This window comes from Notolepis coatsorum (assembly GCF_963971535.1).
Source record: "Notolepis coatsorum genome assembly, chromosome: 19".
Taxonomy (NCBI): domain Eukaryota; kingdom Metazoa; phylum Chordata; class Actinopteri; order Aulopiformes; family Paralepididae; genus Notolepis; species Notolepis coatsorum.
In genome coordinates this window covers 47,906,071-47,978,159 of record NC_140183.1, presented here as the reverse complement: position 1 = coordinate 47,978,159, position 72,089 = coordinate 47,906,071, and the positions used below count along the sequence as shown (strand labels likewise).

Here is a 72,089-nt window from a genome sequence, read left to right as displayed (position 1 = left end):
TCTGACTTCATCTGGTCTTTCCAAACATAAACACAGAAAGTGAGAACGCATGCCTGCCTGCCTCAACCTGCATCTTTGTACATGCATATAAATACCTGTCCATCATCTTGTTAGTGCAGTCGCGGACACTCTTTCCCCCGATCCCCGTCAATGTGGATATCTGAATAAGAAAAAACCAAATGACATGTATATTAATGTAACATCATGTACAATACAATTTAAATCCTTTGAACATATGAGTCAGTAATCCCTATCCTAGGAAAAGATTTAAAAGTCACCATTTCAACGCCTCCTCTGTCTGGCAGGGGTGTATGTCGACCCTCCCATCCGGATGAATTTCTTTGTGGAGTTTTTTGATATCATCCTTGATTTCCAGGAGGGTCTCCATCACTTTTCTCTGGAACCCTGATATAAATGACAATTATTAGTTAAATGTAGTGAAAACATTCCGTACTTCAAATAACCGCAAATATTGTGCAAAACAACTCAAACCGTTTGTGACTGAGGGCGTTTTAATGTATTCTCCCATACTTCACAAAGGAATAAACTCAAATTACATGCTAAGGTTTTATCACTGTTAGTTGTTGAAACAACGGTCACCAGTGTCTAGGCATTTTTACCCAACTGTAAGAATGTTTACACCAGCAATAACTTATAATATGGTAAATTCTATTTATAATCTTAGTCTTTTCAGGCAGAGGAAATTTGTCTCTCCTGGGAGTGGGCCTTGTCTGGGGTACATCTGAAACAAGTACAGAATATTTCTGTGACAAGCTACAGAAGCTTCAATACACGGGTGCGTTTATGGGGGACGCTGATGTAAACAAGACGAAAGTCTTTCTCTGGTCTGCATGCCCTTAACAATTGTATGTATTGAGCTGTACTGTACCCATTCTGCAATATGTTAATGAAGTTTTAAATCAATCAATCAATAAATAAATAGCATTTTTATGAAACTATTGTATATTTGTATGTCTCTAAATGTTTTGATGAATTGAAAATAGAAGACCCTTATGTAAAAAAGCCGAAAGTCTTTTTCTAGTCTTCATCCTCCAGTCCACTGTTGTTGTATTGAGCTGTACTGTATTGTACCCATTCTGCAATCGTTAATAACGTTTTCATTCATTCAATCATTCAGCCGGCAACAGAATAATTTTGATTGACAGTCGAGTCTGCCAATTACGTCACATCGCTTGCACCCGCCCTGCTGTTCTTAGCACCAATCGGCAAGCGCTATGCGTTTTTTACTTTCCTGAAAGTCCTCCATTGATTTTGATGAGCTCAGCTCAACGACAATTTTCATAGCACCACGACATTGTGTCGCACTGTACAGCCTTGGTTGTAGGCTAAAGTTTTACAATTTTTTTTATCCAATTTGTATTGATTAATTTAGGAGTGAAATGCCAATGAAGGTTGAAATCACTACTCACAACGTTGCTCCCAGATATTATTTTTCACTCGCAACGGCCAAATTAATAGGCAATTTGCGATCATCTCGTCGCAGTGTACAGCCCTGCAAACATTAGAGCTGCTACGTCAGCCATCAAATGTTACAGCTAACACTAGTTGCGTTAATCAACGCAACTAATACCAACAGCAGTGGAAACAAGAGATGGTGGGATGATGTCACAATTTACCAGCTCTGGTGTAGAACCAGTTCTCATCATTAGGGGCCAGCTCCTTGTGTTTAGCCAGCTTGACCAGGTCCACCCAGTCTGGCACCTTCAGCTTTTCTGACCTGGTGACCGAAGAAATGTATCATAACTGTGGAATATGCTTTTTTATATTCTTTTAATAGTGTGACTGTCACACCCTTGGAGGAAATTAATTAAGTCAACTCACTTTTTCAGGAAGGCCGCCAGGGCACGAACAAACTCCTGTAGGTTGACATCTTTCACTGACGCCCCGCATCTGGACACATGCAACAGAACGTTACATTTTAAATAGGGATTAACATAAGTATTTGACCTCTAGACTAACGTACAAGTGTCTCCTCAATACAAGTATATTCGATTTAGTTACACAGGATATTGGCAGCAGGTCACAGCATAATTTAAATCAATCTCCTTTCAAATAGGCCAAGTTTTTAATAAGAAAGAGAAAAAATACCAACAAGGAACAATAACAGGGTCTGCTGTAAATATAGCCTATTTTGTGTCTTAATTTGTTATGTTATCCTACACTTTAAGCTGTCTGATATTTCCATTACCTGTAACTCTTGGGTCTCTTTCTCTCCTTCTCTGCCTCCTCCCTGAGTCTGCACAGTCACCATATCATTCTACATTAAGGAGAGCAATACACTTATGAATACACTGAACCGGTTTGAATACACAATCTTTATGCTACTCTGTAAAGAAAGGGAGAGAGGGGGGATATATAATCCAAGTATTTGTGTCTTAATTTGTTATGTTATCCTACACTTTAAGCTGACTGTCTGATATTTCCATTACCTGTAACTCTTGGCTCTCCTTCCTGAGTCTGTACAGTCACCATTAGAGCTGCCGCGATTACCGCATTACCGCGGTATTATCGCTGTTACATCACGGCCACCGCAGAGTAGGCTGAATACCGCGTCACTGCTGTTTTTTATAATAATAATAATAAATTATCCTCCTCTCGTTGGGCTTGCGGCTCTGCAGATATACCCTACTCCTCTCTCGAGGTTCCAAGCGACCCTATTGGGTACCAGAAAAGTCACGTGAAACATTGCAGACCACTGATTGGTCAGAAGAGAGTCGCGTCACACGTTGTAGCGTCATGTAGTGTGTTACCACCAATCGGCAAGCGAGTATTAGGTTTTTACTTCCTGAATGTCAGATCATCACAACACGGCTAATAACGTTAGCTTTAACTCTCCGCCGGAGTGGACTACGATCGCTCCTAAGGAGTACTAAACGAGACATAATGATTTTACTGTCTGCAACGAATGTTATAATAAAAGCCCTTCGTTCTATACACTTGTCTGATTGAAAACTTTATTAACAGACCGCAGAATGGCACAACTCGGCACGCTCTGAGCAAAGAAAGGAACTGAGATATGAATAGAGTATTGCTTGCCTTGCTATTGTCCGGTAAATACGCTGATGTTATTGAACGTATAACTATATAATGTTAATGCCACAAAACGAATGCCTTTATTATAAAGTAGTAACTTTATAGTAATAATAATAAGAAAGGGTCGGGGGGGTTAGGGGTAACCACCCCTGCCCGCGACACCGAGTGAACGGCGCACGACCAGAGGGTAAACTTCGAATCCGTGTTTCACTTTCAATAACTAATGCGTGCTTGCCGAATCCCAAACAATATTCATGCTGCAAAGTCATCCTCTAAAAATAGACATTTAGACTAGAGGCAGGCTATATGCTATAAAGAGTAGACTACTACTAAAAAAAAAAATGCATTCAAACTTTTTTTTTTAATTTTTTGTGTGCATGCGGTAATAACCGCGGCGGTAGGAAATATTTTGCAAATTTGTGCGGTAAGGAAATAATCAATACCGCGGCAGCTCTAGTCACCATATCATTCTACATTAAGGAGAGCAATACACGTATGAATACACTGAACATCATTATGAAACATTTCTATTGCACCCTTACTTACAATTCATTATGAATTGAAAATGGGGAACCCTGATGTAAACAAGACGAAAGTCTTTCTCTGGTCTGCATCCCCTTAACAATTGTGTGTATTGAGCCTAGGGCTGGGCGATATAACGATAACGATAAATATCGCGATATATTTTAATAATCGATATCGAATATCGAAAAAAAAAATCGAAAAATCGTTTTTTATTTTTTTTTTTTACCTGCAACAGGGCAGTTTTAAAACCAGAGACAGTGGACAGACTTGTCTTTCTTGCCTGTAACTTAAAGTAATGGCTTTGCTTGTCCAAATGACAATACTGACCAAATTCAGATTTCTTTTTCTCTTGTCCATTTATTTTGTTTGCTTTCTAATTTAAAATACATTTTGAAACCGTCTGTACACAGTAGGCTATGTGTGCTAGTAGAACTAGACTCCAGTCACGAGTCACAGTGCACATGTGCGGTGGTTTGTCCACCAAAAAAGCGCCAAAAGATCGAAAATAAACTAGCAGAGCCAGAACTGTTCAACTCCTCTGGAGCCACAGCCAGCAGAGAAGCCGGTTTACTTTAGCTTTTAAACCAGCTGCAGCCTGAGAACTGGAGTGTGAGGGGATGTAACACTAAAGATGGCGGCAATGACAAAGAATTGCTGCAAAATAAACATACACCTGTTAAAAAAAAATGTTTTTTTTTTTTTTTTTTTTTACATTTTTTTTATACTTATAACAATTCGATAATTATCGATATCGAGAAATAAAATAAAATTATCATATCGTTATCGCGATATGATTTTTTTCCATATCGCCCAGCCCTAATTGAGCCGTACTGTACTGTACCCATTCTGCAATCTGTTATTGATTGATTAAAAATGTTATTAACATATTGCAGAATGGGTACAATATAGTACGGCTCAATACACACAATTGTTAAGGGGTTGCAGACCAGAGAAAGACTTTTGTTTAGTTTACATCAGGGTCCCCCATTTACAATTCATAATGAATTGTAAGTAAGGGTGCAATTAACACCGTGCAATCCATTATTTGTGGAGCCCGCCCTTTAAGTCTTTGAGCTATTAGGCTACTAGGGTTCTTACTTTGCGTTTTGGTGTACTGAAAAATGCTCCGATGTCTGTATTCTTTCTTTTTTCTGCCATGTTACCTGGTTGGCTGGAAACACACACACATTTTCATTTCAGGTATTGTACCTTAAGATAATTGAACATCTTGATTTACCGTAAATCCTCAAATATAGGACGGGTCTTCTATTTACCTCAGCTGCAAAGAGCACCAGGCCTTTATTAGAGGCTTATATAAGAGGCAGGCCTTAATTTCTAAAAATTACACTCATGGACATAATCCCTTCATTTTCAGACTTTTATTGCATTATTATTATTATAAAAAAAAAATAAAAAAAAATAAAAAAAATGGGGGGGGGGGGGCTCGTCACTAAAGGCCCACGGGCCGCGGCCGTCGTTAATGCGGCCCCTGCTCGTCTGCCATAGCGAACGTTAAAATTTGCAAACGAAGTCAACGATAGAAATACAAGCACGTACACTCGTATGAACCAACTACACATGCCATTACATATATAGTAGTCAACCCGGTTACGTTTCGAGAGGGAATAGTAATGGGCTTGGCCACATTTTATTAAAATAATAGAGACATTTACCTTGCTTGTGGACAGCCAACAGGCAGCGAAGGAACCAGGGTGGAAGGAAGTGAACGACGGGGTTTCCAACCCGTGTTCAAACGGGCGACACTCGTGCGATTACGCGAGACTTCCCCGTTGCCCCCTCCCTCTCAGCACCACTCATTGATTGATTGATTGATTGATTGATTGATTGATTGAAAAGTTTATTAACAGATTGCAGAAGGGGATGCAGACCAGAGAAAGACTTTCATCTTGTTTACATCAGGGTCCCCCATTTTCAATTCATCATAACATAATATTGATTGATTGATTGATTGAAAACTTTATTAACAGATTGCAGAATGGGTACAGTACAGTACAGCTCAATACATACAATTGTTAAGGGGATGCAGACCAGAGAAAGACTTTCATCTTGTTTACATCAGGGTCCCCCATTTTCAATTCATCGTAACATATATGACATACATGACATACAGATAGACAGTACTGCTACATCTATATATTTATGACATACCAGATTTGCAAATACAGTACTGTTTGTGATACAAAAAGAGTCCAGAAAAAAAAGTATATACATTTGACATAGAAACTGTACATTGGATTGGGTAGGTGGGGGGGGGGGGGGGGGGGGGGGGGGGGGGGTGTGACATACATTTTTTTATTTTACCTTTATTTTACCAGGTAGTCACTTGAGATCAAAGATCTCTTTTTCGAGCAAGACCTGGCCAAAATGGCAGCAAAACAAAAACAAATATACAAATACACAAAACACAGACAGAGACATAAAAGGCAAACTGGGGCAAGGGAATACATTTGAGCTGCAGCAAAATAGATTGAATGGGATTGGGGGGAGATTGGATTTATGACATACCAGATTTACAAATACAGTACTGTTTGTGGTACAAAAAGAGTAAAAAAAAAGAGAGAGTACCGGTATATACATTTGACGAAGAAAATGTACATTGGAGGAGGGGGGGGGGGGGTAGGTGGGGGGGAGGCGGACTGTACATTGTAGGTGGTTGGGTGGGGCGGGGGTGGGTAGGCGGGGGGGGGGGGGGTAACTGTACATTGGATTATCGACGAAACCTTACTAGGTCCAAGAAGAGGGTGAGCAGGGTGAGCAGTTTCAAGTACCTGGGAGTCCACATCACAGAGGACCTGACATGGTCAACACACATATATTATGTGGTGAAAAAGGCTAAACAGCGCCTCTATCACCTGAGACAGTTAAGGAAGTTCAAAGTATCGGGGAAGATACTCCACTCCTTCTATTCCGGGGCTGTAGAGAGCATTCTGACTGGAAACATCACTGCGTGCCTGGTTTGGAAACAGCACGGCACAGGACAGGAAGGCACTCCAGAGAATGGTGCGCTCAGCAGAGCGTACTACGGGTATTGCACTACCACCCCTGCAGGTCTTATATAACAGGAGGTGCAAATCCAGAGCCTGCAGAATAATTAAACACCCCCCACCACCCCAACAACAGCCTGTTCAAGCTGCTGCGGTCAGGCAAACGCCGTACACACACTACGAGAACAGAGACACTCCGGCTCAGCTTCTTCCCCCAGGCCATCAGAACGTTAGGTTATGACTATAACCAAGTTCTGTTAGTTAGGGGCGATGCTTGGCTTCGCCTTCTGCACTATCTCGCGTACGTGCACGCGTACTGAATAAACCACAAATGTACCTCTAATACCAGTATTAGTCTGACCACACCCCTCATCAGCTTACCTTCATAAGCAGGTGTGTGGTCACCTGCTCTCCTCCTTCCCAAGCTTTCACCACAAGGTGAGGTCAAGGGCTGCAGCGGCCGTCCGAAGCCAAGCATCGCCCCTAACTAACAGAACTTGGTTATAGTCATAACCTAACGTTCTGTATCGTTAGTGGCTTAGCTTGGCTTCGCCTTCTGCACAAGGGAGGCCAAGCGGAGCCACTTGGCTGACAAATACACCCCGCTGACAGCCCCCCAAAACCATCAGAACAGGGAGGGCCGAGCCCCCCCGACCCCCCCTAATGGAGGGTAGCCCCCCTATTAGGGACGTCACGGGAGGGCGACGGACCCGACCGTGCGAAGAGGCACTCAAGCAACTCAACGCACAGGGTGAGCAGACCGTGGCTTGACCCACGACTACACACACGCACAACCCGCATGCCACCCGGGAACGAACGGAGGAACAACCTCGTTACTGCCCCCAGAATCACGGGGTCAAGGGCAAACCCAACCCCGTGGCAAGGCCGTAGCAGCGGAGCACGAAGGAAGACCCAGACCCACCAAAAGGACTGGACTCCCTGGAATGGGGGCCCGGAGAAGTCCATGATGCCAGCATCAAGACCCCACCAGGTGGGCACGTAGTGCCCCGCCCCCCACATCGCCAGCGTATTCGGACAAAGGCCCCTCAGTTACTGCACCTGGTATTCCCAGGCGGAACCAACCAGGCCAGTAAGCCGAGCGGGCCCCGTCCCCCCAATAGTACACCGCCTGGCACACTGACCCTGCAGAATAGGCAGCCAGCATGGCCGTAAGCACACAAAAAAGGTTAACCAACGGAAGCAGGCAGCGCACCGGGGAAAAACCAGGCAACAGGCTGTTAACCCTAGCCTGGAGACTGCGGACGAGACAGGCGCCAGAGGGGACAGCTGAACACAGCCGCCCCGGCGGAAGGAGCGTAAGCTGGCGGTGTTGCATGACCAAGCCTCCATTTAACAACCCCCACCCAGAGGGGTCGAGGCAGAGAAGGCTGACACGATTGGCAGACGTCATGAACGTGCAGGGGCACCCTCAACCGGTGAACCCGGGAGTTGACACTGCTCCAACACACCAGGGAACCAACCACCTCGGTGTTACCCAATGCGGTGGTTGTTCCTATAACCCCTCAAGAAAAAACTCCAAAACACACCTGCGGGTATACACCGGCTATACCGCAGTACAAGTGTTTCAGTTTCCAAAAAGGGTTAACCCAGGCCTACGGGTCGCAAACATCACTTCGGACCGGGCCTGGCGGTACGGGAAGCACAGGGTCACCAGAGGAGGTCAAAAAACCACCCCCACAGGCCCCTCTTCGCCATGCGTGAGAGAGGAGCGAAAAACAATGGAGAACCAGCCCCTAAGCACACCGTACCTGGTATTCCCCGGCGGTCTCCCAACCAAGTACTAACCAGGACCAACCTGTGTAGCGGCCGAGATCCGACGAGATCGAGCGCGTACAGAATGGCATGGCTGTAAGCCATGACGACAGTGCTGAGTAAAAACATACCCAACCAGGGTCTCCATAGCGCTTAACCCTGTGACACCCAGACCGACCTGGCATTTTTCCCCCTGAAAAAAGCCCAAGTCCCTCAGGGTACCAGAACAGCAGATCTGCATCCCCGGCGGACAACGGGTTCAACTGATCTGGACCAGCGTGACCAGAACCAGTCCCGTGCCCTAACCACGCCGACATGCCCCAGGAAAAGGGCAGATATGCGTGTTGATCTTAACATGAAAAGAAGGCGCCACCCAGACGTCGGGACGAACCGCGCCTGGTGGCCCACCCCAAGGGCGTGAGACCCCACTACATATGTTCAGATCCATCCCGTCATCAACCCCCAGACATGAACGAGGATCCGTCGACAACCCACCCAGGTCATGGGATGTGGTCGCCGGAAGAGGAAAAACCCCCATCTCAGTTGCTTTATAAAAACGCTGTTTCAACCACAAGCAACTAAGGCGTGCCAGTCAATCGCCTGTTTACAGCGAGCTAGCACTATACGTGCGTCGGGACACACCCCCATCAATGAACAGGCTATTTAGACCTGCCATTGAATCCCCAAGGCGCCCAGGGGAACGACAAGAGGGGTGTGACACTCCCTAACTCCAACACTTCTGGAATAGAAAGAAGGAAGCATCAACAGTATGTATCCCAGTCTACACAGCCGGGGTAAAAAATGTTCACATTTTTACATCCCACCACCCTCCCATAGGAAAGAGACGGGGATCCCCAGAGAGACTTCCCACGCGAGCTGTACAGATTGAAAAGAATATATTGCACCTTGAGCCATGTAAAAAACTGGTTTTAGGGCCTCCGGGGAAGAGGCACCGAACCCATACACACTCAATAAACGAATTGAATCGAATATACATACAATAGAAAAGGACCCTTCTAGAGGGTCCACTCACTTTGACAATCTGAGGAGGAAGGCTCTGTACTCTGATGGAGGCTTCCTCACATGGATCACATGGAAGAAGGAGTCCGAACTCACAGAAGGCCTGAGTAGGCGCTTGGTGAGGAGGAGCCCTGACCACCCCCCCTGAAAACAGATCCATCACATGGACCTGAACAGCACACGGAAGTCCTACCAACAGAGACGCGCACGGTGACGTACTCTATGGCGGGGGAATTCCTGCGGTGCACACGCCCAATATACCAGGCCGTGGGACCAGGAACTCCCTCCCCCCCCCCCCCCCCCCCCCCCCCCGTAACGTGCCGAACCGCCACGTGACGGGAACCTTGAAGGACAGGGGGTGTACCCCTGACCGACAGAACAACGGGGAGAGGAAAGGTTACCAGTTCACCCCTTTACGACCCCACACCCATGATACGACGTAACGACAAAAAGAGAATATGACACAGTCATAGTCAACCCTATGAAGCGTTTCACAGCTCCACACAGCGCACGAGCTAACCTGCTATCTGATTTTTACTAAGGAAAAACACAGAATAGAGAGGGCTCTAAGAACCCCGGTCCAACATACACATGTGCTTCTGTGGTCAGTACAACCCAGTTGCAGGTCACATGACACACACAACCCATCATCATCACAATGAGAGAATACATCATTCTTGATTAGTATCGACCACAGGCCTTGCTAAGCACACATGACAGCAACCAAACCAATTTCCCTTTAGGAAATAAGTTTCTCCAGCAGATTTAGCACAACCTCAGCAATCAAGCTGAGAGTTACATCGTATCCCTACCACACAAAAGACACAATTAATGCACAACATGTCTGATAGGAGGTGATAAAGTCCCCAGGGAACCGGGGGGGGAAAAACACAATCCTCCTATTTTACCCTCAATACGGCCAGTTAAAACAGGAAAACCTGTTAATGTGTGAACTCACTGTCCATTGTCATTACAGTCTGAGAAAGAACATTCTTTTACTCACTCGTCACCAAGCATAGCTTCATAGGTTAGTTGCCTTAGTAGTGAGTACACGGTACACATAAACACCATGATGTTTCTCACACAACAACCAGATCAATACATCACGACCTGCACAGAGAAGCTACTGCCAGTGACAAAAACAGCTCACACACAACCCGCAACGTATCTCAAATGCATTGCAACAACACACGTTTTGGGAAAAAACACCGTCATTCACAATACATTTAGCAAGGTAAAACCAGAAGACGTGTTATGAGGGTCTGGCCAACCCCGTACCTGCCCGGAACGCAGATCAGCGAAGTGCAGTCATAAGCCACCGTAGAACACAGCCCTCTTTGTTGACGCAATCCCCGTCTAGGCTCAGGCAGGGTTGACGAACATCCCCTGTCAAAGATGACGTCGTGGTCAAGAGTGTAAAACATGTTAAAAATCAAAGCACGTTCAACAGAATAGCATCAAGCTAACGGCTGCTCCAACCGTTCTGGTGCTATCGCTTCCGCTCGCGAGACGCCGATCTACGACGCACGCGATCAGGAGCGAGCTCCCGGCGGCGCGCGAGAAGCCTAAGCTACCCCGCGCCAGGCCACCGACCGGCTAACCGTAAGCTATGAACATGTAAACAATGACATAACACTCACCCAGACAGGCCGCCGTTCTGAACCCTCCTCACTTTTTAAGAGAAAAGAGAAAACAAGACGTCAACACCGCTTCACAACGGTGACATTAACACGTCCGGCGGAATCAGCACAGTACCAACTGGCCTGTATAGCTGACTTTGAACATGAATCTGCCGCTATCGCACATTACATGCACATATCCCCTCGTGAAGGAATACTCTCATTTGGATATGAAAGATGGGGTCTTAACACGGTGACAGAGAGAATCCACTCGTCCAGAACACACAGGGATCACCAGTGTCAATGGTCGCGGCCCACTAGTTAAAACTATAATGGTCGCCAGACCAAGGCCTTCTGTCGCCTAGACGGCTAAACAAAGGACCCTAGCCTGGGGCCGGTTTCCATAAACTTTGTCTAGTAGCCCCCATAGCACTAACAGACAAGTGGAGCCCGCCAGCAAACACTACTCACCCAACCTGGAACGCACCGCTCCTCACAACAGCGGCATGTCCGACAGTTCAGCTGTGGCCTGACAGGTTTCACCCCAACAAACACAGCAAGGAACTGCAGTTGAGAAGCATGCAGCGGCGTGCTCCCAATACGAAAACCGGTGGAGGGTTTGTAGAATGATCATCATCTTCTAGACACTCCAGTACGAAGACAATATCGCCGTATTTTCTCGAAAATAGTGAGAGAGAAAATAAAGATATGATGTCAACGTATCCTTGTTTCCCAAGCTGTTCCTAATCCAATTTCTTCCATCATGGTGTCAAGTGTGGGGATCTACCGAGGCACCTCTTCCTTGTGGTGAAAGCGAGAAGGAGGAGAGCAGGTGACCACACACCTGCTTATGAAGGTAAGCTGATGAGGGGTGTGGTCAGACTAATACTGGTATTAGAGGTACATTTGTGGTTTATTCAGTACGCGTGCACGTACGCGAGATAGTGCAGAAGGCGAAGCCAAGCTAAGCCACTAACGATACAGAACACTGAACTCTCCATCTCACAATGTGAACTTGGTTAATTATATTAACGTATAGCTGGTAATATAAAGTTTACCATAATGCTTCTAATAATTTAAATTAGATATGTACAATTGCAAAAATTACACAAGATTATGCACATATTCTTGAGGATACTACATATATGCATTGAAAGGGTTAACATACTGTGTATTGTCGCAGTGAAAGGGTTAACCGTTTTGGTAGTGTGGCAGTGAAAGGGTTAACAATTGTGTGTATTGAGCTGTACTGTACTGTACCCATTCTGCAATCTGTTAATAAAAAATGTCAATCAAGGCTATAGGCTAAAATCGGTCTAGAATGGGGTGAAAAGTGAAAGTTTGGTAGATGTCTATTCTAGACGTGTTTTGAACGTCTAAGCTTAGACGTTTAAAATCAGTCTAGAATGGGGTGAAAAGTGAAAGTTTGGTAGACGTCTATTCTAGACGTGTTTCGAACGTCTAAACTTAGACGTGTTTTGAACGTCTAAGCTTAGACGTTGTTTCAACGTCATGACATAGACGTCTAAGATCAGTCTAAAGTGGGGGTGAAAAGTGAAAGTTTGGTAGACGTCTAAGCTTAGACGTGTTTTGAACGTCTAAGCTTAGACGTTGTTTCAACGTCATGACATAGACGTCTAAAATCAGTCTAAAGTGGGGTGAAAAGTGAAAGTTTGGTAGACGTCTAAGATTAGACGTGTTTTGAACGTCTAAGCTTAGACGTTTAAACAATGTCTAAAATGGGGTGAAAAGTGAAAGTTTGGTAGACGTCTAAGCTTAGACAAGATTCTCCTGGGCTAAATGAGAGCTATGGATAGACACACACACACACACACTAGGGTGACCAGGTGTCCCCCTTTTGGTTGTACTGTCCCACCATTTGAGACCGCGTCCCACATATTGAGAGGATGTCCTTCTTTTTGAAGCAAAAAAAGAATATCGAACACAAGACATTCCTGTCAAGTGATAAAGTTTGAATATTTAAAACAGATGTTAGGTGGTAACAAGCCGGCTGCCAGTGCCAAGATGAATGTGGAGAGATATAATTCTGTATTTAATTTGTATTTATTTAGATTTAACCTTTATCTATTCGGTGAAGACGAGTTATTATAATAAAAAAAATTACATTATCTATCTGTCCCACTTTGTCCCACTTTGTCCCACCAAAATCTTACTGTTGTCCTGCTTTTGGACTTTTTGTATCTGGTCACCCTAACACAAACACACACACACACACACACACACACACACACGGTCAGAAGAACGGACAGACATGTTATTTAATCAGGCAGGAATGTGATCAGTCAGGTTTCCCAGCAGTGCACTATCAGCGCCACCTGCTGATCAAATGGCAAACCGCATCTGCACAGCAGACTCACGGGCTTCCCCATTTACAATCACCTCGCTAAATTCACGCACCTCAGGACATCTGGGTCACTGAGATTCGGAGATTCTGTGCATATTGATAATATTTTCAGATATGAATGCATTGAAATAATATACTTAGTGCATAGTTTAAAATATGTCTTAGCTTAGACAAGATTATCCTGGGCTGAATGCGAGCGATGGATAGACGTCACATAAAATCTTCGAAAATATCGTGCTCATATATTTGTAGGTGCGTTTGCAGGATGCCTCTGTCCATATTGATAATATTTTCAGATGTGAATGCATTGAAATAATATACTTAGTACATAGTTTAAAATACGTCTCCAAAAAAACACGATTTGGCCCGGTTATACGAGAGCTATGAAAAACGCTTGGTTGAAAAGACGGCTTTTGCTCACTGGGTTATACCTTCTCAACAGTGATTGGAACTCTCTGTTTGTGAACTCGGTTTCGTGCTCGGACCTCAAACATCTTACTGTACCATAAGGGGCTACGTCTGCCAGGAATTTTTCTGTGGCCTGGAGTGTGTCACTCTTTTCTTTGATAAAGTAAACAAACACTGCCCCTGTACATATCTAAAACCCCCTATGGACTCGTTGCTTACTGGGCCTGCTAGGTCCATGTCAACTAGTGCAAGTGGTACCCTTACTCTGTCTGTGGGATTTCTGTATCTCGGTTGGGTAAACTTCCCCGTTTTGAACATTGCAAATTTTTTGTCAGGTCTACGCTTCTCCCCCTCAATGTGCATGCCCTCTGACACTACTTGCAGTTTCAGTAAATCCTCGTAATTACAATGACCCATAATCTCATGCCATGTCTGAATATCGTGACTGGCCGTCCCGCTACACACATCATCATTATCGTTACACTGGTCGTTGTCATTACACTCCGTTTTCAGATAAAATATTCTCTGGTACATCTTTATGTCAAACCGGGTAACGTCAGGTTCTACAAGAAAATGTTTACCTTTATCGAAGAATACCTTGGCGCCGCTTGCAGTAGCAGCTATTACAGAGAATAGTCCTTGTGGGAACGATGGTACGTATAGAGCGTTCTTTAGCGTCACTGTACGCCGGCGCTCCTTGCTGTCCGTGAGGCATACCTGTGCGTCTCCCCTCTTGTGCCAATCCGTAGATGCGTCTACTGTCCACCAGCTCCATGCAGTGCCTCTCCGAGTGGAAAGTGTCGTCAAAGTTCTTGTGTCGTTGATGACATGGGTCAAGTCAAGTCAAGAGTTTTATTTGTCACGGCATATAAGTATACAATGAAATGCGGGTGGTCTTGCCCGCAACAATGTGCATTACAGTGGTACAAAATATATAGAATCCAATAAAAAAACAACATTGTGCAATAAACAGGTAACAGGTAACAGGTAACATGGTGTGACATCTCGGTATCTGTACATAGTTATTTACAGAGCATATAGGACATGCTAGGTAGCTTTAGTAGTGCAATACACTGTTCCTGTTGTTATACTAATTTAAAGTGGCCTTTCCTTTTGGCCATAAGTGTGCGTGTGTGCGGCATGAGTGTGTGCCCGCTCATGTTAAAGTGTTAAAGTGGCTGCTAGTGTGTGAGCGTGCACAGCGTGCGTGTCGTGTGTGTGCTCATGTGTGCTTGTGTGTGGATAGTTCAGTGTTCTGTGGCACTCAATGTTCATTGTTCAAGGCTCTGATGGCCTGGGGGAAGAAGCTGAGCCTAAGCCTCTCTGTCCTAGTAGCTGGGGTTCGCAGGCGTCTGCCTGACCTCAGCAGTTGGAACAGGCTGTTATTGGGGTGGTGGGGGTCTTTCATTATCCTGCAGGCTCTGGATTTGCACCACTTGTTGTATAGAACCTGCAGGGGAGGTAGCGCAATACCCGTGGTACGCTCGGCTGAGTGACGACGCGCCCGTGTCCACGATCAGTCCCCTTCTCTGGGCCCGCTGCAGCTGGGCCGGTCCAGCGATGCCTGCCGTCCTCGCTCCAAAAGCGCAGTCTTCTTGTCCCGTTATCCTCCGGGCGTCGTCTCGACTCGCCTCACGTCGATCGTCGCCGCCATTGATTCTCCGGGCGTCGTCTCGATTCATCTCACGTCGATAGTCGCCGCCATCGATTCTCCGGGCGTCGTCTCGATTAATCTCACGTCGATAGTCGCCGCCGTCGTGTCCGCTGTCGTCGTCCTGTCCACAGCCGTTATCTTGTCTGTAGTCGCCATTTTGTCCGTGGCTTTCGTCTCGCCTGTAGTCGCCATTTTGTCCGTGGCTTTCGTCTCGCCTGTAGTCGCCATTTTGTCCGTGGCCTCCGTCTCATCTGTAGCCGCCATTTTGTCTGTGGCTTTCGTCTTGCCTGTAGTCGCCATTTTGTTCGTGGCCTCTGTCTCGTTCATGGCCGTCGTCTCGTCCGTAGCCGCCATCTTGTCCATGCGCGTATCGCATGCTCTGGTTGTGTTTCTTCATGCACGCTCTGTCTGTGTGCCCCGTGGATTTGCAGAAGCTACACCAGACAGTCTTTGTGCATTCGCTTTTCCGATGGCCTTTATCTCCGCATTGCCAACACGCCAGTTCCGTCGTGGTCCTGGTTCTCTCTCTTGGCGTCGCTCGGGCCTTTAGCACCCTCTCCCCCTCCTCCGCGGCGGCTGGGTGGGTGTCTTCTGAGGCCTCGAAGTTCCTTAACTTAGCCTTGAATTGTCCCAACGTAATGTCCGTTGAACGTGTGTTACCAGGAGTGTGAACGGTTTGTACAGCTCCGGTAGTCCTCTCATTATCATCGCCATCATTAGCCCATCGCTCGGTGCTTCTCCGGCACTCCTCAATGGCGCTGCGTTGTGATTTGCTCCACTCTGTTGACGTATTCGGTCACAGTTTCGGTGGTCCCCTTCCTCAGGCCCGTTAGTGCTGTGTAGAGGGCCACGACTCTGGGTCTTCCTCGTCCGATGAAATTCTCTCTCAATACCGCCAGGCTTTCTCGGCCTCTGTCTTTAGTGTCGCAGAATATCAGCCCCAGGCTGGTGTCGTCGAGCATCGGCGCTAACTCACAGTATGCGCTGGCGTTCCGCTGGTCGTCCAGGGCTTGCTCTTCCGCTGTCAGTTCTCCGGTGGGGGCCCCCAGGATCGTCTCCTTCAGCCCTGCCCTGTGCATGCAGCACAGCATGCGCTCTTCCCAGAGCTCGTAGTCCTCTGATTTTCCATTGAATGTCGGCCATTTGTCTCTTCTCTTGTTTTCCATCCTCTTCGTTAATGGTATGCTTAGCTTTTGCTCTTGTTGGCCTAGCGACTAGCCACGCGGTGCTCCCGGTGCTATCCTAGCCTATAACTTCAGCTAAGCTTGCTACAGTACCTCCACTATTTCGCCCCGGCGTTATCTGGGCCCATAACCTGTTAACAGAATTCAACTATAGGGCGACAATAATGTGGTCAAGAGGCATGGTTTCTATCTTGAGCCTGAACTGGCGTGACTTCTTTTATTCACATGGTAAGCAGCAGTAACACAAGTCTTCTCTCACTGAGAGACATTGGGGGAGAGAACGAAATGGGTGGATACCTTTGCTTTTATACCAGCTGTTACAAAGGGTCAGATTAAACCGAATATATATATTTATTGCTTGAGATCCCTTGTATAATATTTGTATATCGTTTGATATCCCTTGTATATTATTTGTATATATACACGGAATATCCCTTTACCTGGGTACAAACCAGAGTAATATGCGCTCTCCTATTGGACAGCGACCCCTAGGCGCCAGCGACCAAGCCCCCAACGGCAAGTTCAAAGGCAACTCCGGGCATGTCTCAACATGTCCAGGGTCTGCGCAGTAATACGAGACAGAACTGAGGTTGGCACTAGATAATTCACCTTACGTATAAATACGGCGCAGGTGTACACAGCAGCACTTGTCTTCTAAAACCTTGATGCCTTCACCACGAGACAACGTGCAGTGAAGTGAGCAACTTTGCCTCTAAATAGAGCCTTGAGAACCGCGTGCGAATAGATTGCTAAAGTGTCAGAGTTTAACGCAGTACCGTTGAGTTCGACTTATTCTAATGTGAAGTAATAGTCTATCATTTATAGTGTATCGTGCGGCTACCGTTCTTCAGTGACCAGCATTACCACCGGTTCGTCGTGTATATAGCTAGTGCACTTATCCAGGCTGGGCGGCCTAAACTCGTGCCCCCACCCGAGGAGTCCTAGACGAGAACCGTTGGATATGTACACCGGAGAACCTACACCGGCGACTGCAGAACCATTTCTGGTTGGATTATATTGCTTTGGTACCGTGACTGCTGGAGCAGAGAACCGTCGACCCCACTATCGTTTGGGATCTACCCCCCGTGAGGATCATCACTCGAGCCCGCCTCTAGGAAGAGGCTGGCTAGCTGTCTTCCATGCTGTCGAGCATACTGGATTATAGCTGTTGTTTTCTTTACTGATCAAGGGAGTACTGCACTGGCTCCTGTATCTGGAACCTCGTTATTCCTCGTTGACCCAGACTTTGTACCCGAACATTCCTCTACCCCGGCCGGCCTTACACCCAGAGGGAACCCCCGAGTGTCTCCAGCTGGTACTAGTGTGCCCTATGTAGTTGCTATGCCACGGGTGGCGTCAGTTTAGACCCATCTTAGTATTCATACTATTCTCATTGACTTACGCTCTTGACTTACTTCACGTGTGTTCTTCGCCATACAAGCGCGAGCATAATTCTCAATCTGTAACCTAACGTTGCTTGATAATAATAAATACCCTCTAAATAGTACTTTATGTGTCATTGCCGTATTCTTGTGTGGGTGTTCACCATATATATTCATGTACTGTATGGCCAGTAATTAAAGTACATAACTAGTAGTGGTTTAATATACCATACTCTTTAATACAGTCAGGGAATTGTACCCCTCAGTTACACTCGCCATAAGGTAGGGTACCTGGGTGGCTTCGCCTAGAGCGCCCTCCAGTGGGAACAGATATATATGCAACTAGACAGTCACTGGTGGAGACAATTATATATATATATGCAGGTAAACAGTTACTAGAGTAAACAGCCATATGTACAGTTAGACAGTTACTAACAATCCTACACAGAGCCTCTGATCTCAACAATATCTCATTAGCAGAGCGAGACGCGATAGCCAAGTATGATATATAACTCAGAGTTGCCTGTTCCAGAGGTTCAAAAGGAGCTCCCAGCAGTCAGAATCAATGGGAGGTTCCATCGTGGAGACGCCATACGCTTGAGAGGTCTTGCGCCCAGCACAGTTGAAGCTGCTAGTTAGACCAGCATAGACTAGAGGAAAATTAGAACTGAATTCAGGGGACAGGATATTGGATCTAGAGACCTCGCCTCACACTGTGCCTTGAAAATGCGCCACTTTCCTGCATAAACAGTGGTAGTGGATGGAGTGCGCACTCTGGATGGTTTTAATCACAGAGGAATTTACACCTATTTTCTCTAGGTTTAGGCTTTCAGCAGCCAGGCCATTAATCGCTGTCCGAGGGCAGGAGGATGGAACACACTGCTGTGCGCATGGGACAGGGCTCTCTGAGACCATGATTATGATTTCCTTATCCAGAAAAGACCTCTCACCATCCCGTCATTGTAAATAAGAATTTGTTCTATTAAATATGATTTATTTTAAATTAAATAATATGTTCTTAAATAAATAAATAAAATAAGTAAATTTTAATTTGATTGTTGAAATCTGGACAGCAGTATTTAATTTATTTTTTATATACCTTAGACTGCGGTATATTTAGACTACGTCCCCAAAATGAATGGAAGTTAATGAGGAGCCTGACGACTGGGGGGAATGGTGGTGTTGTCAGCGGACGACAGGGACAGCAGTGGGCGCTACATTGTAGATTAATGGTAAGACTGATGAAATTTAGAAAGGTTCTTCTACTATTACTTACTACTACGTTAATTCAATATTATCTCCTAAATCACCAGTTGCCAAATTCTGTGTTCAACCCATATAATAATTGATATGGCTCAAGTGCTCAACCATACAAGTTCTTTAGTGAACTTTACCCTACATACCGCGGAACGGCTTATTCCAGGTGTTTTGTTTGCGACACAATTCACAAGGGCACCGTAATGTACTCTGTGATTGGTTACAACTGACATTCGATGAATGGTCTCCAATTCTCCCAGCTTTGTATTGGCTTAAATGGTAGGCGGTCCCTGTAGCTCCCGCCCCCTTTCTCTCGAATGGGATCACCTTAAAATAATTCCGACCTCTCCTTGGGTGAAGGTCCATTACGGCGTCTTTGTGGCTGTAGTCTATCAAACCTTGTTACAAACAGTTGGCTAACGTTACAATGTCGGGCCGGGTTCTTGTTGGAGTTAAACGTGTCATTGATTATGCAGTCAAGGTAATGTCCCATTATTGAAAAATTATTCAACCGACATGCAAATTCACCGTAACGTCAGTGTATACTTTTTCTTGTCGCAGGTCTTGACTCACTGTGCTGATGCTAGCGCTAGCCGGGCTAGCAAGCATCAGAGCTGTCAGTTCACTTAACGTTAGCGTTAATTATTCATTCCAATGTCTTTAGTCTAGCAGCTGATTAGAACTAGTTGGCTAGTAAAAAAAAAAAAAAAAAGGGCAAGGTCGACATTACAGCGACTTTTGCATTTCAAGGAAATGGAATGCCACCTAACGTTAGCCAGTTGGTTTGCTTAGGTAAACTGTTGCTTGCCTAACGTCGCCCGTTTTTTTTTATTATGTCTATAGTATGTCATCATACAGTCCTCATAAAGTTAGGAAAATAATTTGAAGTTTAACATTTTGGTTACATACCACCACTGTGTATGAGATCATATCAGGTCACCACTTGTTAACATTACAAAAAATGTCAATGGTCGAATTGTGTATGTAAGTAGGCTATATAGGTTAATAATTAGGCTAGGCCTATATAAAGATTGTCTGTATAATAGCTAGACTGTCTATACATATACCCTATCTTCTGTCACTCCTGACAACCTTCACAGGGTAATATTGATTGTTACTGTAGAAGCCAAGCTTTGATAACAGTATCTCTTTCCAGCTGTTCTATCTGACTGTCAGCTTGCTCCTGCTTCAGCTGCACCTAACTGGATCTATAGTGCAGCCAGGCTCTATCTACTTGTATATGTCCTCTATTATTACCAATGCTTTTCTAAACTATGAGATGGGAAAGCTGAATGTGAGGCATTTTATAATGAAATCAGTGCCAGGAAGTGTAAACAATGAAATTACATTTAAGTCCAAGTCTGTTTCTGTGGCTTTAAGAACAGGTCTAGGCATTCATGACTCGAGTAGAGTGTTGGGTATAGTTTGAATTGTCGATTCAAATATCGAAAAATCGTTACTTTAAAGTTATGCTGGTTACTAAGCGATGCCCAAATCGATACTTTTAAACTTTACTAGGGCTGTCACCTGTCTCAATCAATTTATCTGCCCCGATCCCAATTCGATTCAAATGCTGATACTAAGTCTCAATCCGATATTTGTATTTTTCTAGATAATATAGCAGCACAGTGCACACATCAAGTAGCCTATATTTAAGTTAGTAAAACCATTTCAATGTAGGTAAGATATGCTTGGTAATTAAATAGTTTCGCTTAAAGAAATAAATAGCCTACATCACAGCTTTGCCTTAACACATTGTTTGCCAAAAGTGCAATGCCCAACAACGTTGGAGACAGGATCGCTGTGGATAACTGGAATGGCGATGAGATTATTGGATTCTTTTTTTTGCATTACTTCAGAGACCAGGTAAGGACACCATATATGAAAGCTTGCGTTGATCTGATATTTATTTCTACAGCTATTGAAGCTATCTGTGTTTTATGTGTATGGCTGTTTGCCGTTGGGTTGCAGGAGGGGGGGGGGCGGCTCAGCAGTAGGGAGTTAAGTTGTGTCTTTTCCCTGGAATTGCTCAGAAGCGGCCAGACTATGTTCATATTCAAAATGGTATAAAACGGAAATGTACTGATGAAAAAAATTATCTGTTTTTTGCACGTTGACCAGAAGCAGCTCACTGAGACTCGACGGCGTTATTATACCCATAGCTATACTATAAAATATAGGTTTAGCTCTACAAACTACAACTACGTTTACATGGGTTTAATGGGCGGCACGGAAAGGGTCACTTCCCGGAAGGGGTGTGGCACTCAATGTGTTAATGGTTTTCTTTTATTCTTTTTACAAAAAACTATTTGAATTTGATTGGGCTTAATATACCCGATACAGATCAATTAAAATATGCCACGATTGGCTCTGAGTCCAATCTGATCCGGACATCCAATGATGTTTTAAATGTACGCTACTCTGGTTCATTCTTTTGCTGAAGATTATCCTATTCTTGAGGCTTCTTAGACATCAATAGGTTACTACTAGTAATACCCAGGTTCCCATGCCCACATATATTCTTTCAATCCCATGCCCACATATATTCTTTCAATCATTATGTTTTTCAACATTGTTTTTCTTTCAGGCAAGAATAAGTGAACACACTTGCTCCTTTTTTTAAAGCAACATCCTGCTTCATAGTCGTGCACACACAACATCTGGGAGCTGCCCAATGGACCCATCTCAAACTCTGCCGTCTTTTCTTGATCCTCCAATCACAACTGTTGGTTTTCTCAGACAAACTTTATTATTTATTTTTGAGGGCGGAGGTTTAGATATTTTTGCTGACCACTGAGCATCTCCAGTGGAGCAGTAGGGAGTTAAGTTCATACTCAAAACCACCCTAATCTCAAAATTTGAGAGTACACAATTAACACACTACAGGCACATCTCATAAAACATCTATTGTCCCAAAACCGTCACTCAGCAAGTGTCTTTGCCTTTTAGTTGAATACACTGTCTGCCGTGTCTGGCTTTCCCCAGCCTCTCTGTCACCCTGTCTGGTAGGCTAGTCCTGGGATAGTCTATCTGGCCTATTTCTATCATCCTGTGCTGCCATTATAGTGACTGTGTCCGCCTGCCCTCCCCAGATTCGTGTGAAGCCGGACCGCACCGGCGTGGTGACGGATGGCGTGAAACACTCAATGAACCCCTTCTGTGAGATTGCCGTGGAGGAGGCGGTCAAGCTGAAGGAGAAGAAGCTGATTAAGGAGGTGGTGGCTGTCAGCTGTGGGCCACAGCAGGTTCAGGTGGGTGTGACTGAAGACCATCAGGCTCTACACACGCTGCCTTGTTACAGTCATCGCCCAGACATACTTATTTTTTTAGCCATATTGTGTGAGTGTTTTATCGGGACAGGAGAAGGATAATAATTTTGAGTTTGGAGGTATGTTTCTGTTGTTGGGTAGGACACATTTGTTTGGTGATGCGTATTTTACATTTAGTTATTTATCTGACAAAACGCTGAGCTAAATGCTTCATCGTTATCTCCACCAGGTGGAAGGCTAGGGGGAAATTATGTGATCGGTTCTGTGTGCAATTCAACAAATCTTGCAAACTACAAGACTGATTTGGATGAAACATTGCACATAGGCTGACATCAGCCCAAGAACCTGAATTCTGGAATAGCTTTCCGATCGGTCAACAAGTATTTTATTTGAAAGAATTTCCATCATTGTTTTCCATTGAAATACATATTCGGTATGAAGTTACACTTTTTGAACCCAAGAAGGCGACACTCCACAGGCCTGCTGGTAATTAAGCTTTCTGGCATCTGTTTACCACACTGGCCTCGTGATTGGAAGTGTCCACTATCTACTTTAAATGAGTAAATATATCGTAAATATTTATTGGCCATTTAGCACCACGAGGCAGCTTCACATAACAGTTTCTGAGGGAATCGCCTGGCCACATTTCCGCATAAATCTCTCTGTATGTAGTACATGGACATTAAAACTACTGAAGTATTTATTTGTTCATTCTGTCTAAACCCCTGCTGCTTCCTGTGTTGTGAAGGAGGACAATGACTAAAGTCAGCCCGTAGTTCTGAAGAAAGGAGATAGATGGTGAACAGATATGGTTATCAGACAGTAATTTACTGTTCTGTTAACATCCAACTCCAAAACCCAAGTGTAAACATGCCTCTGCCACCCTCAACATAGGGTCCCCCAGGGCTGTGTTCTGAGTCCCCTCCTCTACTCTCTGTACACGCATGACTGTGTGGCACAGCGGAACAACAACACAATCATCAAATTTGCTACGACACAGTAGTGGTGGGCCTGATCTCTGCAAACGACGAGAGGGCCTACCTGCAACAGGTCATGGTCCTGGTGGGATGGTGTCAAGAGAACAGCCTCTCCCTGAATGTCAGCAAAAGAAAGGAGATGAAAGGGCAAAATCTGTTCTAGTCGGCACAATATACAGACCGCCAGATCAAACTGGCTTTTATGATACTCTGGATGTGTGCTTAGCTGGAGCTGAGGATGCGGAAAAAATTCTTATTGGGGATTGGAACACGGATATGCAACAAAAAGATGCACCCGTCTTCAAATCCTTCAATAGGTTTTGTGATCTGCACGGCCTCAGCCAACTAATCACCCAACCCACAAGGATATGTGAATCAACTCAGACTACCATTGACCTCATACTGACCTCTGACAAGTCCAAGATCTCCAATAAAGGGGTTATAGCATGTGGGTTAAGTGATCATTATATGATATTCTGTACCCGCAAAAAGCTAAAACTAAAGGCTGGCTGTCACAAAACAGTCACATCTAGAGACCTCAAAACCTACTCTAGCGAGGCCTTTAACCTTGAACTGGAGAGTCTGGACTGGTCAGATGAACTCAATGGTACACTGGTTGAAGAAACTTGGCTTGGCTTCAAAACCAAATTTTCATCAATACTAAACAACATGGCCCCCCTAAGAACCACCAGTGTTGTGAAGGATCAGATTAAACCGAATATATGTATTTATTTATATATATATATTTAAATAGTATTTGTATATCGTTTGATATCCCCTGTATATTCCTTGTACAATATGCACTGAATATCCCTTTAGTCTACTAAACAGCCCATAATAGTTTCATTCTACCATTGGACGAGAACCTGGCGCCATCAGCCATACCCCTAGGTTCAAGTTCAATCGTGCCGCCCAACATGTCGTGGCAAGCCCCGGTTCCGCGTAGGAATACGTCTGGCGAAATACGAATGGTACTATTTGTTCATAGCGCATATATATATGGCGCAAGTAAAGTAGAACTTTCTTTTAGTCCAGTTCTTTACCCTCCAACAGAGTAACAGACGCGAAGCCTCACCCACGACGCACGTGTGGTGCAGTAAGGCCTACTTGGCCTCAGAATAGGCATTGAGATATCGTGTGGATTAATAGTTGAATAGTCATAGTTTGGCACTATACCGTCAAGTTGGACGTATTCTATTAAGCTAATAATAGTCTATTTATGTATGGTGCATCGTTCGGTTAGAGTTATAAAGTTATCAGTACCCCCATCGTTCCTGACGTTATCTGGACGCTTAACCAGGCTGGGCAGACCACTAGTGGTGCTTGCATCCGAGGAGCTCCGGGCCAGGGCGACTGGACCTGTATATTGGATTACTCTACCCGGACGACGGCGAGCCTTCCACGGCTTGGATTATGCTTTGGGTGCTTTGATTATTCCATGGATAACGGCCAACACTGCGGAGTGTTGGAACTACCCCCCGGAGAGGACTCCAGGTGAGACGGCGCTCTACACCAGTGAGGTCGCCTCACGTCTCTCCGTTGTGGACCGGCAGCTACCGTCCACCAGAGGGTCCAGCTGTATTCGTCTGCGGACCGAGGTTCTGTGGGCACCGTGTTCAAGACTTTGAATTCTCCCAAGAAATCGTCGGCCAGATGGGATACCGCCAGCGGCTTCTCTAACCCCCCCCCTCCTACTGTCTTACAACCAGCGGGACCCCCCCCCCCCCCTTAGTGTATCCAGCTATAATCATTTAAGTACCATCGCTATAGTTTCCTAAAGAAACAGGTTGTATACTTACTCCCTGCGTAACCAGAGATTGGACATTCAATGTTGATTTACCTACGAATACTCATTTGCCATACAAGTGCATTTCAAATCATAAGTGTAAACAAGTGAACGTTGTATATACCTTTTGCTATATTAAATATTCGATTTGTACATTTGTGTGGACTTCGTTTCATCAGGTGGGAAAGTGTTCATCATATTTATATCATGTACTGGATGGCCAGAAGTTAAAGTACAAGAGGTAGTGGTATTAAATACCATATCTAACAATACAGTCAGGGAATTGTACCCCTCAGTTACAACCAGGGTAAAAAATCGCGCTGAGCCATGGATGCACACTGAAATACTGACCGCTATGAAAGCCAGAGACAAAAAATGCTCAGAGTTTCGTAAAAGCCAGTCAAAGCTTACCAAAAGCACGAGCAGTGAACTCCAAGACCACGTGACTGAACTCAAACTAGAAAGAAACAGACTAAGAAATGACGTAAACTCCATGATCAAAACTGCTAAAAAAAAATGTCATCAATGACAAAACCGAGGAAAACAAAAATAAACCATGTGAACTTTGGAAATTACTCAACAATCAACTAGGCTGCAGTAAAAAACTTAAAACCAGGTTCTCAAACATAAACATAAAGACGGACAACACGCTCATCACAGACAAGCTGGATGTAGCCAATTACTTAAACACTTTCTTCACAAACATAGCCACAACACTGGTAAACAAACTACCCTCCCACTCAGGGCAGTATGGGGTAGAACACATAGTAGCATACTACAAGAACCTAGGCGTCCACAAAGACGACTTCAAACTGGAAATGGTAACTACAGATGAGGTACTCAAAAAAACTGAGCGCCCTCCAACCAAACAAGGCCACTGGCCATGACAACATCCCCTCCAAATTCCTCAGATACTCAGCAGCAGCCATCACCCCAGTCATCACACACATAATAAACCTCTCCATAAAACAGGGACACGTCCCCAAGGACTTCAAAATTGCGAGAGTAACACCCCTGCACAAAAAGGGCAGCAAATTAGACCCGGGTAACTACCGCCCTGTTTCTAACCTTACATCCATCTCGAAAGTCATGGAAAAAATAGTATACGAACAGATCGAAAAGTACCTCGCGGAAAAAAATCTAATCTACGAATTCCAATCTGGCTTCAGAACATCCCACTCCACTGACACATGCCTTCTCTACTTGAACGACCACATTAAACAAGAGGTGGACGCGGGCAAATACTGCGGCATGGTCATGCTGGACCTACAAAAGGCCTTCGACACTGTCAATCACACCATTCTGATTGACAAGCTAAAAGCAATTGGTTTTGATAGTTTATCAGTGAGCTGGATACAATCCTACCTGGAGGGGAGGGAACAGATGGTGGAAGTAAACGGTACCCTATCCCCCCCCCTCACAGTGAGCTGTGGTGTTCCACAAGGAAGCATACTAGGACCGCTACTATTCCTAATTTACGCAAATGACATGTCGTCAGCTTGTGACTGCAACTTGTTCCTGTTTGCGGATGACTCAGCCCTGCTGGTCTCTGACAAGAACAAGTTACAGGTTGAAAAAGCCCTCAGCTCGGAACTAGGCAAAATCTGCATATGGCTCGCCGACAACAAACTATCATTACACATGGGCAAAACAGAGTCCATTCTCTTCGGTTCAAATAACAAACTCAGCAACACCGACGGCTTCTCGGTTGCAGTGGGTGACAATATTATCACAAGAAAAGATGAAATTACCTACCTGGGTTCCATCCTAGAGGCTAATCTTTCCTGTGACAAAATGGCATCCAATGTAATAAAAAAAGTCAACCAACGAACGCGTTTCTTGTACCGGATCTCCTCTCTGGTAAACAAGAATACCCTGAAGACTCTAGCAGGAGCACTCATTCAAGGGTACTACGACTATGCTTGCACCTCATGGTACCAAAGCACCTCAAAGGCACTAAAAAACAAATTACAAACATCTCAAAACAAGCTAGTCAGACTACTACTTGACCTGACTCCTAGAACCCACCTCACCCCTGCCCACTTTGACAACCTAGGATGGCTTAGAGTAGACGACAGAGTACAGCAACTTGCAATGGGCCTGGTCTACAAGATACACTACGCGACCAAGGTACCCATGTACATGTCAAAATACTTCCCAAAGGTCAGTGAATACCACGATCACAACACCAGAGGGAGCTCCACAAATCATGTAAAACCCAGATTCGGCTCAAACAAGGGACTAAACACGTTTCGCAATTATGCCACATCAATGTGGAACGCCCTACCTAAAGCTGTAAAGGAATGTGAATCACTACCCACTTTCAAAAACACTCTCAAAAAACACCTACGTGAGACTGCAATTCGAAACTGGCCCCTACAAATGTCCTAACCTAGTTGTACAGTAAATGACCAAGTAAGGCTTTGTCAGTATTCCAATGTACAGTGTAAAATGTGTGTGTCCCCTACCCAACCCCCCCCACCTCCAATGTACAGCCCTCACCCAACCCACCCAACCCCACCCCACCCATCCAACCTCCTCCAATGTACAGTTTCTACGCCAAATGTATATACACTCCTTTTCTGGACACTTTTGTATCACAAACAGTACTGTATTTGCAAATCTGATATGTCATAAATGTATAGATGTAGCAGTACTGTCTATCTGTATGTCATGTATGTCATATATGTTATGATGAATTGAAAATGGGGGACCCTGATGTAAACAAGACGAAAGTCTTTCTCTGGTCTGCATCCCCTTAACAATTGTATGTATTGAGCTGTACTGTACTGTACCCATTCTGCAATCTGTTAATAAACTTTTCAATCAATCAATCAATGATTGTGGACTTTAGGAGGTTGGGAGTCAGGGACTACAGCCCCCTCAGCATCGACGGGGCACCGGTTGAGAGAGTGAACAGTTTTAAGTACCTCGGAGCCCACATATCCGAGGACTTGACATGGACCACACACATTGACAGTGTTGTGAAGAAGGCACTGCAACGCCTCTACTTCCTCAGGCGCCTAAGGAAGTTCCAAGTCAGTCAGAAGATCCTTAAGAACTTCTACTCATGTACAATAGAGAGCATCCTGACTGGCAATATCACCTCCTGGTTTGGGAATAGCACCGCACAAGACCGTAGTAGACTACAGAGAGTGGCCTGTTCAGCCGAGCACACAATTTGAGGGGGGCTTCCCACTCTCCAGAACATTTACAACAAGCGGTGCATGGGTAAGGCTAAGAGAATTATCAAGAACTCCAGCCACCCAAACAACTGCCTCTTTGAACTGCTGCGGTCAGGCAAGCGATACCGGAGTCTCATGGCAAGCACAGAAATACTCAGAAGAAGCTTCTATCCCCAGGCCATCAGGTTGCTCAACGAACAATAACACTATGCAACAACCATCAAATGCACTCACAGCACACACATCCACACGCACACACTCACTTTAAACAAACAACTCACTGCAGCACCCACTCTACACACTTTAGAACACCTAAACACACTTTATATTTATTGGCAAAGAATTTGCACTACAACCCATACCTCAGTACACCTTACTGTAAATTGTACCTAAATTGTACCTCATCCCATTTCTTCTTTGCACTATATAGTATATTGTATATTAGTATATTGTAGGGCTGCAACTAATGACTATTTTGGTAGTCGACTAATCTGTCGATAATTTTTTCTATTAGTCGACTAATCGAAAAACAATTATATAAAAAAAAATATATATATATATATAATTTATTTATTTTTTGCACTACAGTACCTATCTTTGTGAAAGTGGCTTCTCAGCTCTGGTCCAGCTGAAGACAGAGCAGAGGAACAGATTGGACATTGAGCATGACCTCAGAGTTGCTTTGAGACTCTTGTCAGGACCAAACAACATCCCCAGTTATCCCATTAGTTAGTTATGTTAAGTTATGTTAAGCTAAGAAGTCTTCAGCTGGCTGGACCAGAGCTGAGAAGCTACTTTCACAAAGATAGGTAGTGCAAAAAAATAAAAAATAAAAAAAATTATAATATATATATATTTTTTTAATGACTAATCGACGCAACAATTCCTCGTCGACGATTTTTTTATAATCGACGTCGTCGATTATGTCGACTAATCGTTGCAGCCCTAGTATATTGTATAGTATATTGTATGGTAACTCAGTTACTCCTACTCTGCATTGAACATTGTACATATGTACATACTGAACACTTGTGTCTACGTACGTGACTTCTATTTTTTACTTGCTATACTTATTTTATTTTATTTTATACTTATCTTTTTTGTCTAGCACAGTCTCTGGAGCGTAACAGAAAAGCATTTTGTATAAAAGTATTCTGTACTTCTGTATGACAACTAATAAAGAAACTTGAAACTTGAACTTGAACTCTGTATAGTCTGACGTCACTTTAGTTTCCTGCGCAGTCCACCCGTATAGAGATTTATCATTGGGAAAATGTATTATTGGCTATTGTAATAATTCTGCCTCATGAACATTGGCAAGCTTTCCATTTTTGCACAAAATGAGTTCACTTCTATCACTAACATTATTGTTTAAGCATTTTTGGTTAAAATAAAGTTAGTTATATAAGGTTTTTAATTTAGAACGCCTGTCGTTCAGTGCTGTCGCCTAATACAGCCAGCCCAGGAGTCTACGCTGTGGTGACGTCGGTCAGCAGCGCCAAAGTAGAGTGTAGTTCCGCAGTGAACGAAAACATAAACGTTGAAATTCTTTTATTTATTTATTATTATTTTTTTGGGCCTTTCTGTATTTTTCACCCATCTCAATTTAGTCGTTATGCCAATTCCCTTCCTGGTCGTTGCGCGCATTGCCCCACTGTCGGCCTGGGGAGGGTGTAGAACTACCACATGCCTCCTCCGATACATGTGGAGTCGCCAGCCGCTTCTTTTCACCCGACAGCGAGGAGTTTCACTGGGGGAACGTAACGTGTGGGAGGTTCACACTATCTCCCCCAGATCCCCTCCCTGCTGAACAGCGGCCCCGACCGACCAGTAGGAGTCGCAGTTTATAATGACCAGGACACATACCCCACCGGCTTCCCACCCGCTAACACTGCCAATCGTGTTAGTAGGGACGACTGACCAAGCCGGAGGTACCGCTGACAGCTGGATTTGATCCCAGAATCTCTGCGGTGGTAGGCGAGTGCTTAGTCCACTGCGCTACCCAGCCGCGCCTATAAACGTAATTTAGCTACTTTTACGCTAAATCTTTTTAAATGAAATGTTATGAACACACAGAAAGGTACACCATGCCAATGTTCATGCTTTATTTATGCTTTACATGCGCCAACTTAAAGTCAGAAAGAATACCCTTTTTATCTCCTAATTGGGAAATTAATGTGCATGTTACTGTAGGCTACTCTGTTTAACTTTTTACCACTGGTGGCAGCATGTCATTTTCTACCCATAAACATTCCAATGCACTCGCACATTCATGATAACAACAACGCATTACAACAAGAGGGCAAACATGTTTGAGCAAGTACAAGTGGGCGCTAAACGTGATGGAATCAACTTCCAATTACAGGTCTCACTGTGATCTTCCAGGATAAGGACTCTCTCTATGATGAATTGAAAATGGGGGACCCTGATGTAAACAAGACGAAAGTCTTTCTCTGGTCTGCATCCCCTTAACAATTGTATGTATTGAGCTGTACTGTACTGTACCCATTCTGCAATCTGTTAATACATTTTTCAATCAATCAATTCAATCAATCTCTTGTCTCAGAATCCTCTTCAGCTTGGTTCTCAAACCTTTTCATGTCAAGGACTCCAATTTGATACGATTTTGTCTCTGGGACCCTGCTCTGAGAAGAGAATTGGGAATTGGACTGGTCTTAAGAATTTAACTACTGTATAAAATGGTCGTAGGTGGGGAGATGGAGAGGGATCAGAATGGTCATTATTGTACATTCTCTCATTGGGTTTAACTTCTACTGAATAAACTATTAGTTAAATTAAACTATTACCCATTTAGCTGGGGATCCTCCGGAACCCATTTTGAGAACTACTGGATTAGACTATCTAGAGGCAAATTAATGTGAGGAGTGTCTGAAACAATCGATCACGCTTTGTTGTTGTCTAGAATCAAAGCTCAACAGTGTTTCCTCGAAACTCTCCTCTAAATTAATGTTGTTCACTTAGTTTAATTGTTGTTTATGCTTCCGTAAACCGAAATTAACATTTTTTTGTTCTATGCAATATCCTACGTTGTTTCTCATGGGGCAGAGCTTATTTGTTTAATTCCAGATGACTACTTGGGACTTGAGGACCATGAGTTGCGTTGTTTTAGGTTATTCTTATTATGTATTGCAGTATGAGAGCTCCACGTCTCAACTGTTTGTCTTTGATCCAGGAGACCATCCGTACCGCCCTTGCCATGGGCGCAGACCGTGGCATCCATGTGGAAGTGACCGGGAAGGACTACGACACTCTGGGGCCCCTGCAGGTCTCCAAGATCTTCGCTGCTCTGGCTAAGAAGGAGGAGGCTAAACTCGTCATCCTGGGCAAACAGGTTGGAGATCCATGCTGTGCCTAGTAGTGACCGCTCCAGTGCCATTTAACCTTAAAGGGAAGCTTCAGGATTTATTTTAGAAGCCTTCCTTATTCATGCTCCCACTATGAAAAAAAATATATAATTCCTTGCCAGTGTTTTGGCGTCTGAGAAAATCATACGCACCAGTCCCTGTTGGCGAAACTGTTCTATGACTTATTATTACATATACTAGAGCTTATAGAAGTCATTACATTGGCATGCAATGTTGAGAGGAATGTTTTCTTTTGCATTAACATTTCCAACAAATGCAAAAAGGTTTATCTTTGGCATAAAAGAACAACACCGGTATATTTGGCTTGGTATATGATCACAACAATAGGCTTCTAAGAATATCCACCTCAAGCCAAACACATCACATAGCACATTCTTATTTAACTTGATTTGATCAAGGTTGTTTGTCGGCAGCACTAATCTGTTAGCCTTTCACTTCTGGCACATACTCCGTCTGTCATGTATTTTTCAAGAACGTCTACTCTTTTATTCACAGGCCATCGATGACGACTGCAACCAGACCGGTCAAATGACAGCAGCCATGTTGGACTGGCCTCAGGTCAGTTTCATCTCCTGTCGGGGCATAGTCCATCACTTCAAACTAGACTGACCAGACTGTGTTGACTCAACTCTTATCTACTACTATAAGATTAGATTAAAATGTATTGTCATTATACAGCACAAGTGCAGTACAATGAAAATAAGTTTGGCATCCAACCTGAGTGCAAATGTAACAGTAAAGTGCAATAGTAATATACTATATACAAAACTGTCTACATGATCATTGTCTCAAAGTCAAATTAAGCTGTGTTGCTGATATCCTGTTATGTCACTTGTCTAGAGTACATTATCGTGGATAGTGGAGACTGGTTTGAGTCAGTCAGGTCTGCAGTTAAGTCAACACTAGGGCAAAGGCTGAATGGACTCAGTGGTCACCCTAGGATGTTGTTCCACTGCTCAACCAGAAGATGGAGCCCTTGAACCTAGAATAACCTCACAGAATTTTTATCTCCACCAGGCGGTAGCCTGGTCAAGTGTTGGCCCCTAATCGAGACAACTGTGTCACTATTGACAATCTTACACAGTTGTCTCAATCTCAGCCGTCTTTCCTGTGCTCCTTCCTTGCAGAAGGAAAAAAGTGCCAACCGCTTTACGTTTTTAGTACTTTACCCTGCTTTACCGCATCCATTGTCTGCTAACAGCTAGCCTCTGCAGCAACCTCATTCTCGTTTCTGCCAATCAACTGGCAGGAACGTCAATTACGTCGCTGCATATGCTAGCAGAGCCATGGCTCTGGATGCCAGCAGTTGGCTGACACTGGAGATGGTAAAGCAGGGTAAAGTACTCAAATGTAATTGTGAATCTCTCTCTCACTCTCTCCCTCACTCTCATTCTCACTCTCACTCACTCACTCACTCACTCACTCACTCACTCACCCACTCACTCACTCGCTTTCACAGTAGTGGCTAATGTTAGGTTATGGTTATAAGCTACAGCGCATCTTTCATAGTAGTGGCTAACATGTTTTTACATTATGGTAAGCCGCATCTCACTGGCTAATTATGAAATCATCTGATCCTGGAGTCTCCTCCAAGTATATTCCTATCATAGCTATACGTATAATTATAACCTGAGAACGTTTGCACATTCCTTGCTGCTCAGACTGACAGGAATGCTGCCATTCATTGGTAAACTGTAAGATACTATTGGGGCATTTAGCTGCTCATCATTGTTCTGCCCCTCATTATAAAAGGAATGTAATGCAGTACTGGCTTTTGCCATTTTGCATCCTTTTTCATCCATCCAACCTGCGCTTCAGCATTTTGGACTGGCTCAGATGACAATAAGGCTAGCCTACTGTTGAGGTTGGGCTACATGACATTCTAGTGGTAGAATGTTTGGCTTAGCTCCCGATTTTTATTGTCAAAATACATTTACATTGCACATGTTGCGTATAATGGCAATCAGTGATTTGTGTGTTCATACAGCTACTATTTAATTGTCCCAAATATAATGCCAGGATTTCCCCAAACAAATGGTAGGCCACATCTTACACATGGGCTACTGTCTTGTCAGCTGTCCTTGGTAGGCTAATGACTTGTCTGTCAACACAGTTGGTCTTTCCTGCAGACAGTGGATGATCTACTTAATGTTGTGCAAGTTTGTTTGGAGATTGGTAATTATAATTACTGGTAATAGATGGTCTCTGCATTTGTTAAATATTATAGGTATGTGTTGTAGCCAATTTAATGATTTTCTGTTTTTATGTTACTGTATGAAGGCACCGTGTCATCATGAAAGTGTTGACCAATTAGCAGGCAGTGGGCTCAGGAGGCGGGGCTCATGTGTGCTCAGGTGCAATCTATATGTATGGGTTCACAGGTGTGCAGCGGCAGGGAATTTGGGTAATATTCACAGGGAAGCCACACTATCTTTTTACCGTGTTCGTTTGTTTGTTTTCAGTTACATTGAGTCACTTTTTGAGTTTATTTTGTATGCTTATATTTTGTCCACACCGCAAGTAGTAATAAAACACTCAACAGTGACCAAGGAGAAGACATCATTTTATTATCAACAAGCATCACGCGTAGGAAAGAGCTTCACCCAGTATTCCCTCACTGGCAACATTTCTTGTTGTTTGCTCTGTGTGAGAGAAGAAATGCGTGGCTCCTGCATCTTCCAGGTTTGTTGAGCTATTTTATGTCCCACCCTGTGATCTTCAAAGGATGAAGCAGGCACATTGAACAAACTAACATAGCACATAGTAACCGCTGTTTCTTCCAACCTGGAGGGAAAATGGGCAAATAGATCTGTTCTTAACTCTTATTTCATAGGGACACGTTTCCTCTGTTGTCCTGACTCCTGAGTGTAGACTGTATGTTTACTATTGCAGGGCACCTTTGCATCAGAGGTGACGTTTGAAGGAGAGCAGCTTAAAGTGGTGAGGGAGATTGACGGTGGGCTGGAGACCATCAAGATCAACATGCCAGCAGTGTTGACAGCAGACCTACGACTCAACACCCCCAGATACGCCACCCTGCCCAACATCATGGTACAAAGCTCATAATCACGTACAAGACTGAAAGATAGATATAGATAGGTAGATGGATGGGTACCGGTACTTACTTAATGATCCCTTGGTTGCAATTTTTATTGACTGTACATTTTAAATATAAAATGTTTTTCTACTCTAATTTTGAAAGAAGAGAGATAATTACATGTTTGCCACTATATACAGAAAACAGAAGCGGAAGAAAGTCAATAATACTCTGTCTCCACTACACTGACTGAGGCTCCAGGGGTGTCGAACTCCATTACCAAAGGGGCCGAAATGAAAAATAGAGATGATTTTGCTGGCCGGACACATAATAACACTTAAAATAAAAAAGCTTTTCATTTTCCTGAGGTCACTAGCTTAATTGGTAATTTTGTCTAAAACAGATACCAGGTGCACAGCAGTGCTTTTCTCTTGGGTGCCAGCTGCTTCAGGGTGAACCAAAAACAATATTCCAGCGCACACCAGGATACTTCTATAGACACTTTATTTGATTACAATGTCTGAGCAGAGCCAATCTGAAGAAGCTACACAGTGGACACATGAAACGCGTAGTTCGCTACATCTTTTTTTGTTGTTGTTGTAATTCATCAAGTAAAGTGTCTTATCAAAGTATCCCGGTGTGCGTTGGAAATATTTATTTATTTTAATTTAAATTTATTTGGTGCACTTTGGTTCATTTTGTTTTATCTATTAAATTTGTGCATACCAGCTTTGATTGTAAAATATTGTAAATTCACTTCTGTTCATTCTCTGGTACCTCAATGACTACAAGGAAGGCTATTTGTTTAAAGGATTTTGGCTTGTTATAGTTTTAGCTTTTACACATGTAATTGCATATACCGGTATTAGGTTACAATTAATTATTCACCCATGAGGGTTTGTAAAATTAGCAATTCTAGAATAAACTCTTCTGGACTATTGGATGAAGTAGAATACACACAACACGCGTGCACACACGCACAATCTCATCTCGGCTTTAACCACAAAATCTATACTTTCCACAGCGTTGATTTCAGAGTAGGTATCCCTATGTCAAATTAATGAAAGTAATTGGTGAATTTGCAACCTAATAATACATATTCGTTTTACAAACCCACAAGAGTTTGTAAGATTAGCAATTCAACCGGTTCAACTGGTTCTGGACTATGCACTCACTCACTCACTCACTCACTCACTCACTCACTCACGCATGCATGCACACACACACAAAACATAATATCTCAGCTTTTACATATCAATAATTTCCATGGTTTTGATTTCAGAGTTTGTATGATGATTTGGCAATAATTCAATTGATGAAGTCAAATTTGATACAACAGAATAATACCACGGCCTGAGTTGAGTGAAAACGGATGACTGAAGAGCTTTTACAAGTAAATAAAAACACAAGGTACAACTGAAGGCTAAATACTGGGTCCTCCTCCAGTGGCCCATGAAAGCAGGGTTAGGCTATTGACTAAAAACACGCCCTGTGCGTTTGCTTGGAAAGTCGAGACATTCATTTGTTGTTGCGCGGTGAGACGCAGGTGCGTTTGATTTGTATCACGTGCAGCCAGGAGAGGCAGCGGGCCAAAATGAATTGATAAGCGAAATCAGTCTGGGTGTCCGCTGAAAATGCTAGGTGGGCTGTATTTGGCTGTGAGACACATAAACCAGGAAGAGGAATGAAAAGCACCTTCTGTGTGCTCTACGATAATTGAGCAACAGCATATGAGTTCGAGTACTATATGATTGGTGGAGAAACCATCTCCAAGGCCAATACTCTTGCATGTGTACTAGGGACGGGATAAAAAAATCTATTCACTTTCTGTTTTTGTGACTATTTTGATAATGATACACTGCCTCCTGAATCGATATTTAACCTCACTAGATTGCCTGCTGACCTGTTGTACAGAACTAAACTTGTAAGTCGCTTTGGATAAAAGCGTCGGCTAAATGACGGCAAAGTAGCCAGGCAGAACTAAATATTTGATATATTTTTTAAACTGTTTTAAACCCTGTAGCACTTTGGGATCATAGCGAACACTACAAATATATAATTTATTATTATTATCTCGAGCTTTAAGGACTGCTGGAGTTCATTCCATGAGCTAGGGGCATCATAGCAAAATGCAGATTTACCCTATTCCGAGCAAACTAGAGGGACCTTAAGCACCAGTCAGTCACTAGAACGGGTTCCATAGGTACCAAAATTCCATTCCAATAATGATGTATATGGAGGTAGCTTACCAAAAAATACCAGTATTTGTTGCGCCTCTCCATCAGAGAGGACCAACCAACCTTCTCATAAAGGACACAGTGATGAGTGTCGTATCCATCATTAGTGATTAATCTGAGGGCAGAGTGATAGACAGAGTCCAAGGATTTAAGGGTTGAGGCTGCAGCATGCCTATAAATTACATCACCATAGTCCAGGACTAAGAAAACAAAGGTTATCCTATAACCCTAGTTATATGAGTAATAGCGAGCGTGGGATTAGGGAGCCCCGTGGCGTATGGAGGAGGTCGTGACGGTGACCGCTGGCGTTTCCCAGGCGGTGGTGATGCCATTTTGACAAAAATAGCAACACAAGAATCTAAACTAAAATAAACAAACTATCACTGCTGACGTGTGCCTGTAGCAAAAACACTTCCGTTGTGAAAGAATAGGGAAGAGCGGAAGTACGGTCACACCCCTCTTAAGTGCATGGGCGAGAGTGGGCGTGGCTGGACAGGTGCAGGTGCATTGGTAGCTAAATTCTTTCAAGTAGCCCTATGCTAAAGGGGATGTCCCAATATAGAGCAGAGCTATTGCGATATATAACTGCTTCGACAACTCTCTTCCTACTAATCAAATGAAAGCTGGTTCCGTTTCTGTATAAGAAGACAATTTTCTAGGCAAGGTTGTCCACAGGGAATTTAAATGTAAATTGAATGATTGAGACCAAACCCTATTCAAAGCAACACCAGAGCTTTCACTGCTGTTTGGGGACTAGAAGCAGCCAGCTAACGCAAACAAGTTACAAAAACTTAGCTTGCTAACCTAGCTAGTTAAGTTGTTTTGGTTTCCTGGGCTTCCAGTAAAATCATGAATATACAATGGCGGTTAAATCTAGATAACCAGCTATGTTTTGTACATGCATTCAACATGCAAATCTAATTGCTAGCTTATAGTTGCTGGCACTAGCCATAATACATTAGCCAATCCCCTATCACCCCATAACAATTAGCCTAGGCCTAATCCAAAGGCTACCATTTAAATAGCAAGATACTGAAGCAACAGGGAAATAAATCTGATCTGCTTCGTCTCTAGAAGTAGGTTATCATTTTAACATGATCTAGTGTTTAAATAAGGGAACAGAAATTGTAATATCGAATTGCAATACTTAAAGAATCGCAATACATATAAAAATCGGCACTCAAATATTGGGGGTGGGGGGGGGGGGGGGGTTGAATCGGGAGGTCCCTGCCCATTCCCATCCCTAGTGTCTACTCTAAGAGTAAGGGTAACTAAGCTTGGTTGTTTCTTTGTAGCAAGAGAAAATGTGTAGCAAGTGTTGTGAATTAGGCTAATTAAATGTAAACAAGGAGGAATGATACCGCTCAAGTCGTCGGGTACCAGTGCTATACTGCTATTATCAGCACTTGTGGAATGTCTCCCGTCTTTTGAAACGAAATATTCCAAGAAATAATTTCCATCTCCCTCTTATCTGCCCCCCCCCCCCCCCCCCCCCCCCCACACACACACACACAGAAAGCCAAAAAGAAGAAGATCGCCAAGGTGACGGCAGCAGAGCTAGGGGTGGACCTGACGTCACGGATAGAGGTGTTGAGAGTGGACGAGCCACCACAGAGGCAGGCGGGGGTGAAGGTGGAGACGGTGGCGGACCTGGTCGCCAAACTGAAAGAATCGGGGAGGATATAGAGGCGCTGGGAGCACTGGGAGGACGGAGCACAGGGACAAGCAGAAGGGTGAGTCTTGGTTGGTTTACACACCAGGGTTTCCTCCCAAATCTTTGGTTATCTGTGCGTCTCTGTCTCTCTTGGGTGATAGGAACTGCCATTGTCTACAGATGTACCTAGCAGTACATGGGGTGGGTACTGCTGATTTAATGAATGAGGGGGAAACATGTCTTACGTAAACAATATTCTTTACACAATATATAATGTATTATAAATGTATAAATTGGTACATTACAACATTTATAGACCTTTTCCAACTTGACAACATAAACGTTCTAAAATGGGCCCCTGTTAATTTCCTGTTGCAATATTTGCTAATACAATAGCTGACAGGAAATGGGGGCCAAAGCGGTTCCCCTAGCAACAGAATTGTTCTGAAAAGGTCTATACTTTCTGTGGCAAAGTTGCAAAGAACTTTAATTTTTTTTCGGAAGCATAGAATTGTTTCCCTATCTTTTGTTGTATCTATTTGTATCGACAACACAGGTGTCATAGATGCAAAGCTTGAGGGCAGATTCTCAGAACATGAGTCAAAGTGTCATGCCTGTGAATCGCCACTTGAGGCAGAGTGGCAAACAGTGAGATACGGAGACATGCTTGTCTCAGAACACTTGACTATTCTTTTGTCTCTTTCTAATTTGCATAAGCAGGACTCTTGTCTGAATAACTGGACATCATTAAGCAAGTGGACCCGGAGGACTGACTGCTCGTGAGAAGAAGCCCACTCATCCACCTAATCCCTCTGTTTGAGACTGTGACTCCTGTGTTTGTTCAGAGAAGAGGGGTACTGAGAAGCACTGTCCTGTTGCAGCAACTGCCAAGCCCACCGGGAGAGTCCTGGTCTGCATTTTAATTCGCACAGTGTATCTGGTTATTATGTATTTGTCTGTAGGCGACCTGGTATATAGAGCACCTACGCTTTAAATGCACTATTTCCTAGCCAGTAACTTCCTTTCATTCATGTTCCTGTTATGTGTTGCACTGTACATTCAGTGCAACGAGGAGTATGGTCCATTTTTAACAGAACACGGCTCAGTCATTTCCCCCACATGTACACCTATAATGCCACACACACTTGAAGCTGTGCAGTTTGTGTATATGATGTGTAAATATGGACCCAAACGTGTTGAGCTCAATGTGTACCTCAGGATCAGTGTCATGTCTACTGACTCGGTTTGTATAAAGTTGATGTAATGTAACTGGGATGGGTTGCAGCTCTGCCTCGACAGTGTTTCTCATTACGAGTAACGGGGAAAATGATCAAAAACACAAAGTTGACTTTGTACCATAAGCGCCTCAATTCTGTGTAGATTGTACAGAACTCTTACCCTTACAATAAAGCAAAGCATCTTTTTATTATCTAAGCTTACCAACGACTTATCGTGTTCTTTGGCCTTTTTATGAAAATAAAATATATATATTAAATAATGAATATCCATTACAATGATGTTTTAATTCAGTCATAAAAAAAGAATTCAGCTTCAGATGCTGAGATGTCAAGTTGGTCAATACATGAAGCTTTCAAATTCATGAGCCCAGTATGCTATGGGGAATTAAGTACGTGATAATGCCAGATGAGCGCTACATTAACATTTTAATTGAGATGTGGAGGCGTGAACCATGTAGAATGGTTGCTTCCGCCAAGTCCAAAATATGTTAATGTTAAGCTTAAAGGGCATTATCCCATTCATACCATGCGTACCAAGATGAAAAATAAAATAAAAACTAGGAGCATTTATTCATGTGTTTTGCATTCAACATTTAACACAGGAATCTGAATAATACCTGGAATTATAGTATAGAAATCTATTATGGAAGCAGCAGGCATCGTTGCTAGCATTGCATAAGGTTTGCAAACTGAATATGATCTAAGTATATCATATCCAAGATATTCATTGCAGCATACTTGCTTGTGATTTAAATTATATATATATATAAAAACTGAATTGTAGCAAACTAGTTTAATTTCTGATATCCTTGACAACTCACTGATGGGCCAATCAGGATAACCTGTTATGAAGTATCAATCAGGATAACCTGTTATGCAATACTTCAGAGGAAGTAGATTCAATATCGGAAAAGGCTTGATTTTGTTGATATCCAGGATGGTAGACGACAACAAAGGGTAATTTTATGTCAACATACCAATTGTTAAAAAATGCAACAACATTGAAAAACAATATTTTCATTGGATTTAATCTTTTAATATCCGGTTTATATTACACTGAGCCACCTCAAAGCATGGCTATAGGCTCAACTAAAATATTGTAGGCTATTGGGGAGGTAATTTGAAAAGCAAGGTTACATTTAGTTAGGTTAACCAACCAAATATTAGCCTGTTTTATGCTGAAAGTTCTCCACAGATGAGAGGTTGATGCTATTGGATGGCATCCCAGTGTACAATTGGATTAGGTTGCCTGCTCCTGGAAATGAAAGGATATTGATGTTAAAAGTGTTTAAGTGAATTAAGAAATAGAATTTCAATAACATGGTTGATGAGATGCTGTAATTGTAGATGTAGGTCTAATTAATCTCATAGGGAGCCAAGCCAATGGTTTATATTACACTGAGCATGTTTCATAACATTGCGACATTTGGTAGAATTAATATACATGGTAACTAATGTTTTTTATGTAACCGCCCTGTGGTTCTCTACAACCGACGCCAAGGTCATATTTATATACCAGAGGACAAGGCCAGCAGAGGGATTTGTATCTGCCCCCAAGGAATGCAATCCAACCAGTTCACATATCCACTCTCCGTGTACATTTATATTATGCATGTGGAATACCGTTCTAAAAAGCCTGTTTATGTGGCACTAATTAGAAAAACATTTTGGTTACCAATTGGCACGTTATTACCCAGACGAGGAATAAGTGAAAGCAAGAACGCGAACGCGGAACTGGAAATCCGTTGGTAAAAGTATTCAGGCTGTTGGCGTCATCAAGCCCTTTGGTTCACTCACTGCACAGGATCCAGATATCCACACTTTCTCATGACTGTTTGGTTGACTGAATGATCTGTTATGTTTCTAGTAGAGATCAAGCAAGTTGGGACTAAATGTCACCATAGCTAAATCGTGTATTTTCTTAGTTCCCATAAACCATGTCTGTAGATCCAACCGAAAGATAGGTTAAATGAAGTGTTTTTAATGTAATGTAAGACGTGAAAGGCGTGGTCTCACAGTCACAATCAAGGCTTTTGCATGAACAGGTGAATGAATTGAGTCATAATTGACTTGAGCGCACAGACGACACACAGCTTCATCAAGGACGGGGTTCAGCTTGTGGATTTAGAAGATGGTGGGCAGGAGAAGACGCACACTTTTGTTCTGAGGTTAATTTGAAAGCTCGACAACTTTTTCTGTGGATTTAAATTGAACAAAATGATGTGGCTGCGGCAATCTGGTATCCGCAGGGGTCACCTATTGGAGAACATATGCATATTGTTGACGTTGACTCTAACATTTCAAGGTAAGATTACATGCGATGAAAATGCTAAATAAACCGTATTTTATTTGCCAAATAGCCCCTGTAATTTATGAAACGCATTTAATTTAGCCTATGGAAGACTGAATGGATTAAAATTCTATAGGCTACAAAATGAAAAATAGGGTAAACCTTATAGTAAAACTAAAAGTGCTCCTAACCCCCGTAATTTACCCCAAGACTACAAAATGTACTAAATTCTAATTTCAGATAATCTTGCACACTAATGGTCTTGGTATTATAGCGTCCAACTCATTTTAGGAGTGGGAGGTATACCAAAGAAACAGTTTAGAGGTCATTTAGTATGTTGAGAAATAAGGATGTGCATAGATCAGCTTTATCAGTTTGTGAGAATGCCCCCCCCCATGGACCTTTAACCCTTTATCTGCCAGGGATTATTCTGATTTTATACCGTCCTCTGCCAGCTCTATTTGTCTATGGAGATGTTCCCCTTCTTTGCAGGGCTATAACCTTTTAAATTGTATTGCTAAATTGACATTACTATGGCCCATTCAACATCAAGTATCTATCGTTTAGGATGTAGCAACCTTCTACTTTTTCATTCACACATTCATACTAAAATATGGTCTAAAGTATAAATTTGTTTTTATCGTTTTCTGCAGCATTCCATAGTGAGTTATAGCCACAAATACATATATTAGATCATCAAATGTAGTTTGATACCGATTGACGTCAGATTAAAAATTTCAATTGTACAAGGTCCTACACGTCATGCCTCATCATCTGCTGGTGACCGGGGGGGGGGGGGGGGGGGGGGTTGTTATAAGTCCGTGGCCGACGTTAAATGATTCATGTAGTATGGGCAATATATATATCAGAGCAGATTATACGGTTAATAATAATCAAACACGCTGAAACTCACCGCAGCTTCCTCGTAGCGTTGGGCGATCAGCGTGGAGCAGAAAGTTCTCTATTATGGGATGTTGATATATGCGATCCATTTCCAGGTTGTATAATACTATATGCGTCCAAATCATGTTTATCGAGTTATTTGCAACCGATCGATGTCCAGTGTATCAAGATGGAGTCCCGCTAACGATAGCGAGTGCCCGGACGAAATATGGGCGAGCACCACTTCCGGCGCATCACTTCCGGTTTGGCGATTCGCCGATCGGCCACCAGATGGCGGTCTTGAACCGTTGGAGAGTTGAGAGGAGATCTACAGGAGATCTCAAGTCTCCGTGGGTGAAATATGATTACCATGACAGATTTTTGAAATATTGATCTCAAAGACGCTGTACAACGTCATTGGCAGATTATGCATGGCGGAGAATGACGTGTTAAGTCGTCCTTGGCGATTAAAGGGTTAATAGGCTAGCTAATATATTTCTGAGAACGTACACTATATTATCCAACAAAATAATACAATAGCTATATATTATAAATGTATCAGTTTAAGAATTAGTATGCTGATAATATAGTTGCTAGCACTGTTGAACTGCATCCAGCTTGAATTTCTTCAAACCTTGAAGGCTTGGATAAAGCTGAACTCTTTTTACATGATGCATTTGGCTAATAAGACTTATTAGTTATTTTGTTGCTTGTTGATTCATTACATTCTAGGTGGCATCTTGCCCCTGTAGTGTATTTAAAAAATAATAATTATGATTTAATTACCCTCTAAATGTCTTTACCTAAGCATACTTCTTGTGTACATATCAAATTATATGTATTTTGGGGGGCTTTACCTTATAGCCTAGGCCCTAAGCAAATATTCTCATGTCTTACATTTTCTACCAGCAGGTCTATGGCAGAATTCCATGAACAGGTCATTGGCCATGGTTGTGATTTAATGTGTGTCGACTGTTATTTGATTACAAGCACCTGTTTGCCTACCAAGGTGATGATGAAGCCTACTGCTGCTGCTGCTGCTGATGCAATAAATAATTCCACCAGTGCATTTTCTGTTTTACTTCAAGTAGACTCAATTGTTTTCAATGTTCACAGGTGTCCACTGTCAGCTGACCATCTCACCTTCTGGGCCCACACTGTTCAATGCCAGAGTTGGAAGCAGCGTGACGTTGGCTGTGACCTTCAGTGGCGCTTTGCACCCTATGGTTAGGTGGTTTATGGGTAGTGTACCTGTGGCCACCTGGATTATTGGCTCTAGCACTCCCCCTGATATACCTAATAACCTTAACGATGTGCTGAGGATTGAGACTAGTGGGTCTCTTACCTTTGTGAACGTGCAACTTGGCTACAGTAACAACTACACTGTGGAAATAACCAAGTCTGGACTGATTCCAAAATATACTATTTTCATTCTTAAAGTATATGGTAAGTAGACCTTCTTTTCAGTGGCTGGGCTGGGACTCCAAGGGGAATCATGGTTGGCCAGACAGAATTCGGTCTACAAGCTATTCTAGAGTAATGATATCGGAAGCTATGGATGTTGCTAAAGCCACCTCAAAGCATGGCTATAGGCTCAACTAAAATATTGTAGGCTATTGGGGAGGTAATTTGAAAAGCAAGGTTACATTTAGTTAGGTTAACTAACAAAATATTAGCCTAATAAAATCAAGTTTAAAAGTCACAAGTTGTAGGTTGCACTTGGTTCCCATTCAAAGAAAAAAAACTGCTAACTGAAAACTGCTATTCTATAGAACAATGAAAGTGGTCAGTATTTCATCCGCCCTTACTACTGTTCACCTTTACATTCTCAGAACACATCCAGACTGTGACTTTGACCACAGAATCCGATAATGCCAAGGAGGGAGCTGACAGCTTCACTCTGCACTACGGCACGCTGCAAGGACCAGCAGAGCAGAAGTGGTACTTCAATAGCAAGATGATAGAAACCAACTCTCACTACTCTGTGGAGCAGAACAGCCTTGTGATCAATCGGCCAAAACGAGACGACTCGGGACGATACACACTGGTCCTGACCAACCCATACAGCAATGTCACAGATCACAAGGACATCACTGTGCTCTGTAAGAATGAAGGGGAAACTTTGATCAAAAGTGAATGTCTCTGTCTGTCCTCAGTCTTTGAACATTCTTTATATTAATGCAGGTTTCTTTTACAACTTTTCATTACCATCTGCGCACAGACATGGAAACGGGATAGATTTGTGTTCTTTCTTCACCCTGCACTTCTTTGGGTTAGAAAAGTATTGCTACAGGATGGTATCAGGGATACTAGTTGCAATACTAGGGGTGGAAATGTATTTATACAGGATGGTATTGAGGATAATTACAATATTGTATTGATGTGTTGATTACCTTTATCCTGATATTTTTCACTATTATTTACAGGCCTTTCACAAAGGGTCATAAACGATGCTCTTGTCAAAAAGGTAGTTTGAAAGTATGAAAGGCCTTATATTTCATCTACTACTCGTTTCATGGCTTTTACTCGTGTATAGTTGATATTGGCATTTTCTTTTCCTACAGGATATTATTTCGGCATTTTACTGTGATAATTATCATCATGACTCATTCTATCTCGATGATAATGTATCAGGAGATCTCTGGCGATTCCTAACCTTAGTTAATATCAGTGTGTCCAATCAATATTGTTCCTACTTTTAAAACTTTCAAAATGGAAAGGCCTTGTATCTGGTGTCTTAATAACTCTTTCTCTTTGCGTTCTCCCATAGATGGACCAGATGATCCTATCCTCGCGGCCAGTCCAGAACAGCCCTACTACGTGTCTGGTGGTTCGGTCGTCCTCTCCTGTCAGGCTGAGGGGTCCCCACAGCCCTCTGCTTACTGGGTCTTTGGTTCTCAGAACCTCTCAGATTCCCACAGGGGAATTCTCAATCTGACCAAGGTCCAGAGCAGCCAGGGAGGTGTGTATACGTGCAAGGTGTTCAGCGAGGGGCCTAGACAACGGAACCAGAAGAACATGACTGTCCATGTTTATGGTAAGAGTATTGCAGTATGTTGGGGCAGGTCTGAGGAGAATGTAAGACTTATTGTATTTTGTAATCGAGACTGAACCCTTAAGATAAAGAACCGTTTAACTCTGTTTAGACATATTTTGGACAGCTCATTTATTTACAATTGTTTAGTCAATCCAAATCACTGAGTATGAATGTGCTATAGTCTCAGAAGTTATGTCCAAAGCACTTTGGCCAAGTTTCGAATGAAAGAGCTTTGGTGCTCAACAGTAAAGGATAATATATAGGCATGGCTTTTTACCTGGGCACTTCAAATAGACTACCCAAAGTTAAACACTGGGGCACTTATAAAGTCCACATGTTTATTGCAGAGGGGGGGGGGGGGAGGGAGGGGAGGGGAGATGACTGATGTTTCGACAAGCGTCTTCCTCCGAGTCAATGAGTGTCCTATATCGCCAGAAAGTATACCAACCTCTTGTCTTTAACTGTGTACAAAACTTACTACCTTTGCATAATAATGTCTGAAGACATGGTTCCTCTGAAAACTTCAGAGTTACATGGTTCTTCATCTGAGGTTCTCCAATGATGGTCTGTCTTGGCTGAGGGGAGGTTCTGCTACAGTACGTCAGTGATAAAGTTATACAATGTTCTCATTTTGAGTTTAAATGAAGACTATCTCTGATTGGCAGAGAGCCCCTTGGGCAGCCCAGTGTGCTCAGTCCATTCAGTCAGTGACGGCAGGGACCTTCAGTTCCACTGTGAGTGGCCAGGGGGCACCCCAGAAGCCCAGCTCTCCTTCCCCGGCCTGAACAACACCAGCAGTGGGGCTGGGGACTTCAGTCTGACCATGACTGCCTCCCAGGACCACAGTGTGAAAATGGTTATCTGCAACGCAGACCACCCACTCCAACAGAATAAGTGTAACATTACCGCACGTGAGTTTCCAATTTTCTCCTTCATATAATTGATTTTATATTGCCCTATAATGTACACAGTGTAATGCGTTTCCATATCCCTCTGATATGATGGGATCATAATTTCCACTAGGCTCCTCTTTGCTGAAAGAGAGACTATGGTAGGACAGTGTTTCCGACAGGATTTTGTGAGACTGTGGTGGGTGAACCTCTGACCCTCTAGGGGGGTCCGGGGGCATGCTCCCCCAGATTTTTTTTGTATATTTGAAAGTTAAATGCATCAATCTGGTGCACTTTGAGAGCAAAATAAAGAGGCCAGATCTATGATGAACTTTGTGCTCAAAACACAAAATCGACTGCTTCCCAATCCTCTCCTCGACGTACCCCAGCCATTCCATGTATTTGTTAAATTCCACCACCAGCACACCTGATTCAACGTAACAAGCCCTTTATTAGTTGAATAGGGTGTGAATTTAACAAATGCATGGAACGGCTGGGGTGCCTCGAGGTGAGGTTTGAGAACCACTGGACTAGAGCATACATTTGAGCCATCAAAGAAATGAAGCAAAAGTGGTTACCTGTGTTGGAACTGGTTTATTTTTTCGAAAAAAAATATATACTGGATTACGATTACTACCACTGCCAATAGGGAGGTGTAGTGGTTACGTCATTGCCGTTTTTTGTGTTCCACCCTCTGTCCAACGCAATGTATTTGCCCATTTCTAAATGGTCTCGAACCTGTTAATCTGTAGACCGTTTTCGCCTAAAGGTACATGCCTAATAAGATTGCTCCACTTCTGCAAGGTCAATTTGCATGTTCTTGGTATCTAGGGGCCTGGGGGTATGTATTTCCAGTGTCAGAAATATTGTCTGTTACTAGGCTGAGTAAATTGTAATGAAGAAAAGGAGAATATAAATTATCTTTTATGATTTTTGCATCTTTGATCAAAAATGTATACGGGTAGGAGAAAATGCTCACTGAGCTCATTCACCACCTTATTGAGTGTTGTGAAGGATCAGATTAAACCGAATATGTATATTTATTTATATATATATATTTAATTGTATTTGTATATCGTTTGATATCCCCTGTATATTCCTTGTACAATATGCATTGAATATCCCCGTTTCTACTAAACAGCCCATAATAGTTTCATTCTACCATTGGACGAGAACCTGGCGCCAGGTTGCCATACCCCCTAGGTCCAAGTTCAATCGTGCCGCCTAACATGTCGAGGCAACCCCCGGTTCCGCGCAGTAATATGTCGGGCGAGATACGAATGGTACTATTTGTTCATAGCGCATATATATATGGCGCCAGTAAAGTAGAACTTTCTTTTAGTCCAGTTCTTTACCCTCCAACAGAGTGACAGACGCAAAAGCCTCCCCACGACGCACGTGCGGTGTAGTAAGGCCTACTTGGCCCAGAATAGGCATTGAGATATCGTGTAGATTAATAGTTGAATGGTCATAGTTTGGCACCATACCGTCGAGTTGGACGTATTCTATTAAGCTAATAATAGTCTATTATGTATGGTGCATCGTTCGGTTAGAGTTCTACAGTTATCAGTACCCCCATCGTTCCTGACGTTATCTGGACGCTTAACCAGGCTGGTCAGACCCCTAGTGGTGATTGCATCCGAGGAGCTCCGGGCCAAGAGCGACTGGACCTGTATATTGGATTACTCTACCCAGACGACGGCGAGCCTTCCACGGCTTGGATTATGCTTTGTGTGCTTTGATTATTCCATGGATAAAGGCCAACACTGCTGAGTGTTGGAATTACCCCCCGGAGAGGACTCCAGGTGAGACGGCGCTCTACACGTGAGGTCGCCTCACGTCTCTCCATTGTGGACCGGCAGATACCGTTCCACAGAGGGTCCAGCTGTATTCGTCTGCGGTCCGAGGTTCTGTGGGCACCGTGTCCAAGACTTTGGATTCTCCCAAGACACCGTCGGCCAGATGGGATACCGCCAGCGGCTTCTCTAACCCCCCCCCTCCTACTGTCTTACAACCAGCGGGACCCCCCCCCCCCTTAGTGTATCCAGCTATAATCATTTAAGTACCATCGCTATCGTTTCCTAAATATTCCAGGTTGTATACTTACTCCCTGCGCAACCAGAGATTGGACATTCAATGTTGATTTACCTACGAATACTCATTTGCCATAAAAGTGCATATTCCATATTTCAAATCATAAATGTAATTAAGTGATCGTTGTATACACCCTTTGCTGTATTAAACCTTCGATTTGGTACATTTGTGTTGGTTCGTTTCATCAGGTGGGAAAGTGTTCATCATACTTATATCTTGTACTGGGTGGCCAGAAGTTAAAGTACATGAGGTAGTGGTATTAAATATCATATCTAACAATACAGTCAGGGAATTGTACCCCTCAGTTACAGAGAGCATGTGTAAAATGATCGATTTTAATTATAAATTCATATTTGACCTTGAACTTGACCTTGACCTTATTATGGCCAAATCATACATCTATGGATAGGGAAAATGCTCCTCTTTCCAATGGCAGGGTTGAATCTGGATTTAGTCATTTCCTTGCAGTTTTTACGATAATTAGCATTTTCCGATAAATCGGTAAAATGAAAATATACACTTTGACTACTGTTTTTGATAGGGTTATGGTCTTTACTCTTTGCTACAAAAAAAATAATTAAAAACATTAACCTCTTAACATCCAAGGGCCCACATGTGGACTATTCTTTGCCGACCTCTAGTGGCTCGGGTGTGCATTTCTTTTAATGCAATATATAGATAGAATTAAAGCCCTATTTGTTGCCTGTCGATTGCCCTTTCAGGTGACAAAATCCGTTCAGCGGTTCTCAAGTTACATGCTGATATGTGAGGCGTGCCCCAAGTACGCAAAAGTACACATTACCACCCCCGACTCCCAGGGCTCTAGTTCCGTCAATCATCCGTGTCTGAACTGCAATGGCTTGGGGCTGATAGTCAGCTTCACTCTCACTTTCTCATCGGTTAGTGGCCCCTCCTTCTGCTGGGACAGAAATTCAGTGCTCGCCTCGGAATTCCATTGCATAAGCGTATTTGACCATCGAAACGTGTATAGATATAGACACTGGTAATCGCGATGGGGATGCGATCACTTGGAATTATTCTTTTGGAATACCTTCTGGCTAAGGTAAGGTACATTCGATGTCTATGTTACCGACTCTGAAACGTGTTCTTTTTTTTTTGATCCACTTTTTCTCCCATTTTCTATATTTTCTCCCATCCCAATTTCGTATCATCCAATTCAACCCTCCCCTGTCACGGACGCTGTTTCTTGCCTCCCACAAGCCGGCTGCAATGTGGACTAAGTCATACATAGCACAAGTCCCCTCCGGTACTTGAGGTAACAGCAGTCACATCTTTTCACCTGCGCAGCTCGATCTCTCAGTGGCGAGGAGTAACGTGTGGGAGGCTCACGCTGCCCCCGACACTTCCTGATTCTACTGCGCAGGCGCTGAAACGTGTTTTTCTAATGATCACAGTTCTGTGTTTCACTTCACGAAAAACATGCTCGGCAAACGCGATCATAGTTTTGAGTTAAAACAGCCAGAACAGTTTGGGCTTATTGCACATAACGTGTTTTATCTCGTGATCTATGAAAAAAAGACTTATCTTGGAAATGCGCGATGTTTAGTGTGTAATAAACTACAGCGGGTGGAAAAACTCTTATTCCCATGCGCGACTACAAGTAATGTTTGTCAAAATGAGCCACACCGTGTCTCTACAGCTATAATACAGAACACACACAGAGCTTCGCAAACACGGAAACGACTAGAAGGCTGGCATTCTAAGGGTAACTTTAACCAAACAGCGTGGCACTGAAAGTGTTAAACAATGTTAGTGATAGAAGGGAACTCATTTTGTGCAAAAATGGAAAGCTTTTCAATTTCCATGCGGCAGAATTGTTACAATAGCCGATAATCCATTTTCCCAATGATAAATCCCCTTTTATACGGGTGGAACAACCAGTGACGTCAGACTACACCTCCCTATACTACTGATGCATCCCTATTGGCAAACTTTATATTATACATTTTTTTATAATACAGAAAATATTTGGCGGGCCGCCACAGTCTAGGTAATTAATGGGAAACACTGAGGACATCTACACATTGCCCATCATCAACATTCACATCACATAATCTTTCTGTTCCCCAGGTAGTCCAGTGGAGTTCTTACCAAATGTCAGCACAATCGAGTTGGATGGCAGAATAGTGGTCACCATCCAGTGTCTCAGTGAGGCCTTGCCCACGACTGTGGTCTCATGGTCCAAAGGGAGCGAGGTTCTAACCAGTGGGGCTAAATACCAGATCAGTGCCGACACCACACAGTTCAGCATTCGAGATTTCAATATCAGCAGTGATCTCCTGCAGAACTACACCTGCGACTGCAGCAACCCTCTAGGCAGCCAGAGAAAGGCAATTCTGTTAATAGGTATGGTGTTTTGTTTTTTAAGGATGCATTTTCTTTTAGGCCAAATGTTTTCTTATTCCCTCTCCCAGATCAGCTGATGCTGAGTTGTGAGAATTTTAGTACAAATGCAGGTATACTAAGCAAGTTGGGTTTTTCCAGACCTCTTCATATAATCAGGTTATATCATGACTGTAGGGTAGGGGGGTTACAACACTTCCTCCTAACAAATAAATCATGGACCCTTTAAATGAAAGGAGAAATTTAATTAGATTCAAGTCCTTGTTGGTGATCAGTTTTTCACTGAGTGTCATATTATGTAAGACAGTGACGTAAAATAACCGATTCCAGTTGTGTGCCGATATATTGGTGCATCCATCCCTGGTTGTCTTTTATACATGTTGTTCTGGCCATTGCTCTCCAGATAAAAGTTTGTGACAACACACACTAAACAGTATTGTCCAGTACACAACCGTTAATACAGTATGTGGATTGCGTCAAAGTGCGGACCAATGTCTTCAAATTCTAATTTGAAGTGCTAGCCTTACCTGAGACTTTCACAATTGGACCAGCACAATGGGCCCACAGACAAACTGCTTAGTGTAATACCTGAGGTTGCTCTTCCCTTAAACAAAGCCCCATAGTGTTCTCTCTCTCTGTTCATTTTCTCTCCCCCCCCCCCCCCTTTCTTTCTCAGGCCCCACCATATCAGATTCCAGTCTGTTTCAAAATGGAACAGTCATCACATTTACCTGGGAGGTCCCACCTAACTCCGTTGTTAGTGGTAAGGCAAAGCAGCAACTCTTCAAAGTTGAGGTATTTGGAAGAATGCTAACATTGCATGAGAAACCAGCATTGCTATTTTGAATTTGTTCACGTCAGCAAAACCGCCCTGGATGAATGACGACACTATGTTTAAAACAGAAACTATAAACAGGGAAGATAGGGGCGTAAATATTGCTTAATGTGTGAAGCCACTGGCACAGCACATATCGTGTATGTGGGGGGGGGGGGGGGGGGGGGGAGATGCGATACTGTTCTAAAAAAGTTAAATGTTTTAGATGCAAAGCCACTCATAGACCTGCAATGTCAAAACTTACACATTCAGTTACATTCACTAACCCACTCAAAGCCATGGCACCTACACATTCTCAGTCATTCACTCAAGCGCACTTTCTGTAAGACCAGTTTACATCTGTGTCCTTGTCAGTCAAGGTACTGGTAGAAACCAAACCTGCACATTCATCTTTGTTCTCTTTGACACTTGGGACCCCAGAGTGACTTTAATAAATGTTGGTCAGAAATTACTCTCCAAACTTTACTAATTTCATATGCTTCTCTTGAAGGTTTTGACGTTCAAATGAAAGGACCAGATCTCGACGTTCAAAATAGCAGCCAAAGTAAAGCGGCCTCTAAGGAATTCCAGTCTATTAAGTGGGAACCTGGCTCAGTTCGGAGGACGGACATCCCCGCCCCTGATCCCAAATTGACATACAGGATCCGGGTCATCCCCAGTGCTGGTAGAACCAAAGGAGAACCATCTGAGGTTCACAGAATTGGACCAGGTACAGTATGATTAGAATCATTACTGTTTGGATAAAAGTGACTGATCACTTGGTACACAACGAGGAGTCTGATCACTACTCTTGAATGGGGGAAATCTGTAACACGAAAGAACAGAAAATACTAGCTACAAAATAAACATATTCAGTAAAAATAATTAAATGTGCTTTCACATTGAGTATAATTAAATTTTAATGTGTTTTTGAGGTGAGATGTGTTACTCTTTCCTCTATTATTCCGAACCGTAGTGGTGCAGGTCCTAACGTAGCCCCTTTCGTGACTGTGATGTGTGAATACACAGTCCCTTGTCCAACCATGTAAAATTCCTACAATTAAAGTTAAGTCTGTCTCGCTTTTCTCTATCAAAGCGCTTCTCGTACAACTAACGCAAAGACATTTCAAAGGTACTCACAGTTGCACAAGGGTTTTGGACAGACAAACGCTAGGGTTTGAAAGCTCGGCGTTGCTAATAAACATTTAAAAAAGAGAAATTATAAACTGGTCAACGCTGCTCAAAACGGCTTTAGCTGCCTGATGCTCCTGCGCTGTGATCACAGCGCATGCGAATCAGGCACCCAACGCAGGAAATAAAGCTGTTGACCAGTTTATAAAAAATATTTAAAGGTCCCGTGTCTTGCTATTCTTTTCACTATTTGGGCAACTTTACACAATTCCTGTGAGTCTATGGAACACACCTGTAAAGTTATTTTCAAAAAAAAATCATTGTTTTGTATTTCTAATCAAGTACTCTAAAGCAGCATTTTTCCACTTCAAGATTTCAAGCTGTTTTGGGCTAGGCTCCGTCCCATAAGCGCTTTGAGTGACAGTCACCCACACAGCTTGATACATGTATGTGAGAGAGAGATATCGAGCGAGAAAGGGGATACATCGCTCTGTGTGAGCGGCTCGACTGCGATTGTGTGTAAAATGCTGCAGGTGGACCGTAGAGAGGGAGAGTCGGGGACAGGGAGACCGCTTCCGCGTTATTCCCACTGCTCCGTTGTTGAGCGAATTGTTGATTCTCTGTCGGTACCCGCGCACTTCAACCCGGAAGTGGCAGTATTTCCACTCGCTCTGTTGTTGAGTACGCTACAACCATAGAGCCCCTTAAATTATGGATCAGGAAATGAGAGAATCGATATTTCAGCCTGCTTCTATAGCGTGCATAAGTACACATATACTATCGATAATCTAGCGTTTATTTGAAAACTATTCATAAATAGGCCGAAGAATGACTGTTTTTGTGTATCCAGAATATTCCAGTAAATGCCGTTTATCTTTATATTTTCCTTAAACGAGGGCTTTTCAAAATGCTATCAAACGGAAATGAAGCGATTAAAATAAATAAATCCGTTTTGACTGTTTACTGCAAACGAGTCATTGATAAGCGACGGGCAGATTAGACACATAGCCATAATTTAAGACTGAGATTATGCATTCACAACGCTATCATTGAAGTGGGTGCTGGCATTTAACCATGCTAATGGCCGGCACTGAAAGTCTTAAAGGAGCAGTATCTTACAACACTACCCCCAATCTGGATGGCAATTAAACATAATAACATTCCAGCACCCTTATGACTACACACACACACACACACAATATCCCAACTTTTTTTGTAGACTGAGTAATAGACAGGAGTAAGGCTATGTGTCCACAGCGGATGAGTTGTCAGCTCCTTTCTGTCATTAATTTATATGCTGGAGAAGCGTCAGGCGCGCTCCTCTTCCCAGAGCCGCGCCTCGCGTTTTATGAGCTCTCGACGGCAGCGTTTTTGGTTGGAGCGCTCTCAGCGCATAAAGTTGAAGGTAGTTCAACTTTTGGAAAAGCAGCGTGCTCATCAATGTAACTCATCGAGGAAGGGGCGGCGCCAATCGTGTGACAGCGGGGCTCCGTCGTCTCTAGTCGTTACAGCCTCGTATGCACGCAGAATTCCATCCCAAAACGCTAGTCTAAACGCAAAATTAAAAGTGAGACCGCAAGACGACTTTCACGGTTTCTGTTCAGACTCTCCGTCTAAACAGGGCCTAAGTCTATTAAACAGTCCATAGGAAACAGTCCATTATAATCCTTACAATTGTTTTCCTTGAGGAAAGAGTGTGATGGTGGAGGGTAACAGTCCGTTTAGTGCTTCTGAAGTACCAATGCAAACTCTGAAAAAGAAGCATGAAACACACCTACACCACAAGTAATGCAGCTCGTTAAAGTCCACTTCCCAGTATCCTCTAGCTTTTCATTTACATTTTGTCATTTAGCTGACTCTTTTATCCAAAGCGACTTACAAGTTCTGGGAAACGGGTCAGCAGGAAGGGTACAACTCAAAATTAGGTAAAAAGTTAATCTTCCGATGATGCCACCCAGTTAAATACAAAGTTTTTCAAACAACAAAAGCTCATTACAACTGTCTTTATTTCTTTTTAAGTGAATTTAATAAAAGTAATGGAACCTTTTATTCCTTTTTTTTTGTTCAGTTAGTAAGTCACCCAGTCTCTATGTATTTGGAGGTCTCTTGGTCCTGCTAGACCTGCCCCTGGATGTTTGGCACTGAGTGGAGTCTATAACCATTGCTTCTTGAGAACATTGCACTGCACTGCTCTGCTTCCTGTCCACTATCACACTCTGCCGCCGTATCCAGGAACAGGTTGGGCAGGTACAGGTTGGAGTCGATGAGGCTGGTATCTGGAATGGGTGGTAGAACCTCTATAGGTAGGCTTGTTCCAGGACCCAGCCATTATCCAACAGGGTACGGGAGTCGTATGGTCTGAGTCATGGTGCATACTGCACTACTTAGACTTTTGCCATAGGCCCCTTTTTGTTGCTGTACACCAAGTCACCCAGCTGGCCTAGGATGAAGTATGGCCCCTTGTATAATGGCAAGAATTTCCTCACCTTATCCCTTACTCTTTTAGTGCCTTTTACAGATCACCTATTTGGTACTAAGTGCAGCAAACGTTCTTGTCCTATTGCTTTTTGGCCCGTTCCACAGACTGACCTAGGGCGTCTCTGGTGAGCAAGCTCCAACCTTTAACACTTTAGTGTCAGCCACGAGAAATCTCGTTAGTTCATGCCATGCGTTGAGTGCCAACCGACGAGAAATCTTGTTTTTAATCGTTAATTTTATTATCGATTTCCATAAATGTTTCATCAATCTAGCATCACGTTACCAGTGGGGATCTGTCTGAGCTCAAAGATATTATCGGCCGATATTGGCATTAAAATGTAATATCGGAAAGTGTCGGTTTTCAAAAAAAGTATATATATCTTTTTTTATTTACCCAGGCAAGTAACAAATTATTTTATTTATTGTCAAGTATGCATAATGTTGTGTTAATTCCACAACAAGAGATATGTAATGTTAATTACCTGAAATTATTCCGTTTTTGGGGGGGGGGGGGGGGGGGACCCTGCATGTATCGGAAATTAAGAGTTGGACAATATCGGTAAAAGAGCCAATATCGAACATCCCTAATAATAATCAGTGCAGGAGCTCACTTATCCTTGAAAGACACTTATATCACTGACTTAAAAGGCCCAAGATACATCTCCATAAATGTTCATGGGGAAGGGAATAAGTGCTTACCCTACAGACCCCAAGAAGTGCTGTATATTCTGTATTGTTTAATATAAATGCATTTTTTATTCCAATCCCGACTTCTTCGTGTCCCTCAGTGAGTGTAATACCGGCATTCAACTGTATGCGCCACAGCGGTTTCTATCATCATCATCATCACCACCCACGCTATGCATAAAATGTTGCAGGGGCAGAACTGACAACAAGGCCTTCTATACAAAACGGGTGTCACAAGTGTCTGTTTATAATGAGGTCCCCGCTATCAAGGGGGTAGCCAAGGACTGGTGCAGTGGTAGGTAGCTGCTTTAATAATTTTTTTTAATTTATAGCATTTTCAGCTTTTTCTGGCCACGCAGGACCTTTTGGCCACGCAGGACCAACAGAGGAGAGAGGGTGAAACGGGAGGAGAAGAGGGGAAGACATGCAGCATATGGCCACCGGATCTGGGAAACGAACCCGGGGCGCGCTATGTGGTGTGCTACTGGAGTGCCCACTGCTTTAGTTTTTCAAATGCCTCCTGGCATTAGTGATGGGTATCGTTAGGATTTTATCGATACTGCTTAACGGTTCGGTACTTTATCGATACTGCTTAGCGGTTATTTTTGATTATTTTGCAAGAAAAATAAACTTAATTAAGAACAGAATCGACATTGCTTTATTATTATTTTATATAAATAAATATTATTTCAGCAGCACCAATGTTTTAAATGTCTGAATTATAGACTTTTTATAATTAACAACAAATGTAAGATAAAAAAAAATACATGTTTTACAGCAAAAGTTCAAACAAACGGTTGCATGGCAACAAATAAAATGAATAAATAAAATATTAAATAAATAGGCTACACATCTCTCGTGTTACAAATTGTGCTCACTGATATGAACATAGGCCTCTTTACTTACTTAAAAAAAGGAAACATCAAGAAATATGTTTTTGGTATTCCACCATGCCATGTGTGTTTTTTATTTTATAATCATGATGCTGAAGTCTGAGTCATACAATACTATTTTGACCACATCGACTTTAGTAAAATAGACCCAGACTTTTGAACGTTTCGTTCTGTCGGCCATGATGAGAGCAGAGCTGTCTGTACTGTAGCCTACAACTTGAGAATTGTTCTGAAGTACCCGTGTGTGAGTGTGTGTGTAAGAGCACAGCCCGCTCCTCGCGCAGGCAGAGAGACCGAGGGAGGAGAGATGTAGAAAACGGCCAACAAGATTAGTTTGCAACGTTTAAATTCCTAAAAAAATAACTAATTTCTCGAGTACCGATAGCAAAACCGATAACGTCTGAGCTTATCAATACTCAGTTTTTTTTCTAATTTAGTACCGGTTCCCGTTTAGAACAGGGTTTCGGGGGGCATCCCTACCTGGCATACCTGTGTCCAGTGGGAACGGACATACCTTGTAGGGCCTTTTTGGGCCGGGGGGCCCCCTTTTTCTGTTTTTTGGGGGGTTTGAATATTGAACTATAATAATCTGTGCAGGAGCTCACTTATCCTTGAAAGTCACAGTTATCACTGACTTAAAAGGCCCATACATCTCCATAAATGTTCAGAGGGGACGGAATAAGTGCTTACCCTACAGACCCCAAGAAGTGCTGTATATTCTGTATTGTTTAATATAAATGCATTTTCTATTCCAATCCCGATTTGTAGATTTGAGATTCCCAAATCCCATCCGACTTGACTTCTTCGTGTAATACCAGCATTCAACAGCGGTTTCTATCATCATCATCATCACCACCCATGCTATGCATAAAATATATAGGTCCGCGGAGAGGCACGCTGAGGAGGCCGTGCAAACTGCAATGGAATACCTCTCTCTTTACCTAATATTTTGATTCCATCCTATCCTTTTCAGTTGGAAGGGCAGACTATATGCGCAACGGTAAAAAAAAATTGTATTTAAAAAAAATTATAATAATTTAAGGGCACTTTTTTATGAGGCACAAAAGGGCAGGTGCTTGAGCACCCCTTGGGCTCTGTGTGCACGTGCCTGCATAGGTGCTCCAACATGCCCATGGGGGCCTGGGGTGTCTTAAGAGGGCTTTGGCAGCACAGCTAGTGCATGTCTTATACGGTGCCAGTAGTCTGCAGATGGGTGAGGGCAGGGAACAAAATTAACTTTTCGACTTACCAGCCATTTGGCTGGTAGATTTTTTTTTAAACTACCAGCCAGGCAGATTTTTTATGGCTATGTGTCTAATCTGCCCGTTGCTTATCAAAGACTCATTTTCCAGTCAACATTGGCAAGGCAGATTGTATTTTTATCGCTTCATTTCCGTTTGATAGCATTTTGAAAATCACCTGTTTTCCGGGGAAAAACAACCCATGCCTATGATAATTGCCTTTTACTGGAATATTCCAGAACGTTGTCATTTGTCGGCTTATTTATGAATCGTTTTCAAATAAACGCTAGATGATCGATAGTATGTGTGCGCACGCACGCTCGTGCCGTGCGCTGATAATCGCTGCTCTTATTTCCTCATGGCTTTTACAGTCAAAACAGCCATATCACATAAACGCTTATATATCCGTGAAAACGAGTCTGATTATCCTAACACTGATAACATAGATTCCTTACCTGAGGTCAGATGGTATCCAAATGGTTTATTCCAATTTCCGATCGCCATTTGAAAAAATCGATAAATGTATTGAGCCATCGTGTGTACAGTATAACACATGATCCGCGCGGCTCAGAGGCTCCAGAATGAACTCTGGTAGACCCCGGCTGCATCAGTGAGAAGTAAAATGTGGAGTCAGAAATCCGTTCTCCCATTCACTTTCATTGAGTCCATTCCAAAAGGGTGATTTACCATCTGGGAGACGATAGGGGGCGCTTTTTTCACATCTGAGCGCCGGCGGTCCCTGGATCTCCAACGGTAGGCTCGCGTGATGCAATATGATTTCACATCGCTAATAAAAAATAAAAATACCAGAGAATACTCGTGACCGTGGCATTCAACGGTCGGGGCGTAAACCAGAGAAAAGCTGTGAGTGGCACTCAAAGTGTTAAAGTGACTGTTCATATAAAAGCGTTCGGTATAAATAAATCATAATAAACATAGGATTTGGTGACATTTCAAACCTACAAAATAATAAACAATGTACATTTAACACTTGTTACATTAGCTTACACTAACGTAACGTTAATTTCGGGCGATGTGGGCATAAAGGAATGGCGACGATGCAAAGCATGTTGGATGCATTTGACTCGTTGTGAGAGAAAAAAACACCACAGACTTATTTCGGGTCGCAAAATAGGCGCACTGCTGTGTAGCCCTGCTCCTCTGCTTGACCGCCCTGCGCCACACAGACATTAGCACGGACTGGGCGGATATGACTCGTCGAGTTGCCACAGGATTTTAAAAATAAGAGTTTCGATATGAACCGAACGTTGCTAGCTGCCGGAGCCATAGATATTATAGCTGGAGCTGCGCTTGGGGCGGAAATGAGACCCGCCACAGGATTTTCAAATTAAGAGTATCGATATGAACAATTTTGTTACACGCCAGGTGGCGGGCAGACCTCTCATTGTTACTCGCCAAACCTTAAATCTGCCCGCCGTTGGCGGGTACTTATTTTGTTCCCTGGGTGAGGGTCCAATCCACCCAAGTGATCTCCTACACGACCATCATGCATCCGTTTCAGGACATCCGACTGGTACAGTACATACGAGGTAGCATGATCTGAGGGTAGAATATGTTTTCCCCTGCACAATAGAAACCGCACCAGAATAACTTCTTTGAAATAGTATTTTCCACTGACTCCAATATGTTTTGGTGGCTGAGCTAGGAGGTGAGATCTCCGCCCATGAGGGAGGTTCTCTTCCCTGTTCCAGCCATTTCCTGATGGGAGTGATACCTGGGTCAGCTATCTGAACCTCCCTCAGCTGCTCAATGGTCCAACTGTGGAATAATGGTGCATCCATCTTTGCGAGAAGAATCTTTTCCTCAGTTTGTTAATATCCATCAGACTGAGTCCTCCACACCTGTACTTCCCATTCTATGGGATGTAGAGTCCACTCCCCCACTAAGCTCAATTCCACAGGGTGGGCTTCAGTAGTTCCTGCGTCACACTGCACAGCTTGATGTCTTGACTTTTCCTTGTTCAGCAATGAGTCTGGGATGTTGCAGGGGCAGAACTGACCAGGCCTTCTAGACAAAACAGTGTCACAAGTGTCTGTTTTATAATGAGGTCCCTGCTATCAAGGGGTAGCCAAGGACTGGTGCAGTGCTAAGTAGCTGTTTTAGTTTTTCAAATGCCTCCTGGCATACCTGTGTCCAGTGGGAACGGACATACCTTTTGGTCAGGGCATGTAGGGGTTCTTTGACGTCCTGGACTTTCTTTGAGTAGCAACACCCTGCTCGGAGATATGTGCCCGAGGTAGGCTACTTGCCGTTGGAACAGGCAACACTTTGCTGGTCAAACACCTGGGACAGCCACTGCAGCATTTCTGGTACATATTTTCCTAGTGTAATGATGTCGTCTAAGTACACTAAACGGGTCCCCCATTGCATGCCAGCGAGGATGTGGTCCATTAAATGTTGAAATGTCATGGGGCGTTACACAGCCCAGATGGTATGACGTACCACTCAAAGAGCCCCTTCCTGCTGCAGAATGTATGCTCGGTGAGTTGGTTCCACCTGTCAATAGCCAGACGCAAGGTCCAGAGTGCTGAACCATTTGGCTGTGGATAAGGTGTCCAGAGTGTCTTGAATACGCTGCAATGGGTATGCATCTTTAATGGTAGTCATTCAAAGCCCTGTAGTCTACACAGAAGCGATGGGCGATTATACGAGAGGCCAGCCTCAAGATTTGCTGTATGTGTTGGGCCAGCATTCAATTGTTTATCCTGGGCTATGCTGTGGGGATATTGTTTCACTGGAACACCTGGCAGGATTTGAATGCCATGTTGCACTAGGTTAGGTCAGTAGGTCCTGTAGAGAAGATGTCACCGCAGTCTTGCAGGAGCTTCACTAGACTTCACTCTTCTCCATGTCATAAATCAGCATGTGGATAGACATTTATGGGCTACTTGACCCTCTGCATGCATTATAGAAATAGCTGCCTGCAGCTTAGTTGGGTTCATTAGAGGGGGCAATTACCCCACATCGTGTCCAATACCAGAGCAGTTGTGACAGCGGATGCTATCCTAGTTTGTATCTTTTTGTCTCTTTGTTTGTATTGTACAGGGCTAGGCTTAGGGGGGTTCTGCTTTGTGGCTGCTGGGGCTGCACCATTATTTCCCTCAGCTTCATCAGAGTGCGCATATTCGCGCACCATAGCCATTTTGGTTCTGCGCTCGGCTACATTCCGTTCCCCAGTCTGCATGAGCTATGCAACGCTGGTAGCTGCTCTCCTGGTAGTTTCATAATGACAAGCAATCTCGTAAGCATGGGCTAATGTGTGATCGATCTTCTAGGAGCTTCTGAATAATCCAGGCATCTCCCATAGCATTAGTGACAACACTGATCCGACGATGGGCCATAAGCAACCTTGCACTTGACCTATGTACTGAATCATGTAATTGTTTTTAATCCATCATTGTAGTAATTGTAATTCATTGTAATTATTAACTGTTATGATATTTGTGTCCTTTGTTAACTCGTCATCACTGTAAATGAGGGAAACCTCAGTGCTTTCACGAGTATAAATAAAGGTTTGAAATTAAATGAAACCTCCATCTTCTCAACAATGTGTCTTTAGTCCCAGTGTGCTGACCTTGGGTCACCTACGAGACAGAACCTCAGCTGGACAGCCAGTCTTTTCTGACTAACAATTAGCCTCAGCACACCTCTCAAAGCATTGCAAGAATTCCTTCCATAGTGTGGTGCCATCATACTGACCCGGTTGTAGGGTAAGAATCCTCTCTCGCTGAACACTTGTCATCCTCGCTGTCTGAAGAGAGGTTGTACTGCACACGACGGGGCAGCCGGCCATGTGATGATCATAGCTATAAGTCACAGCTTCATTACCTCCATGGGCCGGTGTGTCCGTGCCCAATGTGGGGAATAGACTTGTCGCATTGTTCATAGGTGTGCTCTCCATAAAGGCTTTAGGGCTAGCGGCCATGATGGGGTGTTATGGGTAGCTGCATTTCCTATGGTCCTAATACATTTGACTCCACAGGCTAGCAACATCAGACTGGGAGCACATTGTTGTAGTTGTGGGGGTTAGCAACATGAATTGGTTAGAGTAGCTGGTCACATGCTCCTTAGAGTTGCTCATTTCTCAATCAACATTACACTCATATGGGGCCGTCATTTATTTCCCCCAACTCCGTTCATTTAATGAAGCAATTGCCTTGTGTCCATTTTCCAGTAGCATTAGCTAACCTCACTTTTCCATAAAATTTTCTACTCTCCAATGAAATCAGGATTTTATTTTCAGCCCCCAATGTTACCTTTTCCTGTACAATTCGTAGTATGGTACAGGGGAGCGTTCTCCAACATTCCAGGGACAAAGTGCCAGTCGTAACCTTACTTTTTATAACTAGCCGGACTGCTCTCTTTTCTGTTATGTTATTGATTACACACAAATAATTTTCTACCATTCCAGCATCCTTGCGCATTGCGCATACCACCTATACATCCCACAACGCATTACTCTTAACTCTTTCTGCGCCATAACTGAGTATAGTCGGGTTTCACCGCCAGCGGTTGAGCGCCAAAACCAGAGTATGATCTTTTTCCTTTGATCCCCGTTCTATACACTCAGCCGGAGCTTCCTAGGTCTCCCTGGCTCATCTGCCTACATTGGAATTGCAATGACGATCAAATCTCACCAGGTGGCAGTATCGCCTACCTTTTGAACTGGGGATATCACTTGTCTTGTGATCCACTCCGGCTGTTTCCACCTAGGAGTGGATCACAACATAGCAATCGGTGGAAGATTTGGTGCCTCGGAGCTATTATTTCATGTATGGTAGCTGTAACTGAGGGGTACAATTCCCTGACTGTATTACTAGATATGATACTTACTACCACTACCTTTGTACTTAATATTCGGCCACCCAGTACACGGCATAAATATATTATCATGAACACTCTCACGTAGATGAAACGGATCCAACACAAATGTACGAATTAGAAACAGGTCTTTATTTCTACACAGCGATGGTGTGTAGAATAAGCACTTAATCACTTAATTACATTTATGAATTGAAATAGTATGCACTTTTATGGCAAGGAGTATTCGTCGGTATATCAATAGAGAATGTCCAATCTCTGAAGGCGCAGGTGGTAAATATACGACCTGGAATAGTTAAGGAATAACAGCAATGATACTTTAATGATTATAAGACTGGATACACTAGAGGGGGTTAATCCGGTCGCTTGTAAGCCGACAGGAGTAGGAGGGGGGGGGGGTAGAATCCGGCTGCCTCGTCCGGCCAAGGGTATCCCAGGTGAACCCACTGTAGTGCCGTTCAATGCGCCGGCGATCCTTGGGCCACAGATGAAAGCAGGTGGACTCTTTGTGGGCCGGCTCTCTCCGGTCCACGGGGGAGAGACGTGAAGCGACCTCGTCTTGCAGAGCGTCTCCTCACCTTGCGTCCTCTCCAGGGGGGGGGGGTTCCAACACACGGCAGTGTCGGGGGTCTTTATCCATGGAATAATCAAAGTATCCAAAGCATAATCCGTGCCTGGGAAGGCGGGCTGTCGTCGGTAGAATAATCCGGTATACAGGTCCACTCGCTCGTCGGCTCTGGGGCTCCTCGGGTGCAGCTTCACATAGGGTCAACCACCCTGGGTAAGCAGCCAGTTCTCTGCCCGAAACGATGGGGTACTGACTACGGTAGTATTCTCACCGCACGAAGCACTATATATTAACAGACTATTATTAGCTTAATAGACTACGTCCAACTCGACGATATAGTGCCAAATATGACTATTCAAATATTAATATACACGATGTCTCAATACCGATGGTAGGCGAACTTGGCCTTACTCCCACACGTGGCGTCGCGGGGAGGCTTTACGTCTGTGACTCTATTGGAGGGTAAGAAACTGGACTGAAAAGAAAGTCCTACTTTAGTAGCGCAGTATATATACGCACTATGAACAAATCGTCCCATTAGTGGTGCGGTAGCCAAATTCCTACGCGGAACTAGGACTTGTTCGTACATGTCGAGCGGTACGTTTGAACTGGGTCTGAGGGGTATGGCAGCCTGGCACCAAGGTCTCGACCAATAGTAGAATGGAGACTATTATGGGATGTTCAGTAGGCTAGAATGGATATTCAATGCATATTGTACAAGGAATATACAAGGGATATCAGGGAATATTAGAGAATATACAAATACAATTAAATATATATATATAAATAAATATATATATTCGGTTTAATCTGGCCCTTCACAACAGTAGCCATGCCCAATATACACGAGTAATTGCGATCGCCATGGGATCTACTGGGATTTATTCATTTTGAGTACTTTCTGACTGAGGTAAGGTCCATCTTGGGTAACCTGCTCGTATTTTTTTAACGTAAAACATTCTTCTGTACCGATCGGTGTCGTAGTTTACCGGACGTAAAAGTTGCTTTTGGTAACGATCACAGTTTTTCGTTCAAACGAAGACACATGTACATGGTATATACCTTTTGCAACCAGAAAGATTTGGGCATATTGCATATAATGCGCCATATCTTGCGATCTATGAAAAAAAGACTGGATTATTTTGGAAAGGGCTGATGTTTAGTGTGTAATGGTGCACAAACTACACTATGTAGAAATGAACTCGTTAGTCAGTGATGGACTATGAACAATGCCTGTCAAATGAGCCATACTATTGTCTCTATATACTCTATAATACAGAACACACGATGGGTCTGCAAACATCACTAAAATGGTCAACACTGGCGCCATTGAGTAAAGATGGGAAAAGGGCGTGGCGCTTAATGAGTTAAAGAAGCACCCTTATCTTACAAATGTGAGTTTTAAAGATGCTTTAAAGAGCTGGTCTAAGTGGGGGGAAAAGGCAATTTTCCTTTTTTTTTTTGAAATTCGTAATTTCAGTGACTATGAAAGGAAAATAATATGTACCGTATATAGATTCTTATACGGATTACTCCCCATTCAAAGAGATGAGGTCTTGTTGGTTCCCGTTAACCAGATGGAGGCAGATTTAACTGTCTTCTCTTTAGACAGATTTAGGAATTATGTATATTTGTAGTTTGAAATGCAACTATTATAATTTGTATACCTTTCAGGTATGCATTTCTTTTTGGAATGTTTTCTCAGAATTCTATCTTAGAATTTTACCACTCAATAGCTGCAGCAAAATCCTCAGCTATGGTCTGTGTTGTAGAACCACGAGGTCTGAGTGGCCCTGCCATCGCCGGCATCGCAGCAGGAATCCCCTGCAGCCTCCTCTTCCTCCTGCTTCTCATCGGCCTCATCTACTTCTGTGTGTCTCGCTGCAAGAAGAAAGGCAATGGTCATCCTACCCTAACTACAAAACAAATCTTAATCTCCACTCTTCAAAAATGTTTTACTTATTCTTTTCTTTACTAATGTAATTGCATTGCTCTTTTATAGATCTTTTAATATATCCAGTGTCCAGAGCTGTGGAGAAGGTGAGAATTTGCACAGGTTAGCATTTGATTTGAGTTTGTTTTTGATGTTTTGTTTTGACCTCCATTCTCTTCCATCTTCTCTCCTCTCTTCTATTCTCTTCACACACGTCTACATACAGGCAGTGGGAACACAACCAGTTGTAACCCCTCATAACTTGCTGGCCGGAGGGCTGAAACCACCTCCAGACTACAACCGATTCCAATATAATCGGGTAAATGGCTAATTTGGTCAAGCATATTTACAGCACATGCCCCGCATGCCTGTGTTCTAATGGATATTTTCCTCTTTCAGACTCCATCTGAGAGGTCAATGACTCCGCCCACGTTTGTCCCTCCCCCACCTGTGAGAACTGCCACAGCGGTCTAAAGGGGGGTGGGGAGGGGGTTCCATTTGGTTGGTGGTTGTTGTTTTTTTTTTTTGTGTTTTGTGTATTTATTTCATTATCTTAAGTGAGTAGGGCATATCTACTTCAGTTGGGGATAAGGTACTTGCCATCACTTTTATATAAATGTTTCTGTAATGATGGTTATTTGTAATTAATTACTTTAAAATCCGTTATATTTATTTGCAATAAATCATATTTTTTAATTCAGTTGTATCAATTAATTAATTTACCTTATTTATTTTAAGGCAAGCCCAATTTCTCAAATACCAATTCCTGTTTTTCTGTATAGAGAATCCTATTGAATTGCAGGATGTCCTATATAGTAACCTTTTCATGATATTGCTTGTTCCTCCCATTTCAGTAAAGCTTCGCAAGTTCATAATGGTTCATTTCTGCTTCCGTCATGTGCAAGGTCACTGAAATGTATTATTAGAATTGTGTCCCCATTGCATGCACAAATCTGAACTTTTCCTTAAATCTTTTTTACAGATAATAATGAGGAACTGTTAAGTCAACAAAACATAGGAACAAATATTTGACTTTTAGAATTGGAAGCAGGTAGAAAATGGCGATTTGAGAGTCAAATGGTTATTTACTGAATTGGGAAGCAAGTAGAAGCCATTCCAGATCATAATCAAAGGGTTGCTGGCATACTGTAGTTCCTCATTATTTCCAAGGTATTTAATCCTGATTATTGTGCCTCATAATGTAAAGTGTCAGCCTTTTTTTTTACTTTGTTCTTGAAATGGTTCTTGTTCTTGAAATATAATGTATAACTGATGCAATAACACCCAATATAATTCTGCATACAGTACTTGAACTTTATGGTTTGGACATACTGATGAAAAATGATATTTTATTTCTTATCATTTGTCCTTGAGCGTGGTGTGGCTGTCTACTTCCTTCCATGTTGTGTGGTCTATTGTTGAGGTAATACCTCAGAAGATTCCTTTTTTAAAGTCATTGTTGTGCTGGATATGATCACCAGCTGTGGATGATATAGTCTATAGTAGCATAGCATGTTGTACGTACTAATAGCCAATGTGACCCGTTACATATGTTTTGAACGTTGAGGGGTTGGCTATATTGGTTTGACCACACATGGAAAAAGCAGAAGAGGATTACATGTGAAGACGGGAGTGTGATGATCACTGGATCCAGCATCAACTAAGGACACGAGAATCTGAGGTATGTCACCATAAAGGACGTACAAATAGAAATATGTATACATTATTACAAATGAATGTAGTTTGCAAACTTGTGATACTTTTGGTAAGCTTTGACTGGCTTTTACGAAACTCAGAGCATTTTTTGTCTCTGGCTTTCATAGCGGTCAGTATTTCAGTGTGCATCCATGGCTCAGCGTGATTTTTTACCCTGGTGGTTCTTAGGGGGGCTATGTTTAGTATTGATGAAAATTTGGTTTTGAAGCCTAGCCAAGTTTCTTCAACCAGTGTACCATTTGTTATGTTTGTTGTTTCCAGTATTCCTAACTAGGAATAAACAGGCTAGGCTAGGGTTTCTTTACTGGCTTTTATTTACGTTGTCTATCCGTACATCAAGGCACTCTCTCTCTGTTGTGCATCCGTACATCAAGCACTCTTTCTGTACCCCCGGTCCTCGGTCCGGGTACTCCCCCAACAGGGCGGAACCAATCTTAAGTATTATAATAACAACACATCTTCCCTTCTTTTAAACAGAAACAACTTGTTCTTTTCTTGTAGTCGTCTATAACAAAACGTTCGTTTCCAACTGTTCTTAAACCTGTACATTCCAATAATAAACATACATTTTAAACATGAACGTATGCATTCAAACAAAGCATATGCATCAAATCTTTCTTTACAATCCTCTTTTTTTTTTTTTTTTTTTTTACATTTTCTTTTTCATTTAACCTTCATCAAGTGTCCTCTTTTCTTTACCCTATCCACGTCCACAGTCCACATGCCTTTCAGCACTGTGCAATAAGTCTCTCAGGAGGTTTAACATTCCTTTTAGGCCTGCAGCAGGTCTCAGAGGGCGTGCTGCCCCCTTTTGGCATGACAGTCACTGCGGTCTGGGGAACTCTGACAAAACTGCTCACTCCTGGGAGCATCTAACACCTCTGCAGTGCTTCGTTGTTGAGAGTCTGTCTCTGGGACTGTCACCTGTGGTCTCAAATCCACACGGTTTCGTCTCAGAGAAGCACCATGGTCTGTCTGGATCTGGTATGAGCGTGGTGAAACTTCTCTTTGCACGCGTCCTCCTTGTCTCCATGTGCCTGTTGTGTGATCCAGGATACGGACTGTATCGCCTGGCTTGAGGCTTGGTAAGTGTTTTGCCTTCTTGTCATGTTGCAATTTGTGTTTCTCTTTTTGTTCTTGTTTCCTTGAGCTGATTTTGTGCGCTCCTTCTGGTGTCAACAGGTTCTCATGGATAGGAAGGTTAGTGCGTAAGCGCCTTCCCATCAGCATCTGGGCTGGGGACAAACCATTTTCCAATGGGGCACTCCTGTATATCATCAGACTCCTCTGGAACTCCTCCTGTCCATCTTGAGCCTTCTTCATGAGGGCCTTGACGATCTTGACTGAACTCTCTGCGAGCCCATTGGATCTCGGGTAGTTCGGGCTTGAGGTGGCGTGGTGAAAACCCCAGTCCTCTGCAAACGAAGCAAACTCGCTGCTGGAAAACTGTGGCCCATTATCTGAAAACAGCTCACAGGGAACTCCATGTCTCGCGAAGACTGTTTTCAGGTAGGCTATGACTGTTTTGCTGGATGTTGACTGCAGTGTTACAACTTCCGGGTAGTTGGAGTAGTAATCTGTGACTACAATGTTGCTTTTACCGTTACAGTCAAACAAATCGACTCCGACCTTCTGGTACGGGCGATCAGGTACAGGGTGGGGCATGAGCGCTCTGCTTGTTGTTTAGACCTGTAGGTGAGACATATTTCACATGCAGCTGTGGTGTGGCTGATGTCTTGGTTGAGTCTTGGCCAGTACATTACTTCACGCGCTCTACGTTTACATTTTTCCTCACCCAAATGTCCCTCATGCACTTTCTGCAGCATTTCCTTGCGCATGGATGCCGGGATGACAAACTTGCTTCCTTTGAAAACAATTTCATTAGCAACTGAGAGCTCTGATCTGCATGCCCAGTAATCTTGGATCTGACCCGGGCATTCACGCTTTTGCTCAGGCCACCCTTTCAGTATGGTCTTCTTGAGCTCTTTCATTGTGTCATCTAGTTCAGTTGCTTTCCTGATCTTCTCTGTTCGCTCAGCAGACACAGGAAGTGATGTGACAATCATGTCAACATAGGCTTGTATTTCTATGCTTTTCTGTTCATTTGGACTTTCCATTTTGTTGACTGCGCGTGAGAGCGTGTCAGCAGTAAACATGAATTTTCCTGGTGTATAGACCATGTTCACATCATATTTCTGCAGTCTGATTGACAGTCGCTGAATCCTCAGAGGACAATCATTGAGGGGCTTGGCCATTATTGATACTAGGGGCTTGTGGTCTGTTTCCACAGCCTTTCCGTATATGTACTGATGGAAACGTTCACATGCATATGTGCTGGCTAAAAGTTCCTTTTCTATTTGTGCATATCTAACTTCAGCACTTGTCAATGCACGAGATGCGTAGGCTACGGGCTGCCAGCTGTTGTCATACATCTGTAGCAGTACTGCTCCTAGGCCGTACTGAGAAGCATCTGCCGATATCCTAGTGCTCCGTTCTGGGTCATAAAACTTGAGCACTGGTTCCTTGGTTAAGATCTCTTTCAGCATTTTGAAGCGTTCTTCCTGCTCATGAGACCATTCCCACTTGTTCTTCTGCTCTAGAAGCCCTCTGAGTGGTGCTGACTGGGCAGACAACTGGGGGATAAACTTAGCCAAGTATGTGACCATTCCCAGAAATCTCCTCACATCTTCTTTGCTCTGTGGACGTTCCATGTTCACTATGGCTGACGTCTTCCTTGGATCCGGCTTGACACCTTGCTCTGAAATCACATCTCCCACAAAGGTAAGGCTTTTCACTGCAAACTCGCACTTGTCTCGGTTTAATTTCAGATTGGACTTGCGTGTCAGATCCAGTACTTCCCTCAGCCGTGCATCATGTTCTTCTCTTGTGGATCCCCACACGATGATGTCATCCATCATGGTCTCCACTCCCTCTATGTGCTCATAGATCATATGGATTGTCTTGTGGTAAACTTCGGGCGCAGACAGAATACCGTAAGGTAAACGCAGAAAGCGAAACCTTCCTTCTGGTGTATTGAACGTGCACAGTTTTGAGCTTGCCTCATCCAGCTTCATCTGCCAGAAGCCTGTTGACGCATCCAGCTTGCTAAACCATTTAGCACCGGCAAACTGTGACATGATCTCTTCTCTTGTTGGAAGCTTGAAATGCTCACGCTTTATAGCCCTGTTTAGATCCCGTGGATCGAGACAGGTGCGTAGAGATCCATTTGTCTTCGTCAATACTACTAGTGAGCTCACCCAATCTGTTGGCTCATCTATTTTCTTTATGACGCCCATCTTCTCCATGCGGGCTAACTCCTTTTTGAGTTTGTCTCTCAGTGCAAATGGAATCTTTCTGCACGCATGCACTACAGGAGTCACTGTGTCATCCACACATATCTTGTGCTCACCAGGCAAGCATCCTAGTCCTTCAAAGACATCGCTGTACTCCTGCATGACTGCTTTGTGGTCTGTGCTAGTCTGGGAATTCACTACAAACACCCTCCTCACTAAGTCAAGCTTTTCACAAGTACTCAGACCTAGGATTGGCTGTACGCTCTTCTCTACTATGAGCACCTGTGCCCTTAACTGCTGTCCCTTGTGCTTTAGAGTCACTACACAACACCCCTTAACTGGAACAGTCTCTCCTGTATAACCAGTCACTTTTACTTTCACAGGGTGTATTTTGCTCTTAACTGTGAGGGTCCTGTAATCGTCTATGGACAACAGGTTGACCTGTGCACCAGTGTCTATCTTAAATGGAATTATGGTCTCATTCACAGTTAATGGGACTATCCATTCTGCCGCCTCTGCCGTGCTAGACTGTACTACTGAGTCCACAAAGAACTCCTCTGGCTCTTCTTCCACTGTGTTCACTTTCATCCCTGAAGCCTCAGCTCTGCAATACTTCGCAAAGTGGTTATCCTTCCCACACTTGTGGCAGACTTTCCCATAAGCAGGGCATGCCCTAGACATATGCTTGCCTCCACATCTTCCACATCTACTGTTTGGACTCCTGGGACTTTGCTCTGTAGGCTTTTGTTTTACAAACTGTTTTGGGCGCTGTCCCTCTCTTTTCACGGCATGCACTGCTGCCGACTCATCCGTGCGCAGCTCCTTTGCTTGTGCACGAGTGGTTTCTGCTGCTCTGCACATGTGAACTGTTTTCTCTAGCGTTAAATCATGTTCACGTAGTAATCTTTCTCTGAACCCATT

The 72,089-nt window shown here is 43.3% G+C and overlaps 2 protein-coding genes across 3 annotated transcripts; both read left to right on the top strand.

Annotated features, from left to right (window-relative positions):
- The first annotated feature begins 19,594 nt into the window (after positions 1–19,594).
- Positions 19,595–40,216, top strand: etfb (electron transfer flavoprotein subunit beta). Its single transcript, XM_084336509.1, has 7 exons — positions 19,595–19,727; positions 22,339–22,497; positions 31,657–31,815; positions 32,345–32,407; positions 34,742–34,900; positions 38,639–38,856; positions 39,498–40,216. Exons 1-6 carry the CDS (start codon positions 19,674–19,676, stop codon positions 38,807–38,809), a joined length of 765 nt encoding a protein of 254 aa, XP_084192635.1. The 5' UTR covers positions 19,595–19,673; the 3' UTR covers positions 38,810–38,856; positions 39,498–40,216.
- Positions 40,217–42,085: 1,869 nt separating this feature from the next.
- On the top strand, positions 42,086–67,035 carry vsig10l (V-set and immunoglobulin domain containing 10 like). 2 transcript variants are annotated; one of them, XM_084336505.1, is made up of 12 exons: positions 42,086–42,320; positions 44,304–44,633; positions 45,020–45,289; positions 45,958–46,224; positions 46,890–47,135; positions 51,300–51,575; positions 52,249–52,335; positions 52,898–53,116; positions 65,999–66,127; positions 66,229–66,266; positions 66,386–66,478; positions 66,559–67,035. In XM_084336505.1, exons 1-12 carry the CDS (start codon positions 42,233–42,235, stop codon positions 66,631–66,633), a joined length of 2,118 nt encoding a protein of 705 aa, XP_084192631.1. In that variant the 5' UTR covers positions 42,086–42,232; the 3' UTR covers positions 66,634–67,035. The 2 variants fall into 2 exon arrangements, with proteins under 2 accessions (XP_084192631.1, XP_084192632.1); XM_084336506.1 differs by having other exon boundaries at positions 65,999–66,121; positions 66,559–67,033.
- Positions 67,036–72,089: the final 5,054 nt, after the last annotated feature.

What these genes read in the sequence shown, in the direction of transcription:
- vsig10l (XM_084336505.1), top strand. Translation starts at nt 42,233, where the DNA reads ATGATGTGGCTGCGGCAATCTGGTATCCGCAGGGGTCACCTATTGGAG. An exon ending in GTTGACTCTAACATTTCAAG is followed by an intron (nt 42,321 to 44,303) that starts GTAAGATTACAT and finishes CAATGTTCACAG; the next exon opens with GTGTCCACTGTCAGCTGACC. An exon ending in TAAGTGTAACATTACCGCAC is followed by an intron (nt 47,136 to 51,299) that starts GTGAGTTTCCAA and finishes TCTGTTCCCCAG; the next exon opens with GTAGTCCAGTGGAGTTCTTA.
- etfb (XM_084336509.1), top strand. Translation starts at nt 19,674, where the DNA reads ATGTCGGGCCGGGTTCTTGTTGGAGTTAAACGTGTCATTGATTATGCA. An exon ending in GTGGGCCACAGCAGGTTCAG is followed by an intron (nt 22,498 to 31,656) that starts GTGGGTGTGACT and finishes TCTTTGATCCAG; the next exon opens with GAGACCATCCGTACCGCCCT. An exon ending in TCGTCATCCTGGGCAAACAG is followed by an intron (nt 31,816 to 32,344) that starts GTTGGAGATCCA and finishes TTTTATTCACAG; the next exon opens with GCCATCGATGACGACTGCAA.